The 72,089-nt window shown below is 36.4% G+C and overlaps 5 protein-coding genes across 5 annotated transcripts; all 5 read left to right on the top strand.

Moving 5' to 3' along the window:
- Positions 1-36,498: 36,498 nt before the first annotated feature.
- Positions 36,499-44,213, top strand: LCD1 (reticulata-like protein, putative (DUF3411)). The gene is made up of 7 exons (XM_028271390.2): positions 36,499-37,552; positions 37,677-37,775; positions 38,965-39,185; positions 39,418-39,487; positions 39,715-39,794; positions 42,133-42,197; positions 43,803-44,213. The coding sequence occupies exons 1-7, from the start codon at positions 36,998-37,000 to the stop codon at positions 43,994-43,996; spliced, it is 1,284 nt and encodes a 427-aa protein (XP_028127191.2). The 5' UTR covers positions 36,499-36,997; the 3' UTR covers positions 43,997-44,213.
- A 141-nt stretch (positions 44,214-44,354) lies between these two features.
- On the top strand, positions 44,355-47,841 carry LOC114323739 (uncharacterized). The gene has a single exon (XM_028271389.2). It carries the CDS (start codon positions 46,204-46,206, stop codon positions 47,491-47,493), a length of 1,290 nt encoding a protein of 429 aa, XP_028127190.2. The 5' UTR covers positions 44,355-46,203; the 3' UTR covers positions 47,494-47,841.
- Positions 47,842-49,421: 1,580 nt separating this feature from the next.
- LOC114323789 (uncharacterized) lies at positions 49,422-54,469 on the top strand. The gene is made up of 3 exons (XM_028271468.2): positions 49,422-49,485; positions 52,931-52,945; positions 53,568-54,469. The coding sequence occupies exons 1-3, from the start codon at positions 49,422-49,424 to the stop codon at positions 54,467-54,469; spliced, it is 981 nt and encodes a 326-aa protein (XP_028127269.2).
- Positions 54,470-55,312: 843 nt separating this feature from the next.
- On the top strand, positions 55,313-59,420 carry LOC114323788 (uncharacterized). The gene is made up of 9 exons (XM_082890051.1): positions 55,313-55,969; positions 56,056-56,386; positions 56,641-56,729; positions 57,009-57,309; positions 57,414-57,588; positions 57,708-57,998; positions 58,281-58,433; positions 58,790-58,863; positions 58,945-59,420. Exons 1-9 carry the CDS (start codon positions 55,313-55,315, stop codon positions 59,418-59,420), a joined length of 2,547 nt encoding a protein of 848 aa, XP_082746177.1.
- Positions 59,421-65,683: 6,263 nt separating this feature from the next.
- On the top strand, positions 65,684-67,338 carry LOC114323738 (dynein light chain 1, cytoplasmic). Its single transcript, XM_028271388.2, has 2 exons — positions 65,684-65,785; positions 67,147-67,338. The coding sequence occupies exons 1-2, from the start codon at positions 65,684-65,686 to the stop codon at positions 67,336-67,338; spliced, it is 294 nt and encodes a 97-aa protein (XP_028127189.2).
- Positions 67,339-72,089: the final 4,751 nt, after the last annotated feature.

Raw genomic sequence — 72,089 nt, 5'->3', positions numbered from 1 at the left:
CAACCTTCTTGGTCTCCTCTTCCTCTCTCTCACGTTTTGTTTCTTGTAGGCTCAAAGGTGATGAAGAAAAGATAACTCAAGTGGTGTATATAGGCCTTATATAGGCTTGCTTAGGGAATTAATTAAAGCGAAGAAAATTGACATTAATTATTCTAATTTAATTCGTTCCAATTTGAATTTCAATCAACCCTACCATAAAATTCTAAAAATACCAAATAATACATAAATCAAGTCAATTTCTTGATCAAATGCCGATAAGGCCTTCAATTCGCAGAACAAAACAGAAATACAAACAAATATTCCTACAGCAGACAGATATAAACACAAATAATGTCACACGCATGCAATTAATTCAGAACTTTATTTTAATTATTTATTCGGCATCTTTAATCGTGGTTTAGCAATTAATCATAGGTCGGGGTTGTTACAACCAATGAAATTGAAGAGAAACTAAACTATTTTTTATTTGATTTTGTAATATTATTTTGGGCGAATTATACTAACAGTCCTTATCGTTTGGGGTTTGTGTCACTTTGGTCTCTGACCTTTCAATTGTAATACATTTAATCTTGAATTTTGAATTACGTTCCAAATAAGGACAATTTAAGACATTGTTACTTCATTTGAAGGGTAAAGTCGTTATACAATTTATTTTGTGTTGGTTAATTTATATGTTGTTTGAGATATAATGTTTTTTTTTATGAATAATATTGAAACTTTTTTTAGTTATAAAGTTCTGTTTGGTTTGATTTTCAAAATCTATTTTCAAAAATTTTTTTGTAAGAAATTAAAAATTAAATTGGTAATAAAAATTAAAAATACATTATTTTTATATAATTTTATTTTTTTGAGAGGGTAGAAATAATTTTTTTTATATTTATTTTCGTTAGATTAGTTTTTATTTTTTTCAAAATTCAAATATGACGACAATTTTGATGTCATTATTAAGTCAATCCATTAAATAAAAAAATCCAAATCCAAAATTCAAAAGGGAGATTTATTAGAAAAATTATTTTTCAAGTATTTGTATTCCAATTAGTCCGTAAGATATTCTTATATTCCAATAAGTTCTATTATTTGAACGTTTGATCCACCAAATCCTAATTTTTATATTTAAGGTAATTTATGGACATTTCTACCCTTACAAATATTTTTTAAACGGTTAGCAATTTGGTGATATGAACATTCATATTATACAATTTGAATATTCACAGTGACGTGTGAATGTTCACATTGACAATGTGAACATTAACATTGATGGTGTGGACATTCACAGCACGGAACATTCACATTATAAATGTGAATATTATTATTAGAGGTATTTTGGTGACTATGTTACTTTTAGGACTTATTCAAACATAACAAAATAATATGGATTAAATGGAACATAAGTAGGTGAAAAGGGATTTATAAAAAGTGCCCAAATTAAAAATATTTCATATATTAAACATATCGATTATACATTAAAAGCCTAATAACCATCTGTTACATGATAATCATCCAAAAATATACAACTATCCATTACATGATAACCATCTAAAAATATCAACAAAAACAACCACCTATTACATAATTACCATTCAAACACATACTAAAATTATTTTGGTAAAAAAAAAATAAATAAAAGATTTATCATTTTTATATAATTTTATTTTTAGTGAGTAGAAATATTTTTTAAAAATTTGAAAATAATTTTTTGAATTTATTTTTGTCAATCTAATTTATATTTTATCAAATTGACGATTTTGTCTTTAAAATTGAACAATAATATCTTCAATTGTCCTTATTTGAAACGATATTCAAAATTCAGAATCAAATGTATCACAATTAAAAAATTAGAAATCAAAGTGACACAAAACTGAAATTATAAAAATTATTAATGTAATTCGCCCTATTATTTTTTTATATCAAATACCAAACCACATGTCAAAAATGTTTGTGCATACATTGATATTTTTTTGATAGAAATTAAAGATTATTGAAAGATTATTAAAACAAAAGATATCCAAAAAAATTAGAGTAACAAACCTGCTAGAAATATAGCTGTTGGACTCAAACGAAGACACCACCATCCATGATTGGTTAAAAATGGAAATACAACTACTCAAGAAAAATCAAAGCCCAAGTTCCCATTATGACTCCAACTTTTTCTTTTTTGGGTACAAATATAGAACAAAAGGACTTTTTTTTGGGTACAACTCTCTCTCTCTCTCTGTAGCAGCAGCTGCTGGAAGAGGAAGAGCTGACCTTGAGTTACCATCACCAACATGTTCCTTTATTTCCATATGAGTCCCCGACTCTGTCCATTCATACATCCAGTGAGATTGCAGGATTTTCCACTACTCTTCTCCTCTTCATACATTGATATTCTTTTGCACCAAGGATCCTCTAGAGTGAAATTTCTCTAAAGTTTCCTAGAGTGCTACATTGTGTGGTTGAGATTTACTGGCAAGTCACATCAAAAAAATTGATGTGACTTGCCAGTAAATCTCAACCACACAATGTAGCACTCTAGGAAACTTTAGGGAAAAATCACTTTAGAGGATCCTTGCTCATTTTTTTGATGCCGTAGAAATTGCTGTTGATGAGGCCTCAAATTGAAAGAAGAGAAATGTATTGAAACTCGAGTACACAATGCACAATAGCACTTGTGCAATGTTAGATTCCTATAATCTCGAATTTTGAACTTTTAATTAAAAAAATTGTTTTATATGTATGAAAATCTAAGCGTTGTATTTTACAAAGACATTTAATTTAAAATTTATTAATTTCATCCGCTCTTTATATTGTGGTGTGGCGGTGACTCGGTGAGTAGTATAAATAGGATTGCAAATGAATCGAACCGAATCGAGCTCGAACTTGACTCGTTTACCTATCGAGCTTGTTTATTGAGTTCGAGCTTGGCTCGATAAGAAACTTGACTCAAGCTCGGCTCGGTTCGTTAACATTAATGAAACTCGAGCTCGGCTCAATAATTTTTTTTAATATTATTTATATTACTTAAATAAAAATATTTAAGTAAATAATATTATTTATATTATTTAATATATAAATAATATATTTATTATATAATTTAAATAAAGGTAAACGAGCCGAGCTTAACGAACCGAGCCGAGCCGAGCTGAGTTTGTTCATGAATAGCTCAATTTATTTGCAGCCTTAGGTACAACTGTTGTCTCAGCATGAAAAAAAATATATCAGATAAAGAGTGGATGAAATTAATATTAAATAGTTAATGATCACACTATATCTTATTCTCTGAGTAGTTTATTTACTAAATAAATTTTTAGATATGAATACTATTAGGATGAGTCTCGTTTGGTAATAAATTATTTTAGTAATTTTTTAACTTTTTATGAAAAGATATGTAAAAAAATAGAGAGAGATGTGATGGGACATTTAAAAAAGACTATAAATTCATATTTTTATTAGTAGTCCCACTAGGTAGCCCAAATCCTCCGAAGCTCGAATGGCTCGAAGTGCCAAAACGAAATCCCTTTTTTTTCCCCCTTTCTTCCTCCTCTATCTGTAACTGTTCTTCCGTAGTTTTTTTTTTTTCCTTTTCTTTTCTTCTTTCACAGAATCAAAAAAAAAAGAGAGGAGAGGAAGGGTACAAATCAAAACCAATACAAATCAATCTTTTTTTCTTCTTCCTTTGTCTGTATCTATTCTTCCTCAGTTTTTTTTTTTTTTCACAGAATCAATATAGGAGAGGAGAGGAAAAATAAAAAATAAAAAAAAATCAAACATCAAACATCAAAAATCAAACCCAATACAAATCAATCCCAAAAATCCCACAAATCAAAACAAATCAAACCCAAAAATCAAAACAAAAATCAAACCCACAAATGAGAGAGAGAGAGAGAGATACAGATCAATAGATCTGTGTGTAGAGAATGGCCGGTGATAGCGAGGATGGCCGACAGTGGCGGTGGCGTCGGTGATGGCGCTTCACTCTTTCTTTCTTCTCCCTTCTTCTCTCTTCCTTTCTCTTCTCTCTTTCTTTCTTCCTCTCTCTGTTTTACAGATAAAAGAGAGAAGGAAAAAAAAAATTCAAAACGACATCGTTTTGAATTTGGGTCAATCGAGCCTCATCATTTTCAAGCTCTGAAGCTTTTTTGTTTTATTAGAGATGTTCAAATTACCTAGTAAATTGAAGAACCAAATGAAATCGACTTTTTTGAGTTGGGCTTATTTGATTTTTTAGTGTATTGGTGTAGTTCTAGGTCTTTAAATTATCAAACCGATAAGTTGTGTTGGTTTTTTATTTAGGCCTCCCCTAAATTGAACCAACCCAAGAACTAAACACACACACACATATATATATACATATATATATATATATATTTAAAATTTTATTTTATATTGATGTGCCTTTACCTTATTATTATATTACAATGGATTACACTTTATAATTTCTCATATACAAGAATTATTAGGTAAATGAAGGAAGTACTATAAATTTGACTCAGATTTCGTAGTTGATTTAACTTGTATTGGTTGTATTAATAAATTTAATTCGTATTGATTATATTTAAGCTAAAGTTGAATTTAATTAGTATTGGTTTGCACTAAATAATATTTTACTCTTTATTTGTATTATGTTTAAATGCTAAAAACTTATTTATTTTAATTATTTATTATTAATTAATTTTTATTGTAGTGGAACCGTAGTTTCAACTCGAACCAACCCGTGAATTGAGTTAATTCCAAAGCATAATTGGTTTGGTTTTAAATTCAAAAATTTAAAATCGATCATAAATAAATTAATTTCAAATTTAATATCAAACCGAACCCAACCAACCGATCAACCCCCTAATCTTCCTACCGACTTAAAAAAATGCATAATTAGACATATTAGGATGTTCACTTCATTCTCTCTCTTTTTCAATTACTGACCTAAGTATTGGACTGACCTCTAACTAATTAAAGGAGTTTGAGACACATGTTTCCTTTTCTAGAACGACATCGACATATACCATTTTCCATTCTATTATTTCAATTGTCTAATAACACAATTTGAGAAAAGATATGATATATAAAGGAGCATTCTATTATATACACTTTCACATCATATATACTTTTAGTTTTGTCATTTTATTATTTAATTATGATTAATATTCTTCTTTAATTATGACATTATTTTGAGATATTTGGTTATGACATTTTTGTATTTGGTTATTATTTTTTTTAGTTAAAACTCAAAAAGTATGAAGTTATTCTTCGATAATTATAAGATACATATTGTATATACCCTTTAAGAGATATGTATCATAATATTTTTTATATATCTATACTATTATTAAAAGGGAATAACTTATTTGAAATCCCAAAGTCGTCACTTTAAAGTTTTTTTTTCTAATTTTTTCTAAGATGACCTTAACTTCTTACACTTACGGTGTGTTTGTTTGGACGGACTGGATAAGGGGGGATTGTAATCCATCAGACTGTTACTCCCGGGATACATTGTCCCGAGACTATTTGATTGGATTGGATTTCTATCCTATATTTGTTTAGTCATAGGATTAGATGTCTGGATTGGACTATTTTTAGTAAATCTAATGTTTGGTTAGACGGACTGGATAAGGATAAATATTCAAAAGACTATTTTACCCTTATAATCTATAATTTATAATTTAATAACACTAAAAAAATTTAATTTATAAGGCCACAATTTTTAATTTATTATTTTCAATTAAATTAAATTTATATTTTATATTTTTATTTAATATATAATTTTAAATAACGACAATAAAAAAATAATTTTATTTAATATATAAATTAAATTTTCAACAACACTAAAAAAATTTACTTTATTAGGCCATAATTTATAATTTATTATTTATTATTTTTAAATAAATTTAATTTATAATTTATATTTTTTTATTTAATATATAATTTTAAATTAACAATACTAAAAAAAAATTTATTTAATATGTAAATTTAATTTTTTAACAACACTAAAAAAATTTAATTTATAAGGCCATAATTTATAATTTATTATTTTAATTAAATTTAATTTATAATTTATAAATTAAATTTTTTATTTAATATATAGTTTTAAATTAACAACACAAAAAATAATTTATAAATGTTCAAAAGACTATTTTACCCTTTTCTAATTGTTCACTAAGTAATAGCATGGAGGGTAAAATAGACATTTCACAAAATAATCCTATGGGATACCAATCCCATGGTTTCTATCCCACACCCCCCCATGGGATAGGATAGTCCCATGTTTGTGGGACTAATAGTCCGGGGGGATTATTAGTCCGGAGCAAAATTTTTCAAACAAACAATGCACTATTAGTCCGGTGGGATTAATAATCCAATCCCACCCTCTTATCCCTCAAAACAAACATGCTCTTAGGGTGTGTTTGTTTTGAAGGATTAGGGGATGGGATTGGATTATTAGTCCCACCGAATTAATAGTCTATTGTTTGTTTGAAAATATTTACTTCGGACTAATAATCTCCCCAGACTATTAGTCCCACAAATATGGGGCTATCCTATCCCATGGAAAGGGGTGGGATAGAAACCATGGGATTGGCATCCCATGGAATTATTTTGTGAAATGTCCATTTTACCCTCCATGCTATTACTTAGTAAACAATTAAAAAAAGGTAAAATAGTCTTTTGAACATTTATAAATTATTTTTTTAGTGTTGTTAATTTAAAATTATATATTAAATAAAAAATTTAAATTATAAATAATAAATTAAATTTAATTAAAAATAATAAATAATAAATTATGGCCTTATAAATTAAATTTGTTTAGTGTTGTTAAAAAATTAAATTTACATATTAAATAAAATTATTTTTTAGTGTTGTTTATTTAAAATTATATATTAAATAAAAAAATATAAATTATAAATTAAATTTATTTAAAAATAATAAATTATAAATTATGGCCTTATAAATTAAATTTTTTTAGTGTTGTTGAAAATTTAATTTATATATTAAATAAAATTATTTTTTTATTGTCGTTAATTTAAAATTATATATTAAATAAAAAAATATAAATTATAAATTTAATTTATTTGAAAATAATAAATTAAAAATTATAGCCTTATAAATTAAATTTTTTTAGTGTTGTTAAATTATAAATTATAGATTACAAATTCAAAATTATATATTAAATATAAATTATAAATTATAAGGGTAAAATAGTCTTTTGAACATTTATTCTTGTCTAGTCCATCTAACCAAACATTGAATTCACTAAAAATAGTCCAATCCAGACATATAATCTCATGACTAAACAAACATAAGATACAAATCCAGTCCAACCAAATAGTCCAGAGACAATGTATTCCGGAACTAATAGTCTGATGGATTATAATCCCTCCTTATCCAATCCGTCCAAACAAACACACTCTTTCATCAGTTTATAATTGAGAATAAGATGATAAATTAAAATAAATCAATTCTACTTTCTCACACCCACTTCTCTAAGCTATCCAATTCTAAGGGGTTGTTTGGGATGACCTAAAAATGTGTGCTAATTTAGAATAGCCAAACTTGACCCAAATCAGTTTCAACATCTTCATTGAAAAGTTCCAAAACGTGCTCTTCATAGAAGGCAAAGACTCTTTTGAAAGCGTCCCTACGGATATGTGATTGGTTGTGTTGGCTTTTTTGGCTTTCGAAGGTTACTTTCGTAATTATGAGCGTGCCAGCAAGGATCAATCAGTCCTTACAGAATTGTAATTGCCAAACAATTATTCAGACGATTGTGTAATGGTTCTTTCGGCCTCAATAAAGAGGACTTTTACTGGTGGCTTACTGGTAATTTAACTTCAGAAAATTTGAACATAAGAACAGTTAACTAAACTGGAGTATTTCATTAGTATGAAAAAACTTACAATGATCTCAGTTCCGTAGAGAATTACAGCGGCAATATACTCGACAACTACTCCTACAAATGAAGTGTAGCGCAGAAACTTAAAATACAGGAATATAAAGGACAGGAAATAACACTGGAATATGTAAAGTGATTCTTTAGATTTTTCTTCGTGCCTTCTCTGAGGTCCTTCCTGCTATTTATACTTTCCGAAGATAACCATCGAATCGTACTTCAAACCGTCGAACTGCTCCTCCGTAATTGCTGATCATGCTACCTTATAAGTAGCTCCACTACGCCTTCACTTGCAGTTAGGCTTCCCCCTTATATTCGAATTTGAATGTGAACAACCGTTGAAGCCACGTCACTGTATGTCTCTTTATTGATCCGCTACTACTCAGATATTATCACAACCAATATTAATTGCCACGTGTATGATCAGGATCGAAGACCTACCTGGTCTCCCCATATTACTCTCACTTTGTCACGTGTCGAATTGTCACTGGCTTAGTACAAAATGTATAGCCAACATTACCCCCCGCACTAATATACCCAAGACTTGGTGATATTAGTGAATCAGAGTCCCTTTTCCCACGTCTTAGAACGTGCATGGGTTTTGCATCTTCCCAGAAATGCAACTGTCTCACACCATCTGTATTAATACTCTCGTCTTGATCCTTTAAGTACTTTCACTGTCTTATTATTCGAACAGACTGATACATTTTATGGCCAAATTAACTCTTTCCTCCAATGATGAAGCATACGAAGAGTCATATGTCAATGCCATTCCTCGTCGAAAGCATGCATTTATTAGCCACCTTTACCCACCTTTCTATATTCAGGTCATGGACGCCTTTGCAAATTACCGACCTTTGGATTACGAACACATTGCTCTTAATCCTTCGATTCAGAAGGCTGCAAACAAAGACATAAGAATTTTCCCTTCTGACCTACCTTTACAGTTCGAACAATCTGCTCTCAAACCTCTGATTCGTAAAATTGCAAACATGGATTTGAGCAACTCTTCTTCGCAAATTTCTGTATGGGATAAAGCTGCAGCTGCTTCCTCTTCTGGCTCTTCTGGAGGTTCTGACTGGACAAACTGGTCAGTACCTGAGACTTCTGATTTAAAGGAGCGAATCAACCACCATTTTGTTGAGTTCACTGACCCTTTAGAGTTTCCCTCCTATGCTCGAAGTTCAGTTGTTTATCCTTATGTGCCCATTGACCATCGGCGTAGTCTGGAGGAGAATCTTCTTGTAGCATGGTACACATCTTCCATGCCTACAAAGATAGTGCACTCTGCTCCTCGCCCAGAAGAAACACAAGGGTATAACCCATCATTCTTAGCCCAGAAGGCGAAGATCTGTTCTTCTGACTGGCTTGATTATATTAATGCCTTTGTTCCTTCTGCTCCCGTATCATCCTTGAAAACAGAAGCGTCCACACCTTCTTCTTCGTCTCCCGAAATTGATTCTTCCCCACCAATTCTTTCCTGGACAGAAAAATTGAAGATTGCCCTATCCACGGAGAATGCCTTTCCACCTTATAAACCTCTGCCTTCGCCTACCTCAGCTGAGCGGAAACAGGCTCAACTTCTGCTTGCAGCCTTCTCTCACTTGCCCTTTAATGTTCTTGAGGACGAAGTCCCTCTCAAGAACCTTCGATGGGCTTGTGACATCATGACCAGGGGCCATGTCCTTAATCCCCTTGCTCAGGCAGAACTTCATATGTTTCTGGACCAACTTCCATTGCTTCTTCACTGACATCGCAATTCTATGGCTACTACACAATCGTTAGACCAGCTTTCGTCCCTTCGAATTCATGCTCAATACGAAGCAGAGAACTTTATTGAAGAATTCAATGATTTCAAGAATAAAGATTCTGCCTATTGGGATGATTTAGACATTGATGAATTGGAACAAGGGTTAAGAGAAGTGGCCTTCGAAATAAAGGCTGAAGAGCTCTACTATGAAGTGAGAGCACATCAACTTATGCAGCCGATGGTAGAAAATTTAGAAGATAGAATAAGGAAAGAACAAAAGTTCATTGATCATTGTTGGACCAAATTTCATGATCTTGTTATTTATTTCATTCCTTATTTTTATGAACTCGAGTTCATACCGAGATAGGGTCAGCTGATGTAATCACTCTGATCTTAATATAAACAAAATTTGTCTTTGTTTGACTCTGTCTTCACTTCTATTTTTACTTGTGTTTTAAAAGTCAACTCAGAGCTTCGAACTTCGAACAATTTCATCCTTTAAATTTGGACTTAATTGTTTTAAATAAAACACTAAATGAGCCAATTGTAACCTTTCCAATTTGTGGAGTTGAGTTTTGGCTGATTTTCAATTGGAAACAGTGCTTCGAATCTAACAATCTTGCATTCAAAACCTGTTTTGACCACAGTCAACATCTAGTCATTGTCATCATTGCTTTTGATGTTCCGAACACCAAATCCCATCCTTAAAGAAACTCAAGTTTTGCTTCGAAGGACATTACCTTTGTTAAAGAAACTCAAGTTTTTGCTTCGAAGGACATTACCTTTGTTAAAGAAACTCAAGTTTTGCTTCGAATGACATTATCTTTGTTAAGAAACTCTAAAAACAGGTCTTTAAGCCCTTTTTAAAATAAATACTCGAGTATTTTTATTTCTTGGGTAGGGCAACCCATTTCGAAGCTGGCTTCTCTGTTTTCGAAGCCGTTTGACTCGACTTCGAAGCAAAATATCTTACTTCGAAGCTAGCCTTAACAACCGGGCTTTGTTTTTCCCTCCAAAAGCGTCAATGTTGAAGGAAGCTTTTGTATTCGTACTTTTAATACTCAACAGCTCATGTAATATATTTTCAAATACGAGGGCTTTAAAAACCCTTTTGTTTTGTGTTCTGAAATCACCTGCTCTTCTAATCGCACAAACCCCTTTTATTACCAATCGTCGGCTTCTCTCTACTTCCTTTCCCGAAGAAAAACATACCGTCAATGGCTTCTCCTTCAGTATCAGTCGTAGAGCGTATGAGCCCATCTGTGGCCCTGAAGAGTATTATTGACGCGGAATGCGAAAAGTACAAAGCTGGGGAGAAGAGCGCTATTGATGTACGCATCTTTGTCCCTCGTCGCCATGTGCAGTCAGACTATGTGCTCGGGCCCATATTCAAAGAAGTCCTCACTGAACTCCCAGCCCTGTACCCCCGACTGGAAAACTAATGTCTTCTCTATGAAGGTGGTCTTGACTGGAGAAACTGGAGGATGAATCGCCCCCACCGATGCTGGCCCACGGTGAGACCAGAGTGGCAAGAGTGGTATGATCGGGTTATTCCTGCTAGGACCCTGGACCTTCAAGAACTCTGCCTTCTCGATGCTCTCAGACTGTCTAGGGTAACTATTTCAGAAGACCCTTTCCTTGTTCCCGCTGCTCTATGTTTTTGGAATCCTGTCTTTAACTTTTTCCAATTTAGATGTGGGATGATGGCCCCTACTGTTCTTGATATTTGCCATTTATTGGGACTATCTCCTATTGGTACTCCTTTTGGACCAGATTATCCTGATTTAGCAGTCCCTTTCTCTCTCCCCTCCCTTAACTCATCTTATAGTGATTTCGCTAGGGCTGAGAATAAAAGACAGGGCCCTGTGACTGATAGGGAATTTTTTCTTTCTTATTGTATTGGCTTTGTAAATTCCTTTTTTGCACTTCCTCTCAGAGAATTATGCCTGAATTTGCCCCTCTTGCCAAAGCCTTTGTTTTACAGAAAAAGGTGGCCTTAGCCCCACATGTTCTAGGGCATGTATATAGAGTTTGTTCCCTTTTTTGTGAGAAACCCTTAGATGCTAATCAAGGGGGGCCATTCTGGATCCTTCAGTTTTGGTTTTTCGCCTATTTTACCGAATTACAATCCAAATGCCTTAAATTTTCCGAGCTAAACCCTCTTACTCATGGCATAAGGATAGCCAATGCTTCACTTTACCCTTCTTCCTTTTCTTTTTACTTCTCTTTCTTTCATCAGCTTCCAGCCTCCCTTCCTACTTACCGCTTTCGTCCCTTCGAACCTTCTATTGGTCCATCTTGGTTAAGGAATTTTCTAAGTGACCAATCCTGTACTTCACTTACTCACCAGGATATATGGGCTTCCATTCTGATTCCCAGAGAGCTATTTATCGGGACTTTAAACCCGAAGGCATATAAATGTATTGCTGAACCTTACTGTCCAGCTCAGTTTGCTAGACAATTTGGCCTTTCACAAGGGGTCCCAATACCCCTCTGTAGCAACACAAATCTCAGCCTCACCAGAAGGGACTTGAAAGTCCGGAAATCCAGGCTAGAAGAGGCAACTTTGAAATTTGTAGATGACTTGGCCAACTTTGAATACATCCCTTTCATTCCTCAAGGTACCGTGTTAAAGAGGTACCAAAACTGGTGGGTGACTAACTTGGAGATTTATCTGGCCATTCCACCTTTAAGCCTACTAACAGTGTTAGATGTGACCAAGCCCAAAAAAACCGGGGAGGTCACTTCTTCCACTGTTTCAGAATTGGCACATGCTGCTCCTGCTGCTTCAATTCCTCCCAGAGTCACTCGGGCTGCCTCGAAGAAAGGTATACCCTTGTCTCTTCTCCTTTTGTCTTTCATAATGCATTTTGTCTTATCTTTAATTCTTCTTTTGTGGAGGTGGCAAATCACAAAAGAAAAGGAGACTCTTTGAACTCGAGAAGGGAACATCCAATATTCAAGGGGAAGAAAAGGAAGAATCAGATGAAGAGGAAGAGTTGTTTTTAAAAAGAAAGAAAAAGACGATCGTCTTTCCATCCGACTCGGTAACTGCCAGAGAGTCAGAAGATGAATTCATTTCTCTGGAATCTAGATCGCAGCTTGAAGAACTTGAGGGAAAAGTTGAGAAAGAAATTGAGAAAAAGCAGACCCTGCCAATACAGAGGAAAAGGAAAAGAAAGATGACTGTTTCTCCTTCCGATATGGTCGAAGACTCTGATTCTGAGACAATCGCCAAAGCCATAGAGAAGAGAAAAAAGGTGTCTGATTCCGCTCCTATCTCAGTCAAAGATACCATCCATAAAGCAGTCGTCAGGACAATGGAGCAAGAACATCCTAAAGCTATGATTGTCTTTGAAAGAGCTGAAAAGAGATGGCAGCAACAGTTTCTGAGAGATGAACTTGCTGCTGCTGACATACTGCAAAGGGAAACTGTAAGAAGACAACAGACTTCCAGAGATTACACCCTTCGCAGTTCCCTCATTATCGCCGATACTTCTGGAGCAGGTAATTTTATGCTTTTGCGATTTTTCCTCTGTTAGCCTTTGGTATCAAGGTTTGACATTGCCTTACATTTCTTCCTCATGCAGCAGCAACTTCTGAACTTATCTTTCCGATGGAACCTCTCTCAGTTTCATTCGAGGCAGATCAGACGCAGGATATAGGGACTACTCAGACCATACTTCCATTTTTGGGCTTTAGATTTTCTACACTTTTCTTGAGGCCAAGCATTCCTGTACCTTTTCCTCTTGGTTTAGCTCCCTATCTTTCTTATTTGACTCTTGACTTTCCCCAATCTACTACTTTACTGAGTCTTGCTCCTCTCTCCCCTTTCAAGGAGGCTCCAAGTGCTACCTTGTCTTTGATGAGTGCTGACAGCTCTCCAATTCGTGACTCACCATCTTTACCTAGCTCCAGCCCTCCTTCTCTTGATTCATTGGTGACCAGGACCATGGAGACCATCAAAGATGCTCCACCCATTTCTCATGTTGCTATGCAATCTTCTGTGTCTCCCAAGGCAACTCTTTCTGCTCCTCTCATGTCTACTGATGAGATTGATATTTTTGAAGCAAGATTAGCTAGTCTTTTTGACATCACTTCTACTTCTCCGACATTCGATGAGGAGACTAAGCCATTAGTTTTAGCTAATTCTTTGCTGGAAATCTTTGAGAGTTCTCCTTCCTCCAGCAGCCAACCTTCTGTGCCTTCGATAGACTTGGACACCTGTCTAGACCTGCTAATTTCTTTTTTCGAGGATTCCCTTCGAGGCTCTACAAAGGCCTATAATAAAAAACGGGTTTCTTCAATGCTGCAAACTTGCTGAGCAGTCTGGTATGGATGTCTCTAACTACCTATCCCAGGCAGCAACTACCATTGATTTTTACATCAGCATCTGTCATGCTGCCAAGGCCGCAGATGAGAAATTGGTCAGAGATCAAAGTTTTGTTTCTCAAGTGCATACTGAAGTATCAACGCTTAAGGAACAACACTCCTCTGCCTCTCACTTCCGAACTCAATTGCTGGAGAGGAAGGCTCAACTCGAAGATGAGCTTTCTGCAGTAAATCAAGCCTTACTCCGAACTGACCTCAAACTGCAAATCACCAATCAAGGACTGGCTGATCAAAAGAAAGATATGACTGTAGCTATTCAACTGTTTGCATCATTTACCAATAGGAAATCTGTTGTACAAAAACAGCTAAAACATTGTAATGATTTTTGGGCCAACTTGTGGCACAATGTACTTGACTCTTTATAAAGTATTTCCTTGTTTATGTTCTTGTACTCACTGTTTATTTTGTTCCCTGTGTTTCCCAAATAGTTGGAAAATAAGGTTTTAAATATCTGCCATTAATCTTTTTGGGATGCACATAACCACTCAGATCTTTCAAATGGTACGCCCCAAAAGGCAAAACTCTATGAATTTGATATGGTCCTTCCCAGTTAGGTGACCATTTGCTAAATCTATGGCTTCTAATCCCTATTGGGAGTATTGTTTTCCACATCAAATCACCTTCATCAAAGCCAATGTGTTTGACTTTCTTGTTATAATTTTTGGCTGCTTTCTTCTTCTGAAAGAGAATGCTATTTAATGCCAAAATTCTAGCTTCATCTATATCTTCTAATTCCAAGCACATACTTTGATAGTACTGCTCAGGATCCAACTGGTCTTGGCATCTTACCCTTAAGGATTTAACATTGATCTCCACTGGTAATACTGCATCATGCCCATAGACTAAGGCATAAAGAGTGACTCCTGTACTTGACCTTAGGGAAGTTCTATAAGCCCATAATACATCTAACAATAAGTTGTGCCAATCTCTCGGATTATCTTCCACAACTTTTTGTATTCCCTTTTTTAAGGACTTGTTAGATGACTCAGCTTGACCATTGGCTTGTGCGTAGTATGGAGTGGAATTCACAAGGCTAATCCCGAACTCAGCCACAAAAGACTTCACTATTTTCCCATCAAAAACAGTCCCATTATCGACCGTTATCGTTTGTGGGATGCCAAATCTATGAATCAAATCTTTAATGAACCCAATAACCTCCGTCTGATCTACAGCTTTATATGGTTTGGCTTCGACCCATTTGGTGAAATAATCAGTAGCCACCAAAATAAAACAATGATACTTCGAAGAGGGAGGGTGTATTTTCTCCATCATATCCATGGCCCATCCTCTAAATGGCCAAGGCTTTACTACTGCATGTAGATCAGTTATGGGCACATGCCTTATTGTACCATGCTTTTGACATGCCTGGCAGCCCTTTGCATATTCTATGCAATCTTTAAGGATAGTCGGCCAATAATAGGAATGTCTTCGAAGCAGCTATCTCATTTTTACACCAGGCTGATGTGCACCACAGATACCTTCGTGAACTTCAGCCATAGCTATTAATGCTTCTTTTGGCCCTAAACATTCTAACAATAGACCATCTCCCCCTCTTTTGTAGAGATCATTGTTGTATATGATATATTGCATAGATTGCAATTTAACTCTTCTGCTGGCTTTCGAGGATGGGCCAGCCAAGTATTGTATTATTGGATGTTTCCAATCCTGTTCCTGCAGATCATTATAGTTGATTTCCAGGACCATGTTCCTCTTACTCAAAAGAGGTATAGGTTTTTGGTATGTCGTTTGGCTTACATCCCAATGGGTACCATCTTTACTCTTGAAATTCGAAGTTTTCTGCGCCACATCGTTAGCTCTATTATTCAAGAATCTCGGGACATAAGTTACATTTACTATTTCAAATTGAGAGAGCAAATGTAATGCGACGACATAATAAGGCAGCATACTTATACTTTGACACTTGAAAATCCCTTTTACTTGGTTAACGACCAATTGGGAATCTCCAAATATGTCAACTGCATGTACTTGTAATCCAATAAGAATTTCCAATCCTACTATCAAAGCTTCATATTTAGCTTGATTATTAGAACAAGCAGTTTCATCTATTCTGAAACCATGTGTGGTTTCAATTCCTTGTGGTGACTTGATTACTATACCAATTCCAATTAGGCCATTGGCTTTCGATCCATCGAACCACATTTGCCATGGTTCGACACTAGCCATACTGAGTTCCATTATTTCTTGACTCTCTGTTTGAGATGGATGGTCTGCCAAAAAATTGGCTAAAACTTGTCCTTTCACTGCTCTTTGGGGCACATATTCTAAGTGAAATTCTGACAAGGCTAATACCCATTTGCCAATTCTTCCCCTCAACATAGGTCTAGATAACATGTATTTAACCAAATCTGTGGTTGCAATTACCAAGACAGTTGTAGGCAAAAGGTAATATCTTAATTTCATTACAACAAAATACAATGCAAGGCAAAGCTTTTCTACAGCTGAATATTTACATTCGCAAGAATTTAAAAACCTACTAAGGTAATACACAGCTTGCTCCTTGCCTTCCTCATTGTCTTGGGCCAAAAAAGCTCCCAATGAATCTTCTGCTGCGGCTATGTACAACTTCAAAGGCTTAACGCCATTTGGTGGCATCAGTACCGGAGGGTTGGCCAAGTAGGCTTTGATTCCATCGAAAGCACTTTGATGCTCCGTTGTCCACACAAATTCCTCTTCATCTTTCAGCCTTAATAAAGAAGAAAAAATTTTAGTTTTCCCTACAGTGTTAGAAATGAATCTTCGAAGAAAATTAACCTGACCAAGGAACTTTTGTAATTCTTTCTTACTTGATGGAGGTCTGGCTTCAATGATGGCTTTGGCTTTATTCTGGTCGATCTGTATTCCTTTCTTGTGTACTACATAGCCCAAGAAGTTTCCAGATGATACGCCAAAAGCACACTTAAGAGGATTAAGCTTCAATTTGAACCTTCTCATTCTTTCAAAGGCTGCCTCTAAGTGAAACAAATGTTCCTCCATGGATTGGGATTTAACCACAATGTCATCAATATAACATTCCAAATACCCACCAATAAGGTCATGAAAGATAGTGTTCATAACCCTCTGATATGTGGCCCCAGCATTCTTCAGGCCAAACGGCATTTTAACCCATTCGAAGGTCCCAATATTCCCAGGGCACCTAAATGCTGTCTTGTGAACATCTTCCTCCGCAATGCAGATTTGGTTATAGCCTGAGTGTCCATCCATCATTGATAAAATGTGATGTCCTGCTGAGCTATCTACCAACAAATCTACTATAGGCATAGGATATTCATCTTTTGGAGTTGCCAGATTTAAGTTTCTAAAATCAATGCATACTCTCATTTTGCCATTTTTCTTGACTACAGGTACAATATTAGATAGCCACTCAACATACCTGGCTATTCTGATAAAGCCTGCCTTGAGTAGTCTAAGAATTTCTTCCTTGACTTTCTGGATCACCTCTGAACCCATTCTTCTTGGTTTTTGTTTGTATGGCTTGAAGTTAGGCTTCATGGGAAGCCTATGTTCCACTAATGACCTATCCAATCCTGGTAGTTCATTGTAAGACCATGCAAAACAATCTTTATATCTTCTTAGAATAACCAACAACTGGTCCTTATCGGGAGAACTCAACCAAGCACTTATATAAATGGGTTGTTGTACAGAATCTTCTCCCAAATTTATTTCTTCTAAAGGGTCTTGTATCTGAGTACCTACTGGAACCCCTTCTTTGATCTTCTCTAACTCCGCAGGAATCTCCTTGCTGTGTTTTGCTTCCAGGCTCTTTGATTCCTCCTCTTTATTTTCCTCCTCATGGACAAAATCTGTCCAAAAGGATTCTTCTTCCTGTATTTCTTGGACTTTTGTTTCTATGTCCAATGCACAGTATTTATCAAGAGTTAAAATTCTGGCTTGTTGCTGCTCCCGCTTGCAGCCAATCATCATGACTTCTTCCTCCTGCTCTCGAACTTTCTGGACTATTGACTTTATATCCAATATTGAAAATTTGATTAAAGCCAAAGGCCTGGCTTTTGGTGCTTCATCTTGCTGCCTATAACCAGGCATCATTGTCATCTTTAACCTCTAATTCTTCACCAGCACTCTCCTGGACTAAATGCTTCAGGTGTGCTACTTCCTTATCAGCCGTTTCTTCGGCTGAACCATCGAATTCCATCAGTATACTGAGCGGTGCCACGCCGTCAATATACAACTTGGCTTCTGCGAAATCAGCACAGGCTACGAAAGGTTGAGGATCTGCATTAATTTCCTCCGTCCTCCCATTGCCTAGAGCTATTATCATTTTTTGATGCAAAGAGGAAGGCACGCATTTATTAGTGTGGATCCAATCTCTACCAAGTAAGGCATTGTACTTCGCATTGCTATCGATGACGAAAAACGCCGTCATGCAGTCCTTGGTGCCCATACTGAGGTTGATGGGTAAAATTCCCAGGGCCATCTGCTTGTCTCCGGCAAAACCAGCAATGGTTGTACTGGTTGGGATCAACCTGGGATTCCTCTTTCCTAATTTCTTCAAGGAGGATTTCGGTAATAAGTTCACCGCCGCTCCATTATCCACCAAGACTCGGTTTAACTGAACCCCATCGAAGAAGGCCTTAATGTACAAAGGCTTAACATGCTGCGTCATGGAATTCGAGGGATATTCGAATGTATACGAGAGGTTAATGCTTACCACTTCCTCGCTCTCATATTCAGCTTCCATTGGGGTAACCATTTCGAAATTATCTTGCACCATACTCGCTTGTGAATCTTCACTAGAGATCAGAATTGGATCAGCTTCCTGCCCCTCTTGATTCTCATCTCCAGCTTGGAATTCCTGTGGTAGTATGTGTACCATGTTTACTGATACCGGGGGAAACGAGCCAAACTGGATGGCTGGCTGTACCTGTTTTCCCTCTTGGTCACCTTGGTCAATTTCTTCAAAAACATCCTGTATAGCGATCCCGGGTTTACCCTTGTTGTACAGTGATTCAGACATGTGTCCGTGGATGTTGGTAGTTGTTTATTATCGTGTTTGCATCCTTTTTACTTTGTATATTGAGTTATGGGATGTGTTGGTTAGGTTTGTTACAGGTTGGTTGTGTTTGGAAGCCTAGTGTTGTTGCCCAGATTTTTGGTCCTTCGCTCGAGCGAGGAGTTGTCGCTCAAGCGAGAGTTGTGTTGCGTCTGGTTCTGGACCTGAGAGCTGTCTTTCTTGGCTCGAGCGAGCTTCCTTCGCTCGAGCGGTCTGGATTTTTATTCGCTCGATCGAGAACTTCTTGGCTCGAGCGAGAGTTTTCTGTGTCTGGTCGCTCGAGCGACCAAGTCTTCGCTCGAGCGAGCGTGTTTTATATCAGCGGACAGCAGCGTCTTAAACATCACTTTTTCAGTCCCTTTCTTTGATTAAACCCTAAATCCGACACCCTCTCTCTCTAAACTTGCACTCTCTCTAAGATTTGATCTCCCTAGGGTGTAAATCTAGCCTAGGGCCTTTGTTAAAAAGATAGAGGGCGTTGAGAGCTTCGATTTAATCTGAAAAAGTTTGGATTTGGAGCAAGTTGATCTTGGAGTCTTCATCTCTTTTGTGGCTTAAACTTCGAGGTAGGGATATCCTACTCCTCTCTATGGGTTTTGTCTTTAAATTTTGGTATTTTGAGATGTTGGGCTTGGTTTGGTAATTTTGTGAAAGTTTGGGGCTTTTGTGTAATTTTACAAAAGTTGGGGTTTTATTCATAATAAACCTGAATGCATGTTTGGCATAGAGAAATGGAATGATTGTTGAATCATTGATGAAAATGGAACCTAAGGGTTGAAATGTTAATTATGGGAATTGACCTAGTTACATTGTTTAATTAATTGGGATAATTAATTGAGAAGAATGAAGAAATGAAATGTTGATTGAATATCCATTGTGCATTTATTTTCTGTTTAGAAATAACTGCTTTGGGCTATCGGTGGAGGATAGTCGTGATTGTTGTAGACAATGCATGATGATTAGGCAAACTGAAACTAATCAATGAAATGTGTCATGGAACTTGACGGTTGATAGAATACATTAACTGTATGTATTGGGTGATTGTATATAGAACCAATGTGTTTATATACGTTATGTGTAGAGGAGGAGATAGGAGATGTACTCCGCGGTTTAAGGGAAGATAGGGGATGTACCTCTAAACCGGATAGTGATGGGAGAAGATAGGGGATGAACTCCGTAGATACAGCTCATATGCTTGTCTAAAGAAGTGAAGATAGAGCTTATATGCTTATCTTTGTGATGTGTGGATATAGCTTTTATGCTTATCTGTGGATATTGTTGTTATACATATCTATTGTGGAATGTGGATATAGCTTATTTGCTTATCTGAGAATGTGGATATTGTTGTTATACATATCTGTTGAGCATGTGGGTAGTGCTTATATGCCTATCCGTTGAAAAAGGGAAAATGAAAGGTAACTTAGACTCATAAGTTGTATGACATAAATATGTGATTTATGTGGATGTATCAGTGTTGACCATCTATCAATTGCTAATATTTTAGTCACTGTCCATGGTTGGTTTAGTGTATTTCTACTGGGCTGTGGCTCACCCTATATGGGAATATCATTTTCAGGTGCAGGAAGCATGCCACCTCCAAGGACATAGCTGGGAGGCTAGTGGCGGACATACTTTTGTCGCTTAACTTTTGATGTATTACATGTAACTTCAAGCCTAGGGCTTAATGTGTAAACGAGTTAGTACTCTTCTGTTGTAACCAAGTGTTAACTTGGAAAGCTGTAAGCCCGTAGGGCATTTTGTTTTTGATGTTAACATGTAATACTTAAGTAATGGAACTCTAATGAATAAAAGAATGTGGTTAGTTTATATGTAAATGCATGTCTTATCTGATGGGTTTATTGTTGTTATTTTGAGGGTGTTACAACTTGGTATCAGAGCTAACCGGGTTCGAATACTTTGGGTACGTGGGAAGTGATTAGTATCACAATGGGTTTGTCTCGCTTGGTAGAGACTTAGATGTAGTATCATATGCTATGTGCTTAATTGATAACATGCTTATGTGATTATGTGGGTATGGGATTTAATTTCTGGGATGTTGATTGGATCCTTGAGTTTCTGGGAGTCTTGTTGGAAAAGCACTTGATCAATGCTGTTTCTAACCGGAACTCTAGTAACGTCTCGGGACTATCATTATCCGGAAATGAAATTCGTAAGTGCTTATGTGTTTATGTGCTTATGTGTTTATGTGCTTATGTGGAGTGAATTACAGTTGTCCATGCAATAGGACGTGAGTGTTTAGTTTCGGCACATTTATGAATGTGCTAACGTTCTGTGTTGCCTTTATTAGGATGTCAGGACGAGGAAGAGGTGCTAGGCGTGGTAGACCTGCGAGGCAAGAAGTACCGTTACCGGGTGAGATTCCGGCAGTGCAGGAGGGAGTTGGGCAGGCCAATGTGGCCGAGCCAGTGGGTCAGCAGGCTATGGGTGCCTTGGCCAGAGAGATAGCAGGAGCTTTGGGTATTCTTAGAACTGGGAATCAGGCAGCTGAGACAGGGCCTTCTTTCTTGAAGAGGGAGTTTTTCCGGTCTAATCCGGATGAGTTTATCGGGGATCCGAAGGAGCCACTGAAGGCTGATGAGTGGTTAGAACAGATGAGTAAGACGTTCGAGATGCTTGGCATTGAGGACGGAGCACTGAAAGTGACCTTGGCATCCTTCCAACTGAAGGGAGATGCGGGTCAATGGTGGAAGTACGAGAAGGCTCGTGTTGGTGGTACTTGGGAGGCGTTTATAAATGCTTTTCAGGAGAGGTTTTTGTCTGCAGCAGCTAGGGAGAAGCTGAGGGATCAGTTTAGCCGGCTTAAACAGCAGGGCTTGTCAGTGGCCGAGTTTGAGGCTACTTTTACCAGTCTGTCCAGGTTTGCACCGGAACTGGTGGCGTCTGAGGAACGCCGTTGCTATGAGTTTGAGCGGAAGTTGAGGCAGGGCCTCAAGTTGAGAGTTGGTGGGTCTTACATTCGAGAGTATAAACACCTAGTTGATGCTGCTGCTCATATGGAGATTATGATGCAGGAGGAGGAGGAAGAACAGAGGGGCTCCAAGAGGAGCTAGGATAGTCAGAGTGATGGCAGGAGACAGAAGGGTTATAATCCTCAGCAGTCTCAGGGTGCAGTCTTTAGATCGACCTTTCCAGTGCCGAGTGTAGGCTCGGGGAGAGGCAGTCAGGGGGAATTCACTTGTTACAAGTGTGGCCAGCTGGGTCACAAGGTTTCAGTTTGCCCGCAGAAGGGTGGGGGTCAGAAAGCTGCTTCTTCTTCAGCTAGACCGCAGAGTCAGAGTTTGGGCAGGGGGCAGCCCTTGACTTGTTTTCAGTGTGGGCAACCTGGGCACCTGAAGAGGTTTTGCCCACAATTGAGTGTCACTTCGGGAGCGTCTGGTTCTAGGCAGACGCAGGGTTTTCAGCCAGCTCAGTCTGTGCAGGCCTCGAGGGCCAATCCGGGAGCTTCGTCATCCCAGTCTGTGCAGCAGTCTTTTGCTCCGAGAGGTGAGCAGGTAGACCAGGGGCCTACGAGGCGCGTGTATGCTGTTACCGCGCAGGATTTAGTAACGGCTCCATCAGTAGTGAGAGGTACTTTTCTGTTTTGCAACTCGGTTGCTAGTGTATTGATAGACACGGGTGCATCTCATTCTTTTGTATCTGCTGCATTTGCATCGGTTTTGGAATTGGAGTTAGCTCAGTTAGCATCTCCTATTTGTGTGGTATCGCCTTTGGGTGGTGAGTTGATCCTGAAACAGGGTGTTAGAGGATGTGATATAGAGGTCGCCGACTATAGGCTTCCTTTTCCGTTTGTTGTCATGCCCATGAAGGGTTTTGATGTTATTTTGGGTATGGACTGGCTATCATCATACCGGGCTGTTATTGATTGTTACCGCCAGAGGGTCACGTTATGTACCTTGAGCGGGGAGTGGTTCCATTTCTTGGGAGACCGGGTTGGTAGTGTTTTGCCACCGGGGTATGATTCGCGAGGGCGAAGTGAGCTTAGTAGTCTACTTGCTAGCTTTGAGAGTGGTGAGAGTGGTGAGACCCAGCATGTATTGCCGAGGGTGGTTTGTGAGTATTCGGATGTTTTTCCCGAAGATCTTGTTAGTTTGCCACCTCACCGAGAGATAGAGTTCTCCATTGATTTAGTGCCCGGCACGGCGCCGATTTCTATGGCACCTTACCGTTTTGCTCCAGCAGAGTTGGTTGAGTTGAAAGTTCAACTCCAGGAATTGCTAGATAAGGGTTTTGTTCGCCCTAGTGTTTTGCCGTGGGGAGCACCGGCCCTCTTTGTTAAAAAGAAAGATGGTGCCTTGAGATTGTGTATTGACTACCGGAAGTTGAATCGGGCTACGGTTAAGAATAAGTATCCTATGCCCCGTATAGATGATTTGTTTGACCAATTGAAGGGTTCCCGTTGTTTCTCTAAGATAGATTTGAGATCGGGTTACCACCAGTTGAGGGTCAGGGAGGAAGATATTCCTAAGACGGCATTCCGTACGCGGTATGGCCATTACGAGTTTCTGGTGATGCCATTTGGGCTTACCAATGCACCGGCAGTTTTTATGGACTTGATGAACCGGATTTTCCGGGAGTTCTTAGATCGATTTGTGGTCGTCTTCGTGGACGACATTCTTATCTATTCGCCTTCTGAGGAGGAGCACGAGGCACACGTGAGAGTGGTGCTTGAGTTACTTAGAGCCCATAGGCTGTATGCCAAGTTTGGGAAGTGTGAGTTCTGGCTAAGGGAAGTCAAATTCTTAGGCCACGTGGTATCTGGTGAAGGGGTGTCTGTTGATACCTCCAAGGTTGAGGCAGTGCAGGATTGGGCACAGCCTAAGAGTGTGTTTGAGATCCGCAGTTTTCTGGGATTAGCTGGGTATTACCGTCGGTTTGTGAAAGATTTCTCCAGGTTAGCGTCACCATTGACTAGACTGACTCGGAAGGGAGTCAAGTTTGTGTGGAGTGAGACTTGTGAAAAGTCGTTCCAAGAGCTGAAAGTTAGATTGACCACCGCTCCGGTGTTGATTATTCCGGAGAGAGGGTTGGGTTATGCTGTTTATTGTGATGCCTCACGAGAGGGTTTGGGTTGTGTGTTGATGCAAGTGGGAAAAGTGGTAGCTTATGGCTCACGTCAGTTGAAAATACACGAGAAGAATTACCCCACACACGACCTAGAGTTAGCAGCAGTGATCTTTGCCTTGAAAATCTGGAGGCACTACCTTTATGGTGAGAAGTTCGAGGTGTTCTCGGACCACAAGAGTTTGAAGTATCTGTTTACACAGAGAGACCTGAATTTGAGGCAGAGGAGGTGGATGAAGTTCATCGAGGATTATGATTTTGAGTTGCATTATCATTCGGGAAAGGCCAATGTTGTGGCCGATGCCCTTAGTAGGAAGACCATTAGTGATGTTGCTAGTATAGCCATCCGGGAATGGGAGATGTTGGGAGCACTTGGCGAGTTTGATTTGCTACTGGGCGAATCTGTTGAGGCTGCGGCCTTGTTTTCTGTTGTTGCGCAGCCTACACTTGTGATTAGAGTGTTAGAGGCACAGAGAGGTGACCTTGAGGTAGAATCTCTTCGAGAGAAGATCTCCAGTGGGAAAGTTGAGAAGGGCTTGACGGTGTATCCCGACCTGAGTGTGAGATACCGAGACCGTTTGTTTGTACCGGAGTCTTGCCGTGAGGAAGTACTCCGAGAGTTTCATCATTTGCGCCTTGCGGTGCATCCGGGAGGTACTAAGATGTATCAGGATTTGGGTCGCCAGTTTTGGTGGCGGGGTATGAAGAGAGATGTGGCTGTTTTCGTATCGAAATGCCTTACTTGCCAGCAAGTGAAGGCCGAGCATCAGAGGCCAGCGGGTTTGTTGCAACCCTTGCCTATTGCCGAGTGGAAGTGGGAGCATGTCACTATGGACTTCGTTGTAGGTCTTCCGAGGACTCAACGGGGTAGTGATGCTATTTGGGTGGTTGTAGACCGGTTGACTAAGTCGGCGCACTTCATTCCTTTGCGCGTGAGAGATTCGGTAGATCATCTTGCCGACTTGTATATTCGGGACATAGTGAGATTGCACGGGGTCCCAGTAACGATCGTCTCAGATAGAGATCCTCGTTTTACTGCTAGGTTGTGGCAGAGTTTGCAGAGTGCCTTGGGCACTAAGTTGACCTTTAGTACGGCTTATCATCCTCAGACTGACGGGCAGTCCGAGCGTACTATTCAGATCCTCGAGGATATGCTTCGGGGTTGTGTCCTGGACTTCAGTGGGACGTGGGAGAGGCACTTGCCCTTGGTAGAGTTTGCCTACAACAACAGTTTCCAGTCTAGCATCGGTATGGCACCGTTTGAGGCCTTGTATGGCCGACCGTGTAGGTCTCCTGTGTGTTGGACCGAGGTGGGTAATGCACCTCTGTTGGGTCCGGAGTTGGTTAGGGAGACGACGGAGAAAGTTGAGCTTATCCGTAGGAGGCTTGTTACAGCCCAGAGTCGACAAAAGAGTTATGCCGACCGTAGGAGGAGGCCTTTGGCGTTTGAGGTAGGTGATCATGTCTTTCTGAAGATATCACCTAGACGAGGCCTGATGAGGTTTGGGAAGAGTGGGAAGTTATCCCCTCGGTTTATTGGTCCTTTTGAGATCCTTGAGAGGATAGATGAGGTTGCTTATCGGTTAGCCTTACAGCCGCAGTTGTCCGGAGTGCATGACGTGTTTCATGTGAGTATGCTTCGGAAGTATGAGCCAGATCCATCACATGTGCTGGATTGGACTGATTTAGAGGTAGATGATGATGCCTCGTATGAGGAGAGACCGGTTCGGGTCTTGGATAGGCGGGATCAGGTCCTGCGTGGCAGGACCATTCCTTTGGTGAAAGTCTTGTGGAAACATCACGGAGTGGAGGAAGCCACTTGGGAACGTGAGTTGGAAGTCCGAGAGAAATATCCGGACTTGTTTGTTGATATGTAATCTTGTATTTAAATTTTACATTTTGTTGAATTTAAGAGCTTTTATATATGTCTTAAGTTGTGAAACATTGAAAATGTTTTGATTATTGGGAGTATGTTTTGGAACTTGCCTTATATGGAAGTTGAATGTGACACTATATGTGTTGAATATATTGTTAAAATTGGAAAGATAGTGCATAATGTTGATGCATGTTGAAAATACATATGTTGTTTACATATTGTGATATGTCTCTTGTTAAAGGGATGGAATGACCGGTAATGGGTCGAATTGTTGAATGTTAAAGTGTAACATTGTTTAAAATGAAGGAAAACTTGTTTTTAAAACTTGTGCTTAATTTCGGGGGCGAAATTCTTTAAGGGGGGGAGGTTATAGCGATCCCGGGTTTACCCTTGTTGTACAGTGATCCGGACATGTGTCCGTGGATGTTGGTAGTTGTTTATTATCGTGTTTGCATCCTTTTTACTTTGTATATTGAGTTATGGGATGTGTTGGTTAGGTTTGTTACAGGTTGGTTGTGTTTGGAAGCCTAGTGTTGTTGCCCAGATTTTTGGTCCTTCGCTCGAGCGAGGAGTTGTCGCTCAAGCGAGAGTTGTGTTGCGTCTGGTTCTGGACCTGAGAGCTGTCTTTCTTGGCTCGAGCGAGCTTCCTTCGCTCGAGCGGTCTGGATTTTTATTCGCTCGATCGAGAACTTCTTGGCTCGAGCGAGAGTTTTCTGTGTCTGGTCGCTCGAGCGACCAAGTCTTCGCTCGAGCGAGCGTGTTTTATATCAGCGGACAGCAGCGTCTTAAACATCACTTTTTCAGTCCCTTTCTTTGATTAAACCCTAAATCCGACACCCTCTCTCTCTAAACTTGCACTCTCTCTAAGATTTGATCTCCCTAGGGTGTAAATCTAGCCTAGGGCCTTTGTTAAAAAGATAGAGGGCGTTGAGAGCTTCGATTTAATCTGAAAAAGTTTGGATTTGGAGCAAGTTGATCTTGGAGTCTTCATCTCTTTTGTGGCTTAAACTTCGAGGTAGGGATATCCTACTCCTCTCTATGGGTTTTGTCTTTAAATTTTGGTATTTTGAGATGTTGGGCTTGGTTTGGTAATTTTGTGAAAGTTTGGGGCTTTTGTGTAATTTTACAAAAGTTGGGGTTTTATTCATAATAAACCTGAATGCATGTTTGGCATAGAGAAATGGAATGATTGTTGAATCATTGATGAAAATGGAACCTAAGGGTTGAAATGTTAATTATGGGAATTGACCTAGTTACATTGTTTAATTAATTGGGATAATTAATTGAGAAGAATGAAGAAATGAAATGTTGATTGAATATCCATTGTGCATTTATTTTCTGTTTAGAAATAACTGCTTTGGGCTATCGGTGGAGGATAGTCGTGATTGTTGTAGACAATGCATGATGATTAGGCAAACTGAAACTAATCAATGAAATGTGTCATGGAACTTGACGGTTGATAGAATACATTAACTGTATGTATTGGGTGATTGTATATAGAACCAATGTGTTTATATACGTTATGTGTAGAGGAGGAGATAGGGGATGTACTCCGCGGTTTAGGGGAAGATAGGGGATGTACCTCTAAACCGGATAGTGATGGGAGAAGATAGGGGATGAACTCCATAGATACAACTCATATGCTTGTCTAAAGAAGTGAAGATAGAGCTTATATGCTTATCTTTGTGATGTGTGGATATAGCTTTTATGCTTATCTGTGGATATTGTTGTTATACATATCTGTTGTGGAATGTGGATATAGCTTATTTGCTTATCTGAGAATGTGGATATTGTTGTTATACATATCTGTTGAGCATGTGGGTAGTGCTTATATGCCTATCCGTTGAAAAGGGGAAAATGAAAGGTAACTTAGACTCATAAGTTGTATGACATAAATATGTGATTTATGTGGATGTATCAGTGTTGACCATCTATCAATTGCTAATATTTTAGTCACTGTCCATGGTTGGTTTAGTGTATTTCTACTGGGCTGTGGCTCACCCTATATAGGAATATCATTTTCAGGTGCAGGAAGCATGCCACCTCCAAGGACATAGCTGGGAGGCTAGTGGCAGACATACTTTTGTCGCTTAACTTTTGATGTATTACATGTAACTTCAAGCCTAGGGCTTAATGTGTAAACGAGTTAGTACTCTTCTGTTATAACCAAGTGTTAACTTGGAAAGCTGTAAGCCCGTAGGGCATTTTGTTTTTGATGTTAACATGTAATACTTAAGTAATGGAACTCTAATGAATAAAAGAATGTGGTTAGTTTATATGTAAATGCATGTCTTATCTGATGGGTTTATTGTTGTTATTTTGAGGGCGTTACATCCTGCATGATGCATTCTGGTATTTCATTGCTAACGGGTCCCTTCGAATGATTTTCCTCAGCTGGCTTTCCAACCAGAAATGTTTGCTCAGCCATGAAGGCTTCTAATATTTCTTCTTCCACCATTTCTTTCTTCTGGCTTACGCCACTATCTCCTTCCGTTTCGCTACCACTCTCCATCAAAGCTTTCTCCACCCCTGCTAGACTTTCCTTCTCTCTGGCCTTTAGTTCAGAATGAACCTTGACCAACTGTTCTCTGCTGCGGTCCACCTCGTTTTGTATAACTAGTTTTGAATTATGGTCTGACTTCCGATTCTTCTTTTCTCCTATCTGGATCATCGAAGAACTCTCTCCACTTTCTTTCAGGTCTCTCTGGTATTGGGTGTACCTACGCTGAATTTTTCTCCTTTGTGATCTGGAAATAACGGGGACCATATCTGGTTCCTTCGTTCTTGGGTGTTTCAGCAATACCCAGTTATTGGGGGCCACCAAAGGAGGCTTAACCATCCTACTTTGATTTCCAAAATTCCTTTAGGAAGGCAGTTCCCTAGGTTTGTTTTGCATCACAAACCAATCTGGGACTGCAGGTACCCACAAACTTACTGACCCAGACGTTGAACCGCCTCTTTCTTCTTTCGAGGTCACCTTCGAGGCTGGCTGTGAAGACAATTGTTTGGCCCTGTCTCCAAGCTTTGAGCCTGATTCAGGTTCTCGGTGATGGTGATCATTTTCTGTCTTTCGTGAATCTGGCCCAAGGGGCCAATTCCTGGCTTTGATACCAAAACCTGAACTCTTCTCCAGCCTTCTTTCAGAATGACTACTCTCCAACCTGTAATAGTTAGGTGATCTGGACTCATAGAAGGGCCTCTTGCCTTTAGCATATATTCTATTAACTGCAGGTTCAACCACTAATGGCTGCTGCCTAACATTAGCCAGATACGGCCTTTTGTTATAAGCATTGGTTGGTTTGGGACGCCTCTGCACATCCCTGTAATACTGCTTCCCATCGACTGGAAGGCCTTTCAACCACTTATAACTCAGTCTGCACCTGGGACACATTCGTTGCATTACGGCTGCCTCTAGGGAGTCATCATCCAGTGCTTCTTCATCAGAGTCTTCCCTCTGATATGGGAAATCTCGTCCCATGGCTGGTGGACTTCTAAGGTCTTTTTTGGTTGCTGTCTGGTTGGCCACATGCATCTGTACATTGACTTCCTCCAATTCTTTCAGAGACAAGTTCTGAAAGTCTGACATAATGACATTGGCTGCCACCTCTCCAATTTCTGGAAATGGATTGCTATCGATCCCCATGGCTTTTTCAGCTTTGGCTGGGAACTTCAAACTCCCCTTCCGAATTTGTTCTTGGATCCTGTCTCGAAAAACAACACAGTTTTTAGTCGAGTGAGACCAAGAATTATGTCATTTGCAATATATTTTTCCTTTAAGTTCATCAAGAGATGGAATTTTAACACCCTTTGGTAACTTAAGGAAGTTGGCCGCAAGCAAATGATCAAAAATGTCATCTGCCTTGGTTAAATCGAAAGAATATTTCCTGTGGAGATCTTTCTTTTTAAACTGCTGGTCAATTGTTGTATCTTTATGGATTAATGCTTCACAGATCATAGGCTCTTTTCCTACAATCTCTGCTGCATCAATCTCATAATTAGGATCTTTGTAGTATGTCCTATATGATGCATTATTTCGATCCTGTTCTTCTTCTAGTAATGCTTCATATCTAGATACTTTATAAGTCAGTTCCACTAAATCTCTAAACTCTGTTGAATCAAACTTCTTTCGAAGCCTGAACTCTAGGCCATTTTGGGCCAATCTTACAAATTCAGTTTCTGGCAAGATTACTCTACATTTATTTCGAGCCCTTTTAAATCTAGAAATAAACTGAGCAGCCTTCTCTTCAAGCCTTTGACTCAATCTGGCCAAGTCTGCCATGGAAACTTCTGGCTCTGATTGGAAGAACTGGGCATGAAATGCCTCTTCCATTTGCTGCCAAGTCTGGATGGAGCCAGGTGGAAGGTTAATATACCATACAAATGCTCCTCCGGTTAGAGAATTTGGGAATAGTCTCAACTTTATATAGTCATGATTGGTAAATTCATCACATTGAGCGGCAAACCTAGCAATATGTTCTACTGTGGATTGGTTTCCGTTCCCATGAAAGAGGACAAAATCTGGTATCCTGAAACCTCTTGGATATTCATGTACCCTATCGACCCATTCTGGGTATGGTTTTCTATACACAGGGGTCTGGACCCCCCGAGCCATTGGTCCACACAACTCCCTAACTATCTCAGTGATCTGGTCCCTAGGGACCATATTTTGTGCCTGCTGAACCACCACTGGGGGAACAAACACAGGATTTGGTGGACAAACTTGTGCTTGTGGTCCTCTTGGTCCATAAGGTGGTACATTTGGGACTGGCTGTCCCTGTGGTAGGGGGTGCTGTTGGGGGTGTAGGTAACCTCTTTGAGCCTGTCCTGCGAAAGGACCCACGAAAGGTGCTGGAACAGGTATTGTATCCCTTCCACTTGTAGGAAAACCTTCCAACCCCCCGGGTATAAATTCGAATACAGGATTATTGTACCCCCTGGTACCAGGTATGGCTTCGAATGTGGGATTTGGAATCATTCTTATGCCATTTTCTTGTACCGGGCCAGATCCACCAATCTGCATGGCTTCACTGTTGAACATTGAGGCATTCTGGCCTGCTACAAGCCTCGAAATGGGTTCGTACCAAGACTGAGGTGATAATCTTTCCTGAATCTGATTACTAGTTTGACCATTAGAATGTCCATTAGCTTGCATAGGCTGTTTGTCTCTAGTCAATCTTTGCTGAGGAACATTCACCTCCTCTATGTGTCTTACATTCGTTGGTTGGTGGTTATTCATTCGATCCAAAAAGGATACTGCCCACCTTTCCATTGTGTTTATTAATTGCTGTCCCATGGCATCTACCAAGCCGCCCCACGGATTGACTGGCTGAGTAGATGGGACACTGGATGGTCCAATTCCTTGGTCTCGTCCACTATTACGAACAAATGGTATTTGCTCTGAGGTATTGGTCTATTCGACCATGGGTTCCGATAGGATAGGAGTTTCCACAGGATGTGTTATCACATTATCCTCTGGATTGGATGTCTCCACTTCTCCTTCCACGCCTTCTTCCAAACGTTCATTTTCTCTTTGTCTCCTACGTCTAGCCATTTTTTTTTTTAAATGTCCCACTGGGCGTGCCAAAAATATATGTTGGTTTTTTTGGCTTTCGAAGGTTACTTTCGTAATTATGAGCGTGCCAGTAAGGATCAATCAGTCCTTACAGAATTGTAATTGCCAAACAATTATTCAGACGATTGTGTTATGGTTCTTTCGGCCTCAATAAAGAGGACTTTTACTGGTGGCTTACTGGTAATTTAACTTCAGAAAATTTGAACATAAGAACAGTTAACTAAACTGGAGTATTTCATTAGTATGAAAAAACTTACAATGATCTCAGTTCCGTAGAGAATTACAGCGGCAATATATTCGACAACTACTCCTACAAATGAAGTGCAGCGCAGAAACTTAAAATACAGGAATATAAAGGACAGGAAATAACACTGGAATATGTAAAGTGATTCTTTAGATTTTTCTTCGTGCCTTCTCTGAGGTCCTTCCTGCTATTTATACTTTCCGAAGATAACCATCGAATCGTATTTCAAACCGTCGAACTGCTCCTCCGTAATTGCTGATCATGCTACCTTATAAGTAGCTCCACTACGCCTTCACTTGCAGTTAGACTTCCCCCTTATATTCGAATTTGAATGTGAACAACCGTTGAAGCCACATCACTGTATGTCTCTTTATTGATCCGCTACTACTCAGATCTTATTACAACCAATATTAATTGCCACGTGTATGATCAGGATCGAAGACCTACCTGGTCTCCCCATATTACCCTCACTTTGTCACGTGTCGAATTGTCACTGGCTTAGTACAAAATGTATAGCCAACAGGTTGTAAAGGCCTTTTGATAATGTGAAGGGTTGTGAGGCTTATGCAAAGATGGGTGACAAGGCCCTAGGTTTCAGATGGATTTGGTTTGAGTTTGGAAGATGAGTTTTAGAGATAAAAAATATGAAAAATTGTTTGGTTTGATTTTTTTTAAAAGATGTTTTGGAAAAATATTTTGAGAGAGAGTTTTGGAAAAAGTGATTGATTTGATGTGTATGAGAGAGAGATTTGTTTGGAAAACTTGTAAACCAAACAAGTTTTGAGAAATTTTTTTGGAAAAATTTGTTTTGTTTGATTACTTTTGAAAACTTATTTGTAGAGAATTTTTCTCAAAAATTTTTAGGAAACACAAACCAAACAAGGCCATCATCTTTATAGAAAATGCTGGGAGGGGTAGTCACTGAGGTCAAAATTATTCACTGTGCATAATTTTTTTTTTTTTTTTTTGAGAGAAAAATTATTCAACAATATTGCAATCTTATACTTCTCTTAAAAGTTTATGGAGTAGCTATTCAAAGTACATATCTACTGCTTATCTTACACTGTGAATGTAATATTATTAATTATATTTTTATTTTTTTTATTAAAAAAATTTCATTATGTAATTAGGTTCTTTGGAAAAAAAAAAAAGAAAAAGCAAAGCATAAGAAAATACAGAGAGATTTCTTGGGTGTGTATTTTCTATTTGGTATGTTTTTTATATTTTTCTATTCAATTTTATAAATGGGTGTTGGTGCAATTTATTTATTTAGTTGTTATTCCCTGTTTCAATTTGTTAATCTTTGATTTGTTTTCTATTTTATATGTTTCTTTCCCTATTTCACTTTTGTTTGTTTCCCAATTTTTTGAACTCGATTTTTTTAAGATTCTATGTTTCAATTTGGCCCAAGTGTGGAGTTTCAGTAAAAAAAATTGTGTATAAGTGCATTTAATTGCTGTGATTTTATTTTTAAATTGTTAATTTTCTTCGCGTATATCATATCTGTTTCAATGTTATTGTTTATTTTTCTTTATGTCTATCAAATTTATTTGATTATGAGTGTTCTATGTCTTGAGTTTGTACTTTTCTATTTTGTGTGATTCTGTATATTTATATTCAATTTTTCTTTTTTTCTAAAAATTGCAAAACATAAAATGTGTGCAATTGTCTTAAACAGTTTGGGGTTTTTTTTTTTTTTTTCACTTTTTTAAGCTTTTGTTTGTTTTTGTGTATAAATTCATCTCTTAAAAATTTGGTTTGTTTGTTTGTTTACATGTGTGTTTTTTATAATAATAATAACAATAAAAAAAATCATTGTTCTATATGCTTTGGATTTTTTTTTTTTCTATTTTATGTGCTTCTGTATTTTTATATTCAATTTTTTTTTTTTAAATTGCAAAGCAGTTAATGTGTGCAATACATAAAAAGTTTGAGGCTTTTTTCCTATTTAACTTTTTGTTTGTTTTTGTGTATAAATTTAGTTTTTTTTTTGTTTGTTTACTTAATTTTGCGTGTGTGTGTTTTTTTTTTAAAAAAAAAATCAATGTTCTTAATTTTGTGTTTGTGTGTTTATAATTTATGTTTTGAAAAATTTGGTTTGTTTGATTGGTTAATTTTGCGTGTGTGTTTTCAAAAAAATAAAAATAAAAATATTATGCTTTCAATAAAATTGGTTTGTTTGTTTGCTTAATTTTATGTCTTCAAATTTATTTTTATTTTTTTAAATTTCGAAGCAAAAAATGTTCTATTGTTCGTATTTGTGCAAGCTTCTTCAAATAGTTTCGCACCATCAGATCTGTGTGCATTATTAAAAAATATATATATATATGAATTTTATATTATAATTCCAAATGAATTTACAGACATTGCATGCGCCCAATCGCCAGTAAATAAAAAATATGTAGATGTAATAGAGTTGTTAGTCTACCACTTTAAAAAAAAAACATCCACCAAAGTATATCTTAATATTAAAATCCACACATTATTTTGATGGATGCTTCTATATAAAAAGTGTAAAAAAAAAAAATTTAAAAATCCTAAGCAAAGCAGTTATAAACTTTTTTCAAGTCTCTCATGTGTGTAGGTATAAACATCTACAGTCCTGTTAGATAACTCGAAATTCTTGAGGCTTGATTGGTTCGAAAATCAAATTGACGTCATTTTGATTATTTTATTTTATTTTTCACTTCTTCTTCCTCCCCTTCTCTTCTTCCTTTCCTCTCTGCTCTCCTCTGCTCTTAGAAAAAATCTAAATCTAAATCTAAATCAAAAAATCAAAATACATAAATCTACACAAATCTATCAAATCTACACAAATAAAAAAAATCAAAATCATAAAAAAAAAAAAAAAAACTAAGAACAGTGGAAGAAAGAGAGAAGAACATATCCAAAAAAAAATAAAAAAAAATTCAAAATAGATGAAGAATGAGAGAAGAACATATCAAAAAAAAATAAAAAATCTACACAAATGAGAGAAGAACAGAGGAAGAATGAGAGAAGAACAGATAAAACAGAGAGGAAGAAGGAGAGGTCACAGATCTGTGTACAAACACTCCATCACGGTCACCCCTCGCCATCACTGTTGCTCACCGTCGCAAACCCTCACCATCACCGTTACTCTGTGTATACATATACACATAGATCTGTGTGTATACACAGCCCTCCCTCTAGCACATCGTCTCTCTTTCTCCCTTTTCTCTCTTTCTTCTGTATTCTGTCTTCTCTTTTTTCTCTCTTTTCAGAGAGAAAAGAGAGAAAATAAAAATAAAAAATTCAAAAATGATGTCGTTTTTTAAAAAAATTGGTTTGTTTGGTTAGTTAATTTGTGTGCGCGTGTTTTCAAAAAAATAAAAATAAAAATATGGACAAATTACATATACCTCCCTCGAGGTTTAGCTAAATTACAGATACGCCCCTGAGGTTTCAAAAATTACAGATATCCCCCTGAGGTTTATATTTTCGTAACAAATTACCCCCTGAGGTTTATATTTTCATAACAATTTGCTCCCTAATTTGTTATGCAAATAGTACCTTCAGGGGTATCTGTAATTTCTCAAACCTCAGAAGAATATCTGTGATTTTACTAAACCTCGAGAGGGTATATGTAATTTACCCTAAAAATATTATGCTTTCAATAAAATTAATTTGTTTGTTTACTTAATTTTATGTCTTCAATTTTATTTTATTTTAAATTGCGAAGAAAAAAATGTTCTATTGCTCGTATTTATACAAACTTCTTTAAACACTTTCGTACCATCACATATGTATGTATTATTAGAAAAAATATGAATTTTATATTATAAGTCCAAATAAATATGCGCACACATCGCATACGTTGGTTCGCTAATAAATAAAATATATACAGATGTGATAGAGTTGGTCTATCACTGTAAAAAGAAAACATCCGCCAAAACATATCTTAATATTAAAATAATTCCTTGCCACATTATTTTAATAAATGAGTCTGTATAAAAAGTATATATAAAAAAAAACATCCTAAGAGCATCTCCAACGGTGAATCAGATTTTTTATCAAATTTGAGTCAAAAATGATCTATTTTACCAAATTTAATACCACTAGTTCCAACGGTGCACTTTCATCAAATTTGTGCCGGAGACAACCGGTTGGTCGACCAGTTAAGCGAAAAAAAAAAAATTTATTTTATTTATTTTTTTTTTTGAACTTTTTGAACCTTTTAGTGGTCGACCGGTTAGGCAAAAAAATTTTTTTTTTTTTTTTACTGTTTGAACCTTTTCTTCGAACCGTTTGAACCTTTAGGCGATCGACCGGTTGGTCAACCGGCCGGGCAACCGGCTGGTTGACCGGTTGGTCTCTCCCAACGGTTAGGAACAATGATTTGATAAAATGCTTCGCCTGTTCTCATTTTGGTAAAAGATTTGCTAAATTCTGGATTTGATATCGATTTGGTGAAACCGTTGGAGCTCAAAAAAATGATTTTTTCATCAAATTTTAAATTTGATACCAAGTTTAATGAATCGTTGGAGATGGTCTAAGCAAAACAGTTATAAACTTTTTCCAAGTCTCTCATGTGTCTGGGTATAAACATCAATAACTTTTTAGTAAGAGCTAACAATTCTTTTTTTTAAAACTATGAAAATAGATTAATGGACTTATGAATAAAATAAAAAATTAAAATAAAATACTATTTTGAGTTGAATTTCATAATTAGGAGTTGGACTAGTCGTAAGGTGGGCTTTGACCTTTCTTCAAAATGGGCTGGCGTGAAAGCTTCTTCACATCACAATCAAACCCTAGATTTCAAGCATGAAACTCCTCCCACGTGCGAGACCCAGATACCGCCCATCACTGAGGAGAGAGAAGAACCCTCGCAAATCGTCAGAACAGAAACTATAACGTCTCTCTCTCTCTCTCTCTGAGCTTCACTCTCATATATATATACACATATCATTTTCAGAATCAAATATTCTCTGAATAATTCAATCTCTACCCACTTCTCAACAATTTTCTCTCTCCTTTTCCGATCTGTTTTCCTCATTTTCCCGGAAAAGTTATTGGAAGGCGCATTTTCCCGGAAAAGCTTAATGAGGGGATAATTCTAAATTAATAACTCTTAGTTTCAGTCATTTTGATAATTTCTTTGGTTTTTTTTTTTTTTTTGGTTGTTGTTGATTAGATCTCTGTTAGCATTTTTAGCTGAGATCAAGAGAGGGTAATGGCGGGTTGTTCATCGAGTATTCGGTTTTCACTGCATGTGGGTTTGCAAAATGAGGTTGTTTCTGGGACTGTCCGGAATCAGAATTTGAAGATTGCTGACATTCGAATCATTTCTTGTTCGATGAAAAGTAGAGACTTTTTGTATAATAAGAGGAAACAGAGGCTTGTGGTTGTGAATGCTTTGAATTCGGATTCTGAGCCCCAATCTGGTGTTGTAGAGACAATTTTTTCGAAAGAAAGTGATGGTGGTGGTTCTGTTGGGAAGGATTTTGGGGTTTTGGAAGCTAATTATGTACCGGAAACTAGTTGTGGAGGTGGTGGTGATGATAATGGTAATGGGAAAGTTTTAGGTGGTGGTGGTGGTGGAGGTGGAGGTGGTGATAATGAAGGGGATGATGACAAGGAAGAAGATGAGTTTGGGCCAATAATGAAGTTTGAGGAGGTGATTAAAGAAGCGGAGGCTCGGGGGGTTAGTCTTCCGGTGGACATGTTAGAGGCGGCGAAGAGTGTAGGAATTCAGAGAGTGCTTCTGATTAGATATTTGGACTTGCAGGTATAGCTTTGTTGCATGTTCATAGGATTAACAATTGTTTCTGTTAAGTTGTGCAAGACTTGCATTTGTCTGTTATGTTGTGTATAGCTGTTGTGGTGACAATTAGTGGGTTTTTTATATGCAGGGGTCAGCGTGGCCTCTAGGATTTGCAATGAAGTCTTGCTCTATGCTTCGGAATCGAATGTTGGCTGACCCAGCTTTTCTTTTTAAAGTTGGAACAGAGGTTTGTTAAGCTTCCTTGACTTGGTTATTATTGTTGATATATATTAGTGCTTGGTCTGCTAAATCACAGGGATAAGTTTGAGTATACCATAGTTGTCCAACTGTGAATCGTAAGAGATTCTATCATATTTTTAATTTAGATAGAAAAATACTTCTATACATTTAGATATTAAAAGTATATTATATGTATATATAATTTTTTGAATGACGATCACATTGTCAATTATGCTATATTTACGACAATTCACATCATACATGTGCATATATAAATTAGAACGAAACAAGGATTCAAGATTCATCATAAAAGAAGTTAAGTGTACAATGGTCCCATGTAGGATCATCACATTATCAATTTTCCTTTTAGATTTTTCTTATCAGTCATAAACTCTCAACTTTTAGCAACAATAACTCAATAACGAAGCTTTTACAACTAAAGTAACAGAAAAATTTACCTCAAATGTGGGTAAAGTACCCTAATCTCCGAACTTTTTAAAAAACCCACTTGATGACTTCAAAAGTTTCCTTTTGTAAGTGCAAACACTTAAAGTTGAATATGCAAGCTTAAATGTTGTAGAGAGAGAAAGAAATTTTTTTTTTTTTTTCAAGGCTCGAGTCTTTGAGAGTAAATAGGAAGAGAGAAAGACAAATGACCCTAAACACCTTAACAAAGTTGTTTGAACCCTTTTCTGGAAAAAGGACCAAAAATTGAATTCAGTGAGTTGATTGATCATTGATTCACTTTTTAGCAATTTGGTTCTGTGATTCACCAATTTTTCCATAGTTCACAACTATTTGCAATTCATACAACCTATTCGTACCACAATTCATGCAACCTATTTGTATCGATTACCCACTGAATTGTATCGAATCGTACGATTTGAATCACCCAATGCATGTGTATAAGTGATCACTTTTCTAGCAATTTCATCTGCTTTAAGCAATAAGCCACTCTTGCATGGATGAGATTGTATAAACAATTGAGAAGGAATTGATACCCGAAGTTGGACTTCTACGTGATATGATTTGGATCCCGTGACTTTAAATTGTGATTCCATATATTATCAAAATAAGTAAATTTTCTGTTGTCACTATGTTTTTGTTGTCAGATTAACATTGATTTTTGTGCTACTTTGATTGCTTTAGTTCCTATATGAGTTACAAATTTACAATCACAATTTAACATGATGCAGATTGTTATAGATTCTTGTTGTGCTACATTAGCAGAAGTTCAAAAGAGGGGCAAAGACTTCTGGGCGGAATTTGAGTTGTATCTTGCAGATCTGTTGGTTGGGGTGGTTGTTAATGTTGCTTTAGTTGGTATGCTAGCACCTTATGCTCGTATTGGGCAACCATCTCTATCTAAAGGGGTTCTTGGACGTATGCAACATGCTTATGCCGCTCTTCCTAGCAGGTTGCTACTTCCCTCCAAGAACTGTACATAATTCAATTATAAAAAATTTATTGACTTTCAAAACAGAAATCAATTAAAAAATTTCGTCTTTGGATCTTGATGGGTTGTAATTCACTTAACCTAACAACTTGATGCAAAACTAGTAATACATTACAAAACTAGGAATTCATTAACTTTCTTCTTTTAATATCATTTGCTTAATCTATCTATGTCCAAATGCTATCTTACGCAGTGTATTTGAAGCTGAAAGGCCAGGATGTAGATTTTCGGTGAAGCAAAGGATTGCTACTTACTTTTTCAAGGTAGCATACCCACATATCTGATGTAATTGGCTGTCATTAGACCATTTGTCAAAGAGAAGAGTATCAGATGGACACATGAAATTTTTTATGTCTAATGCAAATATTTCATTCTTTTTCCCAATAGTCACTTAGATATATCTCTTCTTTGCTTAACTAGATTCTGGTGGAGGTTGTTTGTGGTTATATCTTTTTGCAGCATATAATTGTTCTATGTGCTATGTTTTCAGGGTGTTATGTATGGATCAGTTGGGTTTGCATGTGGTCTTATAGGTCAAGGCATTGCAAATTTGATAATGACTGCCAAGAGGTGTGCTCCTTTCTAGACACGTTTTGTATTCATTCTTGTTTCAACTTTGTATTTTGTTTTTTGTGTTTTTTTTTTTGGGTTTTATTTTCCTTAAAATTATGCATGCATTCTTCTTGGTTTCTTGAGGCATAGTTGAACTTGTAACAACATTGTGAGTTGTTATCTATAGTCTTTTATAGTGGATCACAGCCCAGTTTCTGTCATAATCTGGTTTGCCTGGACTTTTGTTTAAGGTTTAGCTTTTAGTTTGAAGTGGATATCATTTTTGGATCATATTATTACTAGTTATTAAGCGGAGGAACCTTTGTTGTCGCCTTTGTCTTTTCTTCAAGATTGTCAATAAAACCCTGACAGTTATTTTATACACCAATGAAATTTTCTACATCTCCTTATTCCCTAATTTTTCTTGTACTTCCGTATTCGCTGTCACATTGTGAGTGTCATCCTTGTAGTTTATAAAAGTTCGACTGGCCATTGGCCCTTCTATAACAACCGGATCATAATAGGCATATAGAAATTATTGCATGTCAAATAACAACAAAGTGTTGGGGGTTGGGGAAGAAAAAAGGGTCTGGTCCATGAGCAACGGGAACTATTTCTTTTTTCCATGTCATTTTCCCCCCTCCCTATGTTTGCACAAAAATTTCCAATGAAATTAGGTCTGTTTGAGTTGAACAACATTGAGGATCATGCTACCTGATTATGTGTAGACCCAAATTTTCTGCATTAGGTTTAGAAGGCTAGGATAATAAAGTGGTATACCACCTTTTGAGTAAGAGTGACACAATGTTATGAAAATTAGGACCAATATTATTCTTCACTTCTATTCTAAGTACAGGTTGTTGCATATTTCTTGGCTATTGACCCTAGTTATCAGCCCACTAAACTATGTATGTTCAACTTTATTCATTACCCTTTCTTCATCTTCTGCTCAACAGTTGGCATCGACTTGTAATGAGACTGTTTTGTTTTCCATTCCATCCTTGCTTACCAAAAATAAAATAAAATAAAATCCTTGACAACGCATCGTAACTTTTTATGTTCTATGCTTGTTACTTTCCTTATCCATATGGGTATTATGCATAAGTAAATTTTGGCAATGCCTTCTTCATTGTATGAATTTCATTGTGATTTGGAAGTTGCTATATTAGGAGCCTGAGCCTCAGTGTAGTAGTTGTTGGAAACATTTGTTTTCTTGAGTTGCTGAGTTGAGAATTGTTTCAAAGGCAATGACACAAATATGTTAGGAACTAACTCTTCCTAACCAGGATCAATGAGACACGAAATAACAAATAAGAAAATAAAACATATCAAACAAATTATACACACACACACAAAAACACAAGGATTTACTTGGTTCACCCTAAAATAGAGCTATGTCCACAGCTGCTACGGTTTACTATGATCAGAAAACAATACAACTCTTTTAACCTAAAAGAGGCACCCCCTTCATCTATTTATAAGTATAGAATAAGGGCAATGCGGAAGCAACATGAAAATTACTAAAGTACCCCTGGACCCCTTCCCCTTGGGGGAGCCCCCAAACCCCCCATTGGACCCAGGGTTGAGTGAACAGTACTTATCAAGATCCACATACCCAACAAAATATGCAAGCAAAGGATTAATGCACAATAAATGACAACATTAATATAGAACTTTTCCTTAGGTTAGTTGCACCTGATCATAATGGCATTTTGTCACGAGGAAGTTTGAGTTGTTCCTCGTTAATTAATGCATCATCATGTGGACATTAATATTTTGAACTTGCCAGCTATAAGAATATCAGATTTGCTGCCCAAAAAAAAAAAAAAACTGCTTTTTTCTCCATGGTTTTTTCGAAAAGCAATAACATGAAAAGTGGGCCAAAAGATTACTGTGCCATAAATGAAAGAAAAAAAACAAAACACAACTTTTCATTATATAACTTGCGCCTATCCTGCTAAGCCATATTTTCATGTTCTTGCTGGTTACTGCAGCTGTTGTCCCATTTGGTATGATTTGTAGAAGCCATTAGTTGGAGAATATTATCTCCAACACAAATGAGAAGGGACTTATCACTGTAATTTGTGGCATTAATTTTTTGTGCTACAAGTTGTATGAAATTGGTGCAACAACGATGGCTTTGATGTAGTTTGATTATTTAGGTTGATATTTAACATCTTGATGCATTGAACAGTCCTATGCGCAGGGGGATTAATGCAAGGATGACATGCACAAATTGAGAAATGGTCCAAATTGTCAAATTTGTTTCGCATTTAAGTATATGACGTAGAAGTTGGCGAAATTTCCTTGTTTTTGATAATTTCTCATCATATTTTTTTTTCTTTTTACGTAACAGGAACATAAGAAAATCAGAAGAGGACATACCGGTTCCACCTCTTATTAAGAGTGCAGCTCTTTGGGGTATGCCTTGATTCATCAATCATGATCTTGTTTCTGGTTCTTTAATTCAATTCTCTGATTTGCTCTCAAAAAATAGTTTTGGATTCTACAAGTAAATTGATTGTTATCAATCTTACCAGTTCTCTAACCATTCGAGTATCTATCTATACATAATATGATTTATAATCTCAAATATTTCCTCTTCATTTTTGTTTATTTATTTATAGTTACCCTCACTCTGCTTCTATGTAGTTTAATATATAATATGACTGACTTTCCCAAACATTTGTCGAGTTAATAGGGAGGAGGACGGAGTCTAAGAAGCAATCAAACTAAAGTGTTAACACGCCTTTACTGAGGTTTAATACCAATATAAGGCCCTTCTTTCTTAAAGTCAACTTGGCTTTACATTTTTAATACGCACCTATATTCCTATAGCTTTTCAGTGGAGGGATGACCCCTGGAACACTAGATGCCCAATCGGATAGACTAAATTTCCATTTTATTGAGCTGGTATCAGGCATAGTTTAACAACTTAATTATAGAACATAAAGGTTGCTCCAGGCTGTGTTACATGGATTTTTCTATGTACCCGTGTCTACTGACTATGACAAGGGTAAAAAGGCATGGGATATGTGTACAACACTCGTACCCAATTTAGACACTTAGATCCTCTAATTTTTTGCTATGTTTAATGAAGAAGAAACTCACATTTGCTAGTAAAGAAACATTTTTAACCTCACATAAATGATGGATAGAAATTTTATATTTTTGCTAAATCCTATTTAATTTTAGGTACATTTATGCAAAATTTTCAACATCTTATCCAAGAATATTATAAAATCTACAATATATACAAGCGTCTATGATGTATTCCCATACCCATATCTTACTTTTGAATAATATTCCAATATTCTAAGATTTAAGATTATGAAGGTCTAACACTCAGACATGCATTTGCACCCAATGCTTGTACTCGAGTCAATGCAACATAGGCCCCAAGCTATGTCATATGGAAAGAATATTTCTACTAAGCTTTACATGGCTTAATTATTTATGTAGCTCGTGTGGTTTAAACATGTTTATCTGCATTTCTATCCGAAACATGGTGATGATAATTCATTCAGCACATATTATCCGACTCCTATTTTAATTTTACGGGTCAAATAGTAGTTTCTGTTAAAAAAAGATACCCTGGACACTTAAACTCATCTCTCTGGGTACTTGAGCAATGGAAAAGGGAATGTCCTGAGCTGTTATCCCCATCCTCAATTATTGCAAGTTATAGCAGAAGCATGAGAAAGCTTCTTATGTTCATCTGCATTGACCTAAGACCCCATCAACAAAATTCTTCTCTAGTTTCTTCCTGGCATATTATCATATTTCTTGTTTCCACTCTCAGAGCAAAATAGTTTTTCAAATTTATGGTGTTGCTTGTGACTTTGGCAAGTATGAATTTCATTGTTTGATGAGCTTCACGATCCAATTTGTCTGTTAAGCATAGTTCAGTCCATCCAACCTCATTACTTCTTTCGTGTTCTGGCTGATGTGTTAACTAATCAATACCGGGTAAATTTTTTCTTGATGAAGTTTTGACTGAAATCGATCTTACCCCATTATGCACAGGTGTTTTCCTAGCAGTGTCTTCCAACACCCGCTATCAGATTGTCAATGGATTGGAACGGTTGGTAGAATCGTCTCCTATTGCAAAGCAGGTTCCACCTGTCGCAATGGCTTTTACAGTTGGTGTGCGATTTGCCAACAACGTCTATGGTGGGATGCAATTTGTGGACTGGGCCCGATGGAGTGGGGTGCAATAGCTGTATGTCTTTGTTTTTTCTTTTTGCTTAAAATGAAGCATTCCCTGAAGTGTTTTGTTGGAGTTAATATCAAAGAATGTGTCCAACGCAAACATTGCTATGATGCTTGGAGACCTTGAACCTTTTAGAAACAAGCACAATGAGCATTTTATGGGGGCAGTTTTCATGTATTTTTCAGTAGGGGATTTTCCTGGTATTAATGTTGCAATTTTGACAACCACCTCTCTATACTTGGTAATAATGTGTGTTCAATTCTAGTTATACTGTGTGTTTGAATCTTGGATTTGTGGAGAGAAAAGAAAATGGAATGGAATTTTGCCCAAAAAAAGAAAAAGAAAAAAGAAGGCTTCTATTTCATTAACTTTTTCTTCCTTTTTTGTTTTTCTTTGAATCTATTCTTAAATTCAGAATTCACATTTTGAAGAACCCATCTTGATAAAACAACCACGCTCTCTTCTTCAGCTCTACTGAAGAATTGAAATTATATTCTTGTAATTATATGTTTAGTTTATTCAAATATGTGACTAGTGATATCTGATCAATTTAATTTATTTCATGAATAATTTACCTAAAAAAATTATTACAACTTGAACGATTTAGATAAAATTTTTAATTTCTAATTTCATAATAAATGATTCATTTTATCAATAAATTATGAAGTCAATAAATAATTTTTAATGATGTCATAAATATATTTTCATTAATAATTAATAAATATAATTTAGGTAATTTTATTATTTTTCAGAAGAGTAGTTAAGAATTTTATTTTTTTAATTAATTTTATTAAACAATAAATTTTTACAAAGGGGTATTTATAATTTTTTAAATTACATGAATAATTCATTTTACAAGTATATCCCAAGGTTGTATTTATAATTTATTCTATTTTTAATAATGAAAAGTGGCTACGGTATTTATTCTTTTACATAACACCTACCTTTTTATTTTTCTCAAACAAAAGGATACAATACATGACGGGAGATCTATTTTTTTTTCTTTTTCTTTCTTTCTTATCTGTTACCTTTATTTTCTTCATTTCTCTCATAAATTATGAAAAGATACTACAGTATATTACTGATAAAACAACCACCCCCACTTCTACTGTCCTATTTATTTATTTTTTAAGATGATAAGATGTTAATTTGTTAGTAAAATTAGATTACAATTAAAGGGATCATCATTGCTTTATCAGCTCGAACCATAGGCCTTTCTCTCACCATACCTTAAGGTGTGTGACTACAAAACCACTAGACCAAATCCAAAAAATTAAATTGATAATTTCACATAGAACCTTGAAGACATTTAAAATAAGAGTATTTATAATAAATATTCAGCGACATAAAAAAATGACAAAAAAATAAATAGATTATGAAATATTTTTCGTTAAATTGTGAGAAGCAATATTATAATAACCATTTATTTTTAAAATTTGATTGGTCTTACTTATAGAACCTATTATATAAAAATAAAACAGTTTCATTTCTAAAAATTTTTATATCTTTTTAGCCAAAAAGAAAATTGATCTAGGGATATCTATGTCTAAAAGCTTGTTTATCTATTTATCTATTTAAATTTATGTTTAATGTCATTTATCTATCCACCTCGCCTCCATCCACCACCAATGACTTTTCCATAGCTTTTTAATCAATTTTTTTGACAATTTTTCAACGAGTATTTTTATCATCAAAATAGATTAAAACTTAGACTCAATAACATATAGGTGTTGTTTGGTGTAGCTCTTAAAACAGATTATAGATTGTACCTTAACAGATTATAGATTATCACTTTAATCAGAAGTTGTTTGAAATAAGTTTAACTAAACAGTTCAAAATAACTTTTTAAAAACCAGAAGCCATAAGCTGGCTCAAAAAAACCTCACCAAACACCCCCATAATCTAGTGAGTGAAGACTTTTCACCGATTAACCTATAAAAATATAGAAAGCATAAAATTATATAACTGCGACATATTTTATCTTTCTGTTTAGAGGATAAAATTTCTATTTCCATTTTCACTTCCATTAATAAAAGAGTGCTAAATTAAGTACGAGCCTCCAATTAAGTTGTAGCTAGCCAATTGCCTAATTGCTACAGCTGGGACTGTGCCTTTTAGGCCTTGTTTTTCTATCAGAATTCCTTCCTTAATTCTTCACCACTGTAACCCTCAATACAATACAATGTCTATGTCTATGTCTATTCATAAGTCCTTATGTATCCTATGTGTGTATATATACACACTATTCTTCTATTTATATATAAATACATATATTTACAGATCCAACAACACAATCCAGTTCAAACTTCCATACATCAAATCCCAACCCATCTTCCAATTCCATTCCTCATTCTTCTCTCTCTCTCTCTCTCTCTCTCTCTCTCTCTCCCTAGAAACCATACCATGACAAAGGTTGACGCCTTCCGCCGATTCGTCGTTCCTTGCTGCACCCCCGCCGCCGCCGCCACCACTTCCGCCCCCGCCACCAAGAAACGCCTAAGTCATGATGACATCGAAGACCCACTTCGAAAAACCCATCAAAATGCCGACGCCACCCAATCTGTAGCACCATCCGAGACCAAAATGATCCGAACCATCTTCAGCCACAGTCGCGGCCACCTCTGGTTCTGCATCCACACTCGATTCCTCCTCCCCTGCTTCAACACCTCCTCCGCCGCCAAATCCACCACCAAGAAGCGCCCAACCACCTCCATTCTCGACGACGTTGAAGACCCACTTCGAAAAAACCCAGAAGGAGAAGGCTCCACCACCCACCGTCGCCGCCACGTCTGGTTGTGCATCCGAACCCGACTCGCCTTCTTTCGATTCCTCCTCCCCGGAACCACCACCTGTCCCATTCTCAAAAACCTCCACACTACTTCGCTTCTCGACGTCGAAGACCCCCTTCGAAAACCCCACGAAAACTGCGTCGGAGGAGATGGAGAAGGAAGCTCCACCACCGTAGCCGCCGCCACTCTCTCGGTGGCTCCGCTGCGGTTCTCCAAGATGATGGTGATCGGAACCATCTTCGGACACCGCCGCGGCCACGTCTGGTTCTGTGTCCAACCCGACCGCCACAGCACCCGACCCACCCTCCTCCTCGAACTACCCACACCCACTTTCCATCTCATCCAAGCAATGCGGGCCGGACCCGTTCGGATCACGCTTGAATGTCGTGACCAATCCGAACCCGAAATGAGTCCATGGCCGCTCCGTTCGGTCCTGGTCTGGACCATGTTATGCAACGGGCGGAAACTCGGGTTGGCGGTTCGGAGAAAGGCCACCGAAGCGAACCAACTCATGTTAAAGACAATGCGGAACATTACGACCGGGGCGGGTGTTATTCCATCCGGGTTAGGGGCTGGGTCGTCGGGCGAAGGTGAGCTCATGTTCATGAGGGGTAATTATGAGTGTGTGGTGGGCGGACCGGACTCGGAGTCTTTCCATTTGATTAACCCGGATGAGTCCCCCGGTCAAGAACTCAGTATCTTTTTGTTGAGGTAAAGGGGATGGAATTTTGGATTGAAGAGAGGGGTATTTTGGGTATGAAAGATTGTTTATGGGGGCTTTAATGAGATTGAGAGAAGAAGAACGGGCCTATATTGAATCAGAAAATTTGGGCTTTTTTTGTCAAGGATTTTCCAACCAAGGCTTGAAAAGTGTGGAGTTCCTTGGCAAAACATTTACAAATCTTTTCAGGAATTTTTGAGTTTGTTTGGAGGGCAATCTTGGGAAATGCACAGTTAAACATTCATGGAGGTTGCTTCAGGGCAGTGGGAAGTGTTCTATGGTGGGTGAATTGTGTGGAATTGTATAGGATGATACCTTCAATGAATTTTTTTTTAAAACTTATATCACATGTCTGTTTATCTTCATGAATGTTCTTTCATTTGATATTTTGAATAAGCCTTCGTTTATAATGTGAATTAATTTTTTGACTATTTTAATTTAAGATTAAAAAGTTTCGTTTGAAATAGACTTTTTAACTTTTTTTTTATTTTTGTGAGAGAAAAAATAAAATAATTATAGTTTGATGTGACATTTTATCTTATTAAATTAAAAGTCAATTTTATCTTTTTGTGACTTAAATAGTCACAATCCAATCCAAATCTACATGCCAAACATAGCTTAAATTTGGTGGGAAAGAGGGCTTTCGCTATTGGTTTTTTTGTAATTTGTTATACTTATTTTGTAGAGTGTTTATTGACGTAATCAAAAGAATATGGTTATTAAAGGCTAAAATCTTCTTATCACAAATTTATAAAAATATTGAGAACTTTTTTTTTTCTTTGGAGGGAAAAGAAACGAGAGATATTGAGGGAGTTGACTTCGTTTAGTATCTACTTGTTAATTTTCTTATTTTGGGCTTTGGCCCTCATTAGGGGGAAAAGATGGAAATATTGTGCGAATTATCGCCACTCGCAACCATTTGTCATTGGAAAATGTCCACCTCTTTCCTTGATTTATTGTTTCTCCGTTAATTTTTAGATGAGATTTTGGATTTTTTTCCCCATAATTTATGGCTTTAATTTTTAATTTTTAGAGAGGTCTTGTTGTATGTGTATGTGTGTTTTTTTTTTCTTTTGTAAAAAAGAAAGATTATAGAGGTCAGGCCCGACTCTGGCCATAGGTCCACAAGGCTATAGCTTATGGCCCCTCAAAATAGATTTTAAAAAGAAATCTCCTCCTATTATAATTTAATATAATATATTAAGTATGTTTAAAATCTAAAAAAAAATTTAAAAGACCCAAACTAACTTCAAATAAATTGACCCATTAAAAAATTAAAAGGCCTAAAAGTTTGACAGCAGCAGCCCAACAAAGTAGTAGATTGAAAGGCCCAATAGTTAACCCAATTCCTAATTTCTAACAGTTAAGGGCCAACAGTTAAGGCCCACTAGTAATTTGAAAGGCCCTTTTTTTTCTAATCCCTAACTCTACCTTCTCTTAATTCAATTTTCCCTATAGTTTGTTTGACAGCATACCAGCAGCCCAAGCCAACAAAGCAATGAAGCAGCAGCATACAAACAAAGCAGAGCACATGGAGGAGAGCAGCAGCAAGCACAGGTAATTTTTTTTCTATTCAATTAATTAAAATATTTGTCTTGTCTTTTGTTCAATTAATTGTTATTATAATATTAGTATTTACATCATCAAGAAAAATTTGTTTAAGTTTAATAGTTCACATTACATAATTTAAAATTTTTGTGTTGTGTTTTGTTCGCATCACATAATTAAATCTTTTGTCCTCTATCTTAATTTTTTTTTTTCATTCAATAAAATAAAAATGTGAAGAGTTTCAGAAATTTAATAGTTAATTATCAATTTTTGGTTCCGAAAATCTAAGGTCGGCGGTCCCGAAAATCTGAGGGTGGGGCCTGATAGAGGTTGACGGTGTAGTGATAGTAATGGTAATGTAAGTGTAGATAGAGATGGAGATTGATGGTGGGCATGCAGATGAAAGTGGAGACGGACAATGGATTTGGTCGATGTGTGGTGAAAGTGGAATGTGATTGGTGGCTAGGAGAGCTTGTTTGGACATAGAGATGAACATATTTGAGAGTAGTTTAAGAGTGTTTGGATATGACTATAAATAAATATAGGAGCAGATTCAATTGGAATAGTAGCAGTAAATTATATGATTACATTAGTAAAAATATCACTTTTTAAGTGGTAATTTAACGGCATGGTTGAATGTGTAATGTAAGTAAAAATTTTGAGAGGAATTAACATAAAAATATTAAAATTATGATACTATTATATTTCAGTAGTGCTACATGTACCAATTAGTGTACTGAATAGTGTACCAACACTAGTTATAATATTATTATTAATTCCACTCATTAATCACATTATAAATACCAAAACTTCTTAAATTATGTCATATCATTAATTGGTACACTAGTTAGTATACAAATTGGTACATATAGCATAATTCAGTACTCCCTCCGTCCCAAAATACTAGTCCTTTATTCTATTTTTCATTATCCCAAAATATTAGTCCCTCTTTAAAATTCAAGTACAAAAATAATATAAATTTTCTATTTTACCCTTCTTTTAAATTAATAAATAATATAAAAAGTACAATTATGACATTGATATTTCAAAAAAATATACTATCAAAAGGGTAATTTTGAAAAATCAACTTTTTTAAAGTGCAATAATTGTACTATCAAAAAAAAGTTAGATTCTCCAAAATCAACCATTATTTTATGACAGAAGGAGTATATTTTTTTCATTCTTTGATGGAATTAGTGTAATTTACTCTTGCACTTTCATTCAATTTTTGTTGTGCTTATTTTTTTGTGGTTAGATTAAGGATACATTATGATTTTAAATATTGTGATTACATTTGAGTACTGAATCTTAATTTGTAGATCTCCTTTAAATGGGTTTAAACACACCTTTCATACTTGAATTAGTTTCAAAATTTTCAATATTAGTCTTCCCCACCTCCTTATTATTCCATGCTTTGTTTTTTATTTATTTATTTTTTTGTTTTTAATGCAAAGGAAGTTTTTATTTATGAAAAATACTTTGTGACCGCCCATAAGGCTGTCATTATACTTGGCGGATGTGCATAAAATTGTATTGAATGTATAAATAAATATATAGAAATATATAAAAGTGTTCCTGATCCAAAAATTTTGTATATTGGGGACAAAATTTACCTAGAATCATATGTGGATTTCTCTCTCTCTCTCTTTTTGATAATAGAAAGAAGTAAATAATTCTAAAATAATAACAAAAATAAACATAAATGTATATTGATAAGATATAAAATTGATTTTCAAATAATGCTAAAGACTTTCATATTTGGAACATGATGTATGACCATTACTGTAATAACCCGACCCTCGCATATATTTTCTGATATATGTTCCGTCCTTATTTTGTGCTTTTAAATGCTTGCTATGAAATCTGACGAGAAATTAAGATTAAAACGAACTCAATGTTTTAGGATGTCTATCTGTTTCACAAGAACATTATCTGTCACTATTGACACATTTGAATCAGAAATTGGAGGCCTTAACAGCTTAATTATCTGAAATTGATTTTATATATGTGATCAGCATAATTTTTAAGTAATATTAAGCATGTTTACGAAATTTCAATTTTGGGATGATTAAACGAGTAAAATTTTGTCCTTATTCACATTTTATATAAGTGTTCATGTTTCTTGCATATTGACTTAGACTCATTTCAAGACAAATTCGCGAGAGAGAGGAATTAGGGAAGAATAGGGCTTGGAAGGAAGTTCCACAAGAAGAAAGTTAAGAAACCTTGTGAGGGTTGTAGAATTTGAACTCAAGGTATGTTAAATCTACTCTAGACAAGCTCTCTCTTGATCATGTGTGAAAATTCCCCTTTCTATTTGTGAGGAAGGGTTTATTAGGTTCATATTTATACATTTATGGTTCGTAATTGAGAAGTGGGTGTGATTCATGTTCGATTACAAAGGGGTTTCTCATCAATTAGTTGTGTTGAAACTAATTTAGGTGTTGTAAGAAATTTATACTTCAAGTTTTGGTTGTTATGCCAACCCCATGAATTTATATTTATGAATTGTGTTATGTTTTATGGATGTAAAAAACTTAGATTAAAAGATGGAATTTGGCAAGGTTATGACTTGAGGAAGCTTCTAAACATGTGTAGTTTGTGATGCTCAAGTTTCAATACATGCTATGGTGGTGTTAGGTTAATGAATTGCATTAATTTCATCTTAGATTGCATGTAAAATGATTTGGTGATGTTGAAATTTGGATTGGAACCGAGCTGCCCCAAAACAGGGGTCACCACCGTACGTGCGGAGGTCATGGCCGCACGTGCGGACAAAGAAGGAAAAACTGGAAATGCATACTGTTTTTGGCCACTCGAGCGGTGAGAGGGACCGCACGTGCGGTACATGTCTACACGAGCGGAGGGTCCGGCCGCACGTGCGGCCCGGGCTAGAAAAATGGTTCGCTCCGTTTTGCATGCTCAACCCTCTGGTATTTTTAAAATATTTTTCTGATGAACTTAAGATGGTTGTAAATTCATGCAAAGTGTAAAGATTCAGGAAATGATTTAACAAAGAAAAGGGAACTAATGTGCAAGTTTTGCGTGTGTGCAGGACACACTCCGGGAGGAAGTAACACGTCATCTCAACACTGTGAGTAATAGTACGGAAATGTACACTTTATCTACCATTGATAATTATTGTCACTAACGCTCTGTTCCTCGTAAGTGCTACACTTTGGTGGGAGCCACCTCAAGAATCCGTACGAGCCACCTCTTGAGTCCATACATATGTAAACTGGGCTTAAAGCCGATGTAAAAGTTATGAGGCCTATGGCTGTTCTGTGAAAGTTATGAGGCCTATGGCCATTCTGTAAAAGTTATGAGGCCTATGGCCGTTCTGTGAAAGTTATGAGGCCTATGGCCATTCTGTGAAAGTTATGAGGCCTATGGCCGTTCTGTCTGATCTGTTAGTATGGAACAAAGTGTTGTACGGAGCTAAGTGCTACACTTGGTGGGAGCCACCTCTAGAATCCGTACGAGCCACCTCTTGAGTTCATAACGTACATGAAAAGGGCTATATGCCATTCTGTTTAAGGGCCAATTTGTGAAATTATGAATATTTGTGAAGTTGTGAATCTATGAGGCCGAGGGCCAATTTGTGAAGTTGTGAACCTATGAGGCCGAGGGCCAATTTGTGAAGTTAAGAATCTGTTAGGCCGAGGGCCAATGTGTGAATGTGTGAACCATTGGACCGAGGGCCAATCTGTGAAATTGTGAACCGACAAGACCATTCTGGACTTAAGACAGAATCAAATTAATCATATGCTCTCTTTATTTATATAAGCATTGATACGTATCATAATTCAAGTTAAGTATTGAATTGTTTAAGTACTATTATTCACTGAGATTGTCTCACTCTGCATGTTATTTGTTTCTGTAGGTAGCAAGTCTGGAGGTCAGCCTTAACCCTCGATGCTCGCCTACCTTTCACCAATCTTTGTGTGTCCAGACATTTGGGTGAAGCCTAATCATTTCTTTGGAATTTCGCTAAGTTTTAGCTTGCACTCTGATTGTCTATTATATGTTAAGTTTTTAATGTTTTTGTTATACGCCCAACAAGGGGCAAGGTTTGTATATGTGTATGTAAGTATTTATCATTTGATGCACTGTTGGTGATCCTGGCATGATAGTAGTCGCTCAATGGATATAGTTCTTTTTATTTCATGTTATCTTATTATACTTAATGCTTCCGTTCAGGCCCCATATGTATGTATACCAGGTTAAGTGTCCGTTTTTGAGTGGGTCATGCCCAAACTTTTAGGGGCGAGTTTGGGGCGTGACAATTACACAGTTGACAATTTGATGATCACAAACAGAATTGAGTTTTGAAAAGTAAACCACTTGAAATATTACCGTTACTGAGCTCTCACATTCCAGCGAATTACGTTCGGAGAATGGTTGTTTGTCGAAGGAAAAAAACCACTTGATCCGAAGCACAAAGAAAATCAAGAGTACCTTGGATCTAGGGGATTATCCAATGACTAAATCACATCCGCAAGCACAGGACTGAGACACAGAAGCTGACCCAGACTATGTTGAAGAAGATCTGGAGGAGAACAATCAGATCCGTAAGGCAAAGGTCAGCACAGACTGTTTGGATCTGACTGTTACGAGCAACGGGAACCGATCTTTTAAACAAGCTCTACTCAAATCTAGGTTTAATGAGGTGGGTTATGAAAAGAATTTCGATTGTGATGTGGAAGATATCTCTTCTAATGAAGAGGACGACACCACAGACACAACAATGACTAAAGGTTTACAGGATGGTAGTGAAATAAATGGAGGAATCCCCAATATCAGACTCCCTGCGGCACTTCTGAAGAAGATCAGGGAACCGTGGAAGAAGTGTTTGATTGTGAGGCTACTTGGGAAAACCATAGGATACAAACTATTCATGGCAAAAATGACAAAAATTTGGAGCCTCCAAGCAGATTTTGAAGCTCTGGACATTGGGAATGGGTTTTTCATTGTGAAATTTGACATGATGGATGATTACACAAAGGTTTACACTAGTGGCCCGTGGATTGTAATGGACCATTATGTTACTGTGAGAAAATGGCAACAAGATTTTAAATCTGATGATGCTGAGGAGGACACAACAACGATTTGGGTTCGATTCCCCAATCTACCCATAGAATACTACAATGAAAAAGTATTATACCACATAGCTAAGTCTCTGGGAAACCCACTAAAGGTTGACATCAACACAGCCATGGCAGCTCGAGGGAAGTATACTCGAGTGTGTGTTGAAATTGATCTGCGGCAACCACTGATTTCACACTTCACCATCAGTAAGTATACCTATGGAGTTGAATATGAACATCTTCATTCACTTTGTTTTTATAGTGGCAGGGTAGGTCATCAGAAAGAGATCTGTAGTGATCACCCACAGCCGCCGCTGGTGAAGGAACAGTCTTAGAACCATAGTGAGGAAGCTACAGGGATACAGGTGGGCCAAACAAGTCATAACCCAAATACAGAGCCATTATTGACAAATACTAGAGCAGGCAAGACTACATATGGGCCCTGGATGCAAGTTACGAACCATAAAAGGAAGCCCGAGGGCCAAGTGTCTACCAGAGGGAACAAAGCCCAATCGGGTAATCGATTTGAATTACTATGAGAGAACCAAGAATCTGAAGCCCAGCCCCAAAGAATTAGAGAACAGGGCCAAACAAGTAGAAGTAAACAAGAAAAAGGATTTAAGTATAAGGCCCATGTAAGCCCAAATGAGAGGAGAGATAAACAAAGTGGACCAGCTGTAAAGGCTAAGGATAAAGACGGTGTAGAAATCAGCCTGGGAAAGCCAAAGCTTCAGACCCTCCAAACATGCCATCAAAATTCTGATAGTACTGGTATGATTCATATACCAATGTCCATATCGTCCACAACCACAACCACAGTCACCTCCACACCCACCACCACTGCTACTCTCCCTTCTTTACAGACCAAAACCAGAGTGCCTCGGACAAAAATGGAAGCAAAATGTGAGAACTACACAATGGAGCATCACGTAGTGCATCAGAACAAAGTCATAGTATACCTCACTCCAGAGAAAGAAGCGTTTCACCGCATCGCCTCAGACGGGTGGATCGAGGAAATAAAATTGAAGATCCAACCATGGAGACAGATAGAAGTGGGTCAGGAGAGGCATATGATATTCGTAATGGCAACTCAATAGATAGAGGACAACCTCAAAAGAGCAAAGGGGTATCTGGGGATTGATGACCAAGACCCGTTACCTAACTTCACCAATACTCACATGGATTTGCTCATCTGGAATTATATGGGTGCTGGAAATAAGAAATTTAAAAGGAATTTGTGTGAGTTAGTACAGATTCATAAACCAGATCTACTGGTTCTTATGGAAACTAAAGTTGAATTAGCTTCAATGGGGATGTTCTTTAACCAAATGGGATTCATAACTTCAGCACATGTTGACCCTATAGGCCGAAGTGGTGGTATATTGATGCTTTGGAACCTAAACTCTATTTCTGTACGGGTCACTAAGGCCAGTTCGCAACTCATAACAGCTAAAATTGTTACACAAGAGTACCCTGAATGGCTTCTTTCAGCTGTCTATGCCAGTCCGGTAAGCAGCAAGAGAAAGGAACTGTGGGAAAGATTGAAGAGCATTGCTCAGAGCACCTCTGAACCGTGGATGGTAGCTGGTGACTTCAATGATTTTGCTAGTCAAGAGGAAAAGCGAAGCCTGGCAGGCAACCCTCATAGTAGTCAAGATCGTAGAAGAACTAAAACTTTTGCTGATAGGATGAATCGATGCAGTATTATGGACCTGGGATGTTCTGGACCGAAGTTGACTTGGACTAACAACCGAAAAGGCTGGGCCAGCACAATGATAAGGCTGGACCGAGCTATGTGTAATAGTGAATGGCGAACTAGCTTTCCTGAGGGACTGGTTCGTAATCTCCCACGTACCTACTCAACCATTCTCCACTGATGGTTTTTACCTTAGGTAAGTTCCTTTTTAATCCTTCTTGTAAGCTTTTTAAGTTTGGGGCTGCGTGGATCTCTCATGAAGAGTTTCAAGCAGTGGTGGAGGATAATTGGATGAATAATCAGGACTCTTTATTGGCTAATCTTGATAATCTAGCTCACAAGGCTAGTCTGTGGAATAAAGAGGTTTTTGGCAATATCTTTCGAAGGAAAAGATGGCTGCTTGAGAGAATTAAAGACATTCAAAAATCCCAAGCAACCATCTATTCCCATAACCTCCATGTGTTGGAAATGGATCTTGTTGATCAGTATAATAGAGTCCTCTACCAAGAGGAACTTTTCTGGTTTCAGAAGTCTAGATCCAAGTGGATCACTCAGGGTGATAGAAACACCAAATTCTTTCACCTCCTCACCTTGACTAAAAGGAGGAAAAAAAAAAGATTGATATGTTAAGAGGGGAGGATGGTGTTTGGGTTGAAAGATTTGCTGATTTGAAACTGATGGTGGCTAATTACGTTATTAACCTATTCTCTCTACGATCTAACCACACTTTGAGTCACTAGAACAACTTGGCCAGTCACACCCTTAGTAATGAAGATTACAGTGAGCTTATGATCAATGTGACTGATGCAGAGGTTTGGAAGGCCGTTAAGAATATCAAGGCTTTCAAAGCCCCAGGTCGAGATGGCTTTCAGGCCATTTTTTATCATACTTATTGGAAGGTGATTGGGCCTGCTATGTGTGAGTTTAATAAGAAGTGTTTTGTTAACTACACCATTCCCTCTGCCATCAATAGAACCCTGGTTACTCTAATCCCAAAACTGGACAACCTTGAGACTATTAAGCAATTTAGACCAATCAGTCTGTGCAATGTTACTTATAAAATCATAGCCAAAATTTTAGTTAGCAAAATCCATCTCTTTTTGTGCCATCTTGTGAGGCCTAACCAAAGTAGCTTTGTTCCTGGTTGATCTACTAATGATAATATTATTATTTCTCAGGAAATTATTCATACTCTAAACTCTAAGAAAGGGAAAGTGGAAGGTATGATTCTCAAAATTGATTTGGAAAAGGCTTATGATAACATCTCTTGGGCCTTCTTGGAACAAACTCTCAATGAATTTGGGTTTGATAAGAATCTTATTAACATGATTATGTGTTGCGTGACCACTGTGTGCACTGCTATCCTTTGGAAAAGGGAGCCTTTGGAGGAATTGAAACCTGAAAAAGGGCTAAGGCAGAGAGATCCTCTATCTCCCTACCTGTTTGTTTTGTGCATGGAAAGACTTTCCAACATGATCAGTATGAAAGCTGCAAAAAATAAATGGAAAGGCATCCAAACCTCTAGAGGGGGTCCATGCCTAACCCATCTATTTTTTGCAGATGATTTATGTTGTTTGGAAAAGCTGATATGAGAACTTGTAATACCATTAAGATCATTTTGGAACAATTTTGTGATATTTCTGGACTTAAGATCAATGCCCCAAAATCTAAGGTGTTTGTGTCCTCCAATGTTGATAGGAGGATGGCTAGGGACTTGAGTGCTAAGTGTGGTATCCCCTTAACTTCTGACTTAAGGAAGTATCTGGGGTCCCTCTTATGCATGGGAGAGTCACAAGAGGGCATTTTAACCATATTCTTGAAAGAATGCAAAAGAGTTTTGCTGGGTAGAAAACTAAAGTTCTCTCCCTGGCTACCAGAACTACTCTTATTCAAGCTGTGAGCTCTGTCATCCCTGCTTATACTATGCAAACTAATGTTTTGCCTAAGAAAGTGTGTGATGAGATTGATAAGCTTAATAGAAATTTTTTGTGGGGGGATACCCCTGAGAGAAAGAAAATTCACTTGGTTAAGTGGGATAAAGTTTGCCGGTCAAAAAATGCTGGTGGACTTGGTATCAAAAAAGCCAGGGATCAAAACCTGGCTCTTCTGACTAAGCTGGGTTGGAAACTTTTGAATAAAGAAGATAGTTTGTGGTGCACTGTTCTCAGGTGCAAGTATTTGAGGAATTTTCAATTCTTGACTTGGCCTAAAGGGAAGTGTGCCTCCTTTGTGTGGAGAAACATTCTCCAAACTAGGCATACCCTTAGAAAATGGGTGAAGTGAAAATTGGGCAATGGTGCTTTGGTAAATATTTAGAAGGATTGGTGGTGTGGGGATCAATCCTTTGCGGATGTAATGCCCAACACACATTAATCCAACCATACTACTACTGAGGACTCTAGCTCTGTGGCTGAGTTTGTTACTAATCATGGTGAATGGAATGTGGTCAGACTTTCTTTATTGTTCCCTCCTAATATTACCTCCATCATTTTGAATACTCCACCTCCTTCTAATAATAACCCTGATAGTCCCAATTGGAAAGGTACTCAGTGTGATGAATTTCTTGTGGCCTCAGCCTATGAGTTAATCATAGGTACTCCAAGGTGTGAGGGAAGTTAGAGCTGGCTTTGGAAATTGAGACTACCTCAATAACTTAAATGCTTTATGTGGTTGGTCTTGCAAGGAAAGCTACTTACAAACCATCTAAGAATGAAAAAGGGTCTCATCCAACTTGCTCTAGCTGTTGTGGGTTAGAGGACCTACAACATATGTTCAGAGATTGCTATAAAGCCAAAGAGATGTGGCTGGCTTTGTGTGGTAGACAGTGGCACCTGAGGGTGATTAGCCTGAATTGGCAAGACTGGCTTTTTTCAAACTCAAAAAATAAACATCTGTTTAATACTCATGCCACTTGGTCTACTGTGTTCATTGTGACTCCTTGGAGAATCTGGAAAAATAGGAATTCAGTCATATTTGATGATGTTTCACCTCTTCCTCAGGAGAGCACCAAATTTATTTTTGATTACTCTAAAGGTATAGACTTGGCTTTTAATGTTTCTATTACTCATCCAAGGCCTGTACTTAGATTGATTAATTAGGTTCTTCCACCTGTAGGGAAAATTAAGCTGAATATTGATAGTAGCAAAACTGTGGGAGTTGGAGGAGGCTTTGGAAGAGTCTTTAGAGATAAAAGAGGCAACTGGATATGTGGATATTATGGCAAGATGGATAGTGGCACAAGCCTGGAGACAGAGTTGTGGGCTCTTTACAAAGGCTTGACAGTGTTGTTGCAACAAGGAATGCATGGAGTGATCATTGAATTTGATGCTCAGCAAGTGGTGCAACTGATAGGAGAAGATACACCCGACAAATTCCCATTCAAAGGATTGTTGGAGGATGCCAAGATCATCTTCAAGGGATGTGAATGCACCATCCAACATGTGTTCAAGGAAGGGAACTTGCGTGCAGATGCTTTAGCTAAGCTGGGAGTTGCCCAACCTGAAGAGATGTTGGTGGTTAAGGAACCACCATTTGAAATTAGGAGCTACTTGGTAGTTGATATAGTTGGGCTCTCTAGTGAAAGAGCCTAGTTTCTGTTTTATTTCTGTTGTACCAAAAAAAAAAAAAAGATAGTCTCATTTTAAATGCTAGTAAAATTAAAGTTCGGTGAAAATCAAACGAAGAATAATATATATATTATTTTTTAAACACAAAGTTTTCACTAATTAGAGTGTGGTTTATAATTACATAAAAGAAATGCATTATCATATAAAATAAAGAATAAAAAGGCCAAAACTTTTGTCAATCTTTGTGAAGATATTAATGCTACCATAGGTGCAAAGGAGGTGGTGAAAAGGGGTTACAAGAGCGGGCAATGGTAGTGGAGCGTCGATAGAGGTGTGGAGGGTGTGGTAAGGTAATAGGAGAGGGTTAGAGAGGGCTGTCAGAAATAATGATCGCCAGATGTGGGGATGAGAGGAGAAGACGTTGCTAAAGGAAAGCTTATGACAAGGATAGTGATCCAAAGAAAGAGGTATTTTTTAGATTATGATAGAAGTAAAAAATAAAATAAAAAAAAAGGCTGGGAACAATTTTAGTGGTGAGATTCAAAGAAATAGAATATCTTAAAAAATTAGGTAGGAACTATTAAGTGAGGCCATGTTTGATTGAAGGTTTAGAAAGATGGATTGAAGTGTGAGTGATGTGAGCCCATTTATACCATGGTTGGTTAGGAAATGTGGGGGGATAGGTATTCCTTTTGGAATAGTAATCGTACACTATGAGGGGATTAGCCAAGTTTGGAAACACATGGAATTGAGATGCAATCTCATGGAATTAAGGCGTAAAAAGACTATTTTATCCCGTAGCCTATAGGGTCTGTTTGTTTTCTGAGTTCCACCTTCGGACTGGACTAACAGTGAGCTCCTCTTCACTAAGCTCATGTTTGTTTTCCTTTTTGGCCAACAGAGTCACAGTCCCAACAGACTCTGAATCCCCTCTAACGAGCGGATTAGCATTGGCCCATGAGATTAGGTATTAGAGATGAAGCCATTGGTATTACAGTGTGAAAGACAATTTTGCCCACAACAAGATTTAGCCACATCAACGGTATTTCATAGTTTTTGAAATTGAAATTTGCAATAAGGAAGCTCTGCTGATGGATGATGGATGAAGCTTCGCAAGACTTGAAATTTGACGGTGATGATCAGCATCGGTGTCGGCATCATCGTTGACGGTGATGATTATGGTGTGTGTCTTGAAGAAAGCTCTGTTGATAGATGAAGGAAGCTTTGCTAATGGATGAATGAAGGCAAAGCAACATTTAATTGAATAATGGGTTGATGGATGGATGAAGGCAAAACAATACACTATTTTAAAACCATGGATTGGTTTGGGAAAACCATGGGTTGATTTTTTTTTTTTTTTTTTTTTTATTCTCTCATTATTTCATAATTATGTTTTATAAAAATAATTTTAATATTAAAATATATCACAAATAAATACAAATTTTCATAATCCACTATCAATTCCCAAATTTGATAGAAATGGGACAAGGGTATTTGTGGAATTTTTCTTGGTAATCTCACTTCTATCTCTCAAAACAAATATGAATTATTGCTAGTCCACTGGTTATCAAACAAATACAAATTTTCTTAATCCCCTCATTATCAATTCTCTCATTAACAGTCTCCTTACTAATATTTGAAAACAAATGGGCCCATGTGACTGTAATAATGGAAGAATGAAATTTTATAGGTTTAATCTCAATCAATTAATACCACTACATTATTATACAAATAAATACACTTTATTTTATATCTCTAACTTAATATTATCATATTACTAACTTTTCATTCAATCTCACTGTACCCATAATCTCATTCAATCAAATCCGCAGAACCAACCTGAGATAAACTTTCACTTTTTGTTGACAGAATAATGATAAAACAGAGCGATATCCAAATCCTAAGTTGAACATGGCCCAGTTCGAGCGGCCCACAAGGTTGTTGATAGAAGAAAGACCAATAAATGTGGACCTATTAAATATCATTAGCCTTCGTTTGGGAAGTGGGTTGCCTTTTTGGCTTTTTAGCTTTTTTGACTATATGAGTCTGGGCTCAAAAGCTTAGTTTGGGAAGGGCTTTTGGCTTTTTGGCTTTTTTGATTTTTTTGTGAGAGAAGAGTGTAATGATTATAGGGTTGGATGGGATGTTTTGTCTGTTATGGCTCATGAGCTTATTCTGTCTTTTATGACTCATTGAGCCAAAAAAAACCCAATGAGCCCTTGCCAAACCAACCCTTAGTCAGGTTCGCTCAATTGTGACTGGTCTCAATCCGATTGGTTGTGTTAAATATCTTTATCTAACTCATCGTAACACTATAAAACGAATTAAATTATTTAAATTTCACTCGGTAAAAATTCATTTATTATTGATTTGTTGGATAAATAAGTTAAATTGAAATATTTTTTAAAATTTGTTAAATTAAAAAGTCAAGATCATTAAACAGATTACTATCAAACTCCTCTCAATAGGATAATCCAAAACCTCACACCTCAAAGAGTGTACACAATCACTAGCTCAAATGTCCCGATTAAATTTGAGCAACATATACTTATCTCAACTTGATTATATGTGTTTTAAAAAAACAAATCACTTGAGCTTAGCTCCATTGAAATTAGTTTAAGATCAACTTGAAAGGTATATAGGAGAAGTCTGAATGCATTTTAATTAATTAATTTATTTATTTATTTATCATGTCAAACTGAAACGACTTACTATTTGATTCAATTTGGCTTGTTTACAATCCTAAAAAAGTGTGAACTCATAATTTTGCGGCGCTCTCTCTTCGCTACTCATATAAGTAGATTTTTCAGAATCTGATTATATTATCACCACATAAAATTGTATTTGGATCATCCATGTAATGAAGATTTTCATTATACCATCAATTGTTATGTAAGAGCCAATTTAATATATCTTTATTTTAAATTAAAAAAATATATTTTTTAAAATAACACGATAATTATAGGCTTAATTTTAAAATTTTCAATCCAAAAAAAAAAAAAATTAATAACACGTTTCAACTGTATGCATTATAATAGAAATTTTCATTACAATTATACTTGCAAATCTTTCCAACCACATGTTTTATAAAATTTTGAGCAATCCTCGTCCAAAGCACTTGGCTCAAACCTTTCAAGCCATGGACCACTTCCAAGTTCCAAACAAAGAGGAAAAAAACAAAAACTAAATTAAGAGTGATGTTAAATTCTTTTAAAACATTATTTTTAAATTTATTTAAGAGAGTTGAGTTTTAATTAATTAATTAATTAATTCTTAAAAAAGAAATTAAGATTAATGTCAGACTCCGTCAAATATTATTTCTAAATTTATTTATATTACATGATAGAGAGTTAATTTTAGTTAATTAATTCTTAAATAAATCAATAACTGACATGTAGTCATTAATAATAAATTTAAAAATAATATTTTTAACCGCTTAAAGTATTTTTTTAGAAGGGTTTAACTTCTCTCAAGTTGAGCGTTTGAACTTAGTAGGCCTATTTGGGAATCAATTTTAATGATCCGAACCGTTTACATTTTAAGATTTGTTGAGTAAAATATTTATACATAAAATAAGATTATTGAATATTAATAGTTATACGTTTGAATCATATTTATTTTTAAAAAAATGAATGATAAGTATAATTTAAAAAATAATCATCTATTTTTTATAATATAATGTGATTCGAACATATAATTATTGACATTTAATTATCTTATATTTTTATATAGACATTTTATTCAATAAATTTTAAAAAGTAAACGATTTGAATCTCTAAACCCAATCCCAAAATGGAGTCCCAAGTTGAAATGGCAAATCCTTCTCCTCCAAAAAAACTAGCAGTGGCACAGATTATAGCAAACTCAGAGATTACTGTAGTTGCCAATCATAGCCTACCATTTGTTAATTCATGAGAAAATATCTGGTAAGTTTGACCAATAGCTAGTGAAATGTGCTCTTCCAATAATAGGGAGATATAAATAGTATTTGATAATTCAATTCAAATTAATTAAATTTATTTGATAATCATAATTTGTGTCATTATTATAATCTTATCATTGTTGTCATCACTATTATTACGTCTCCGGTTGTCATCACTACTATTTCACCTTCACTGTTATCATTGTCATTATTCACGCCTTTATCACAATTATTATTATCATCATCACCACCACCACTACTACTAATTATCCACCACCACAGCGGACAAAACTTTCAGATGAGACTAGCAGGGACGGAGCCATTCAATGGGCAAGGTGGCCATGGCGCCTCCCATCTCTTGTCAAGTTTACTTTAATAGTGTCTCAAATTTGAATAATTCTTGCGTTGACTATTTTATAAGCATGTCTACATGTATATGTGATAGCCTTTAATTATTTCACATTATTACACAATAGAGTCTACACTATTAATTTTATTTTATACAACTTATAAAGTAGATTATTAATGTACATTATATCATTCAATAAAATTTCCTTAAATGAAGGTCTAATCAAATTTTAATTATATAGCTTAAAATTAATATAAAATTTTGAAAAAAATATTAACAGGTGACTAATATAGGTTTCTTTGGTCCTTTTTACTGGTTACTTTTTTCATAATGTGTAAAAAAAATATTTTAGTGTAATGCACCATAAGTGAACTTAATTTTTTTTGATACACTTATCATGGCCTATGAGAAGCTAACTTAGTTTGGTTTTGATAAATTGACCTTGGCCTCTCCTAAATAAAATTTCAGACTCCGTCCCTCGAGACTAGGTCACGCATCAAGCATAGTATACTAAAGTTTTCCTATTACCCCTATAATCTATGAATATGTGTATAAGGTCAAGTTTGGCAAGTTATCAAAAAATTAAAAAGTTATCACTATTCATCAAAAGTCAAAAATTACGACTGTAGAACTCTTAATCCTAATTTTCTCTTACACACTAATTTATACAATTTTTTAATACACATTTTTTCACAAAAAGTTAACCAAACATCCATATTTTTTTTCTCAATTTTTTAATCTAAAAAGACAAAAAATATACTTATTTAGGATATGTCAAACAACCCCTAATATATATATATATATATATAGATTGACCCCTCTTAAATTTTCTACAAATATTTATTCCAGACGTATTTCTATAATATTTGTGACATGATGTTTTTAACTGTTTTACATACTGCCTAATAGGATCAATATAGTGACTTGATATGTAAAGACGTGTTATTTTTTTTCAATTTTTGAATTTGTGGAAGTAAATTTTGCAAATTGATACAATTTATTTCAACTAATATGTCTCAAATGAAATATAATAAATTATACACTAAGATCCTAATCATATAGCTCAAACTTGTATAAAATAATTGAGATAAATATTAAGAAATTATTTATAAAAGTCTATGATTTTTTTTTTTTTTTGGAAATTTTTTCCATAACACTTATTTAAAAAATTATCATTTTTAAAAGCCAACTTAAGAATTATTTTATTTTTTGCAACATTTATCTTGGCCCTCCTTAAATAAAGTTTCTGAGTTTATTCTGGAGTCAAGGTCATGCCTGCGTCGAGGTGGGATATCTTGTCGAGGTGGGATATCTTGGTTATGAAAGACATCCAAAATCAACTTCTAAATGTCATGTAGGACCCTCCATTGTGGGTAATTATTCAATAATCTCGGAGTATGAACACGTAGTATTCTATAACATTATGATTGGTGGAAAAGGTGAATAGGTGAGGTATTATGTTGGGTAATTGGAGAACATGAGGAGACATATTGAATAATGATTGGTTAAGAAATATGGGCACGTGATACTTCAGGAATATTGAATAATTTTCCATCTAGTGTAAAGGCATATTTTGGATTAGAGCTCAAAAGACAAATATGTGAGATCAATTAATAGATTAGATCATAACAGATAATACCAAATACACAGTAAGCACATCTTCATGAGAGATTTTTTTTTATTTTTTGGGTCCAACTATTTTTGATGTCAACTGTCCCTAATGGATCCAAAACTTCAATCATCTCTACACAAGAAAAAGAAAAAAAAACAAAACAAAACAAAACATCCAAAACCCACAAATGAAAAATATCTTGATTCAGCCTTCAATATCAACCACTAAATTCTGGATTTTTTTTTTCTTTTTACTATGCAATTTCCTTTGTATATCTATATAGGGTGATTGGTAGTCTCTGTATGCATCAAGTAGTGCATGAAGTGAGATTAGATAAATATTGGAGAGAGAGAGAGAGAGAGAGAGAGATGCTAGAAGGAAAAGCAGTGGTGAGAGAGACAGACATGGAAGAGGCAATGCAGAGCCATGTGATGGAGTTGGCATACCAGGCTCTTGATCTTCATGAAGTCTCTGACTGTCAATCCATTGCTCATTACATTAAACAGGTTTATGCCCTTTTTATTTAACTCTTGAAATGTTACAGTGTTAAGCTTCCAAATTCATTGATAAAAAGGAAGACGAAAAGGGATAAATCACAAACACATTTCTTGAATTTTATTTAAAATATGGATTGCTTTATGTGTTCTAAAAATTACATTCTGTCATTTCAAATTTATAATCACATAACAAATGACTCTTTTTATTAATAAATTATTAAGTCAATTAATAATTTTAATGATATCAGAAAATACATTTCAATTAACAATTATGATAGTTTTATTATTGTGTAGGAGTGTAATTTAGAATTTTGTTTTTTTGTTAAATAAAAAATTCTGATAATAGAATATTTATAATTTTTAAAACCACGAGGAACAATTTGTATATTGAGCAAATCTCACGGGATATATTTGTAATTTAACCAAGGAAAAGAGAAGGGAAATCAAAGTACTTGCACACACTCTTATCTCTTTTCTTTTCTTTTTCTTTTTTTTTTTTCTTTTTTTTGGAAGATAAATTATACGAATTATGAGATTTAAAATTAATACAATAAATCTAGCAAGTATTATGTAAATTCAAATTTGTAAAAAGTTTAATGTAATTATATCAAATTTATAGATGTTAGTCCATTTTATTATGTAAATTTAAATTTCATTTTGTTACGTAAATAATATCCGAACATAATCATGTTGTTTAATGAGATGTGATTACTTTGCATATCTGTGGTAAAAGTGATCTTTCCGGCGCCCGCGCGCCGGGGGGGGGGGGGGTCTAAAATAATTCTAATTTTACTCATTAATGGTTTTAAGATTCATTTGATTCAAGGAAAATGCATTGGACCCCAGTGGGGGTACTGGGGGTCCTCTCTGATTGGAAGAAAAAAATTGTTTTTTTTTTTTTTTTACTCATTAATGGTTTTAAGATTCATTTGATTCAAGGAAAATGCGTTGGACCCCAGTGGGGGTACTGGGGATCCTCTCTGATTGGAGGAAAAAAACTGTTTTTTTTTTTTTTTCAGCCAATGGGGAGCTGACACCTCACTGGGAGTTGTCAGTGGGGGTCGGCTCACTGGGGGTCGGTAGCACTACTCTTTGATTCACAAACATAGGCCTACCCTACTGAGAACCAAACAATTTTAAATTACTCAGAATAATGTCTAATTAGCGTAAATCCACCTTCAATTGTGAGCCAAAACAGATAAAATAAATAATTATAATACCCATTGCTTAATTATTTGTATTAATAATAAAATCATATCAACAATATTTATGTTTAATATGAATGGTTTTTTATGAAGAGTTTCTCTAAACAAAGCTTTTAAATAGTTTTTTTTTTTTTTTAATTTAAATTTTTGGCATAAATGGAACAGAAATTTGATGAAGCATATGGAGCAGCGTGGCATTGTGTGGTGGGGAAAGAATTTGGATCTTGCATTACCCATTTGTGTGGAAGTTTCATGTTCTTCAGGGTGGATATGATGGAGTTTCTTGTTTTCAAAGATGGCAAAGACTTGACTCAAACCAAGGTAGAAGCTGTTGGAGTTATGCAGCAACCAAGTTAGACTGTGTGGTACAGTTTTTACTTATAGTTTACGAAGCATTAATAGTTTAAATCATCTGAAAATTATTGATTATTTAGAAAATCGGGTAGAAGTGTTTTAATTTTCTTTTTTGTTGTCAATTTTCAGTTCAAAGGAAGTAGCATCAGAAAGTTGATTTGTAAGAGATCCATATCTAGACTCTATTATTTACCATGTCACCTATCTAAGAGCTCAAACTATAATTTATCTGTCAAATAACATATTTCTTGATGGGTTGGTTACCCAGACAAGGACAGAAAATTTAAGAAATTTTAGTTTTCTTTGATTTTCCTTCTCTCTTCATCAAGTAGATGGATTGGCCTGATAAAAAAATAAAAATAAAAATAAAAAAATAAAAAGCGACTACAATCCACAAATGTGTAATTTCATGGTTTCATTTAGATTTTAGAATCTGTTTCTTGAATTTTCTTTAAAAAATTCAAAACTAGTTTCAAACTGATATAAAAATGATGATATTTTTTTCTTTGAAACTTTCATTTTATTTTACCAAATTACATTTTAGTTCTTTCGAAAAAAAATTACAAATAAAATTGGAAAACTAAACCAAACAAACTAGCCACCTCAAGTAGTCATAGTTTCTGTTGGATTGCATAATAGGAATCATTATACCGAGTCAGAGAAAATCATCTCAATATGACGTGTTACTCTTTCATCACCATAATTGCACGTCTAAGCATTTCCATGCTCTGCCACGTTGCCAGTAAAGAAGAGGTAATCTGTACCTTGAGGGCTAGATACATATATATTGATCTAAACCTCAGGATGCAGATTACCTGATCCTGACTTGGTATCTACTCCACGAAGAACACATAGAGAAGAAAGAAAAAGAATATAGACTATTGGAATGTGTGAAAGCCAAGGTTGATAATCATATGCATAATAGCAAGGAATTTATAATGATTCATAAAGCTAGAATTAAAAAAAAAAAATTGTTGGTATGGTGTAAGCAAAAGAGGTGCAAATGGTATAAAGCAATGCTAAGGTGCTCTCTTTCTCACCTAGAATCATTTGTTAGTTTTGTTCTTCCCCTAACCAATCATAAGATGAGAACCTTTCCTTTGTAGTAGACAATGATTTTCAATCCTGTCTCTTCTTGACTGCTTTTCTCAACTGGACTAGACAAATAATGATTGTAGGAATCACTATGGAGGATTAAGTTAATAAGACCATTGTAATTCAAGAATCTTTATAGCTTTGATGAACTTGTCTCTAGTTGCACGATTCTCTTGTTCTTGTTCTTGTTCCTGTTCTTGCTCTTTGCTCTTGTTCTTGTTCTTGAAGATGATAAATTGAAAAATATTGCATCAGGTTTTGATGGTCAATCATGGTTTTTTTTTTTTTTTTTTTTGTAGTAACATATTCTGCCTGTTTAGTTACAAAATTAGACACAAAATATAATGAATGGACAAGATTTTTTAGATGTGGGTCTCAATAATAAATTCTGTAAAATTTTATCCATTCATATGTGTTATGTATGTTATTTTATGTTTAATTTTTATATTCGTAACTGTAAACTAAAAACACAGAATATGCAGCGAATAAAATAATCAGATCATACCTTCTTGATGATAGAACCTTCTTGGATAAATCACGTGCTTCCAGAAAACTGATAAATCAACCCAGCAGTGGAGTGATATCACAGATTGAATATCACCCACACAAAATCACAGTGCAAAGACTTGATCGTTGTTTTGTGGGAGAGAGTCAGTATATGGGTAGAAACAGATCATACGTTGTTTCTCTCTTGGTTACCCATAACCATATATCAGATATATAATATATTATTATATCTATCCATATCAGTTAAAACTGATAATATCTGTATCTTGAGTGGTTATCCTAAATAGGTTTGAATTCAATTTCAAAACCTATTTGGATAGGATTCCAATTCAAATTTAATGGTCATGCCACATGGGCGCCCATTACTAACATCTCCCACTCGCACATGAGTTGGCATGACACTGCCACATCTCTATCTCAATCTCCCCAAAAAAAACGAACAATCTCATACTAGCCAATGCACCGTGCGACCGCTGAGAACACCTGCAAGTGGGAGCTCTATACTAGAAACTCAATATGAGTCAGCACAGAGACATCAATCCAAAAAAGAAAAGAAATAGCGTCTCATATACCCCAGACCCATCTAATTACACCGGTCCAAAAAACATCTCTAATCCCTCAAAAAGAGCATGTTTGACCCTCTCAATTCTTGCAATATATTCACACTCAATTCGCCTCTCATACAGAGCGATATGAGTTGCCGGCAGTGAATATACAACAGTGGTGTAATACTAGATGATCTTCCCTTTGCACTCATGCCATTTAGTTTAGGATTGGCCGCTTTCCCAGTGATGTCCCTTAAGGCCGAATCATGCATGACCGCAGGCAACATACCAAAGTAGCAGAACATCAACCCCTTACCTTATGACATAGTCAAAAGTCACAAAAAGGGTACATAAATGAAAGTCATATCAATAATGACACGTAAGACTCACACGGTGAGGAAGCAGGGATCCATTCTCTCACCTCATTACTCGGTCGCCAAGCACATATAGTATGAATACATGCTACGGTGGAGTAACTCTTCCATAAAGAGTGATGTCATACTCGATACACCGTACAGATATTAGTCTAGTCGCTTTCTAGCGCCTAACCCGAATTCTCTATTTGCTCGCCTTCTAGGCGCCAAATGAGATTTCGCATCTGGCTAATCATAACAGGCACAACATGGAAAGTGGGTACTATCATCCATGTTTGGTCCTTAACACGACCTCATCTTGGTTGTAACCAAGGCGACATGCATCGTGGATTATTTAAGCCTCTCTTGGCTTCAAATAAAAATAAACCACTAGTCTCAACCTTGCTCGCTCCTAAGCGCCAAGGGCGATTGCTCGTGTGAGTGAACCAATCTTGCCTGCTGACATCATCATTTGCTAACCATTATGACACAAACCATAATAGTGTCAAACATCCCATCATCTCAAAATAAGTGATCGATTTTTAAAAAAAATGACCACAGCTTGCGCAATTATAGATTCCAAACATAAGCCTTATCAGCACCTCTTGCGATAAGCATATATAACAAAATCCACCATGTGCGCCTCACATGAAATGATTTAAGATCACTACCTCTTGTGCAATAACCTCTCTAAAGATATTTTGGTGACCAATTTGCGTTCATTCTTAATGCGCCCAACTAGCGCATTGAATTTTACAATGAGCAAATTAATATGCTTCTAATAAAGCATTTTATCCACAGTCTAATGAGCAAGGTCAATGTCTAAACAACTCAGTTGACCATTTACCAAAGATAACACTTATCATGCCGAATACGCCCACATAGCGTACTTTAGGCTCCCACAACAAAGAAAATCAAGGAATATAGGTCCTCCCAAAGACAATCCGAGGATTCACTCAATAGCTAAGGCTCTGGCTTTTACCGATAGGTAAGTCAATGGATTTGCAATTTTGCATCTAGAATCATTCTAGGATATTCTCTATGTAAGTCATCGAAGACAAACCGAGAATTTTCCTAAAACAATCCCTAAGGATCGTACATCCGAGCATATAAATTACGTCACCCATGTCCATCATATCTAAAATAGAGGACTGCCCACCCTAGGTGGCGACAACCTTATAAATTCCTGGCTCATAATGACTAAGTAAGGAAAAACTTCTTTTGGACCATTGATCATGCCTCAGTGGTCTTCATCGATCATCTTTGCCCTATCATGGCTTGACGAAATCTAAGAACCACTGTTTGGATAACTGCTTTAGGCTGTAAAAGATTTATTGGAACTAGCAACCTTTTTGCGCTCCTAACTTTTCACCATAAAAGCAGAAGGTAAATCCCTACGGATCTACTTATCCAATTCTCTAATGAGAAATCAGGTCACAATGTCCACAAATCAATGTTCCGAACTTATGTCAATTATAGCCTAAGTCAAAATAACCTCACTCCCCAAGAGGAAGTCTTCTCATGGTCTACACTTTCCTCAATGGTGCGACTTTTCGGTATCTAGCGAGCCTTATGCCTCAACAATGACTATCCAAATTACGCATAACTTTATAACAGTTTTGCGTCATAATGGAAAGTCAACCAAATTATAAAAATGGTTAATCCTCAAAGACTTTATCTTAAACTGCGCAACATTGATCCATTTTCTAAAAACAGGGGACTAGAGCCTTTGGCATTATCCTAGGCTCTTTATCATCTTGCGGAGCAATCATGAATGTTTCCCTCTCAATCACCCAGTGATGACGTGGAAAATTTTCACATTTGCTACCACGCAACTAAGAATGTAGAGTATTCTGCTCTAATGGAGTAATCCATTAGTAGGCACATCGCTCCCACTGTCCCTAGGATATTAGAAATTTCTTTCCATTCTCAACTAGGCTACATAGAGCGCTATGCTTGGAATTCTCCATCTTATAGAGTTCCAAAAACTCTATTCACGTCACCTTTACTAATAAAACTTTATGTGACTTAGTTACACTACCACAAAGCTGCTTACCTATATGTACATGACCCGGAGGGTTTGCATGACCGCATACAATAATGCGCCACACGACCCTTTGTGTTTACAAGACAGCAAGCATCCATCTCTCTTCACAGAGTTTTCTAAAAAATAACTCAAATAGATACTCGCCACCTTGGTCAAAACTAAAAGCATGAAAGCTGTTATCTAATTGATCTCAACCTCATATGTGCA

This window comes from Camellia sinensis, chromosome 10, assembly GCF_055761805.1.
Source record: "Camellia sinensis isolate YWXY chromosome 10, ASM5576180v1, whole genome shotgun sequence".
Taxonomy (NCBI): Eukaryota; Viridiplantae; Streptophyta; class Magnoliopsida; order Ericales; family Theaceae; genus Camellia; species Camellia sinensis.
Note: the sequence above shows the minus strand (reverse complement) of the source record. Positions and strands in the feature narration are given on the sequence as shown.

Bases quoted from the DNA above. Each gene is read 5' to 3' on its own strand.
- LOC114323738 (XM_028271388.2), top strand. From the start codon at position 65,684: ATGGAAGAGGCAATGCAGAGCCATGTGATGGAGTTGGCATACCAGGCT. The intron at 65,786-67,146 runs GTTTATGCCCTT...TAAATGGAACAG, and splicing joins TTGCTCATTACATTAAACAG to AAATTTGATGAAGCATATGG.
- LOC114323789 (XM_028271468.2), top strand. From the start codon at position 49,422: ATGGAGATTGATGGTGGGCATGCAGATGAAAGTGGAGACGGACAATGG.
- LCD1 (XM_028271390.2), top strand. From the start codon at position 36,998: ATGGCGGGTTGTTCATCGAGTATTCGGTTTTCACTGCATGTGGGTTTG. The intron at 39,186-39,417 runs GTTGCTACTTCC...TATCTTACGCAG, and splicing joins TATGCCGCTCTTCCTAGCAG to TGTATTTGAAGCTGAAAGGC. The intron at 42,198-43,802 runs GTATGCCTTGAT...CATTATGCACAG, and splicing joins TAAGAGTGCAGCTCTTTGGG to GTGTTTTCCTAGCAGTGTCT.
- LOC114323788 (XM_082890051.1), top strand. From the start codon at position 55,313: ATGGATTTGCTCATCTGGAATTATATGGGTGCTGGAAATAAGAAATTT. The intron at 57,310-57,413 runs GTATGAAAGCTG...TGTTTGGAAAAG, and splicing joins AAGACTTTCCAACATGATCA to CTGATATGAGAACTTGTAAT. The intron at 57,999-58,280 runs GTGCAAGTATTT...GAATGTGGTCAG, and splicing joins TTGTGGTGCACTGTTCTCAG to ACTTTCTTTATTGTTCCCTC.
- LOC114323739 (XM_028271389.2), top strand. From the start codon at position 46,204: ATGTATCCTATGTGTGTATATATACACACTATTCTTCTATTTATATAT.